This window comes from Lolium rigidum, chromosome 2 (assembly GCF_022539505.1).
Source record: "Lolium rigidum isolate FL_2022 chromosome 2, APGP_CSIRO_Lrig_0.1, whole genome shotgun sequence".
Taxonomy (NCBI): domain Eukaryota; kingdom Viridiplantae; phylum Streptophyta; class Magnoliopsida; order Poales; family Poaceae; genus Lolium; species Lolium rigidum.
In genome coordinates, this window is record NC_061509.1 from 28,731,024 (window position 1) to 28,803,112 (window position 72,089).

Below are 72,089 nucleotides of genomic sequence, written 5' to 3' on the forward strand. Positions count from 1 at the left end.
GATCTCATATTGATCCTAATAATGTTCCTTTAGCTTCATTGGTTGCTCAAGAAGAAAATGTTGATGTGAATTTCATTAAGAACAATAATTTCAACAACAATGCTTATAGGAATAATTATGGTAACAACAACTTTAGGCCATATCCTTCTAATAATGGTAATGGTTATGGTAATTCTTATGGTAATTCTTACAATAATAATAAGAGTGTACCCTCTAGTCTTGAAGTGATGCTTAAAGAATTTATTAATACACAAACTGCTTTCAATAAAACCGTTGAGGAAAAGCTTGGTAAAATTGATATTCTTGCTTCTAAGGTTGATAGTCTTGCTCTTGATGTTGATCTTTTAAAATTGAAAGTTATGCCTGAGAAAGTTGAAGACGCTAGGTTTGCTAAAACAAATGCCATCCAAGTTAGAATTAATGATAATATTAGATTGTTGGCTGAATTGCATGCTAGGTGGGATAGAGAAGAAAAAGAAAAACTTGCTAAAGAAAATAATGTAGCTAAAGTATGGACTATTACCACCACTAGTAATGTTGATTCTTCACATGTTTCTGCACCTCCTACTATCAATGGTAAAATAATTGGTGTTGGCAATGTTTCTACTCCTAGTGCAAAGCGCACAAAATTGCTCGAAATCACTTGAACCGCCGTTTGTGATAAAACTGCTGAAATTTTTCAAAATATTGGTGACAATGATTCCATTGCTGTAGAACATAATGGTTTAGATTTTGATGATTTTCATATTACTGAAGTTATAAAGTTCTTACAAAAACTTGCTAGAAGTCCCAATGCTAGTGCTATAAATTTAGCCTTTACGAAACACATTACAAATGCTCTCATTAAAGCTAGGGAAGAGAAATTAAAACTTGAAGCTTCTATTCCTAGGAAGTTAGAAGATGGTTGGGAGCCCATCATTAAAATGAAATTCAATGACTTTGAGTGTAATGCTTTATATGATCTTGGTGCAAGTATTTCTGTTATGCCTAAAAAGATTTATGATATGATTGACTTGCCACCATTAAAGAATTGTTATTTGGATGTTAATCTTGCCGATAATGTTAAAAAGAAACCTTTGGGGAGGATTGATAATGTGCGCATTACGGTTAACAATAACCTTGTCCCCGTTGACTTTGTTGTCTTGGATATCGAATGCAATGCATCTTGTCCTATTGTGTTGGGAAGACCTTTTCTTCGAACCGTTGGTGCTGTTATTGATATGAAGGAAGGTAATATTAAATATCAATTTCCTCTCAAGAAAGGTATGGAACACTTCCCTAGAAAGAGAATGAAGTTGCCTTTTGATTCTATTATTAGAACAAGCTATGATGTTGATGCTTCTTCTCTTGATGTTACTTGATTTGCACTTTTCGCGCCTAGTCGAAAGGCGTTAAGAAAAGCACTTCTTGGGAGATAACCCATGTTTCATTTTATTTACTGTATTGTTGAGTCTTGGAAGTTGTTTACTACTGTAGCAACCTCTCCTTATCATGTTTTTGTGCCAAGTAAAGATTTTATGTTAAAGTAGATGCTATATTTGGGATCGCTGCGCAGAAACAACATTGCTGTCTGTCACGAATTCTGGCATAAGTCTCTGTAAAAAATTCGAAAAAATCTGCAAATTTACGAGCGTGATCCTCAGGTATGTACGCAACTTTCATTAGTTTTGAGTTTTTCCATTTGAGCAAGTTAAGTGCCCTTCCAGATGCATCTTTACGGACTGTTCTGTTTTTGACAGATTCTGTCTTTTATTTCGCATTGCCGCTTTTGCTATGTTGAATGAGTTTCTTTGTTCCATTAACTTTCAGAAGCTTTGTGCAATGTCCAGAAGTGTTAACAATGATTGTGTCACCTCTGAATATGTGAATTTGTGGTTATGCACTAACCCTCTAATGAGTTTGCTTGAAGTTTGTGTGAAGGAAGTTTTCAAGGGTCAAGAGAAGAGTATGATATACTATGATCAAGAAGAGTGAAAGGTCTAAGCTTGGGGATGCCCCGGTGGTTCATCCCTGCATATTTTAAGAAGACTCAAGCATCTAAGCTTGGGGATGCCCAAGGCATCCCCTTCTTCATCGACAACATTATCGAGGTCACTTCTAGTGAAACTATATTTTTATTCCGTCACATTCTTATGTTCTTTACTTGGAGCGTCGGTTTGTTTTTATTTTTGTTTTGTTTTGAATAAAGTTGGATCCCGCCATTCTTATATTGGAGATATTACGCTCCGCTTTTTCATATGGAACACTTGTGTTCTTAATTGTGCTTTAATGTTCATGGCGAAAGCTAATTGCTTCGTTAGATTGCTATTTGGTTGGAATTGGAAAGTGCTGCATATGGTTTGGCAATTTGGAAATTGTTTGAGCTCTCATAGATCATGTTTAAGCTCTTGCATCATGTAGTTTAATCTATTAATGAAGAACTACTGTAGAGCTTGTTTAATTTGGTTTGCATGATTGTTCTCTCTAAGTCTAGATATTTTCGGGTAAAGTGTTTGAACAACAAGGAAGACAGTGTAGAGCCTTATAATGCTTGCAATATGTTCTTGTGTGAGTTTTGTCTGTACTGTTCATACTTGTGTTTGCTTCAAACAACCTTGCTAGCCCAAACCTTGTACTGAGAGGAAATGCTTCTCGTGCATCCAAACACCTTGAGCCAAACTCCATGCCATTTGTGTCCACCATATCTACCTACTATGTGGTATTTTTCTGCCATTCCAAAGTAAATTACTTGAGTGCTACCTTTAAAATTTCATTCCTCTACCTTTACAATATATAGCTCATGGGACAAATAGCTTAAAAACTAGGGATTTCTATTTTCGTGCCCTCAGGTCCTTAGTTGTACTCAGTTTTTCCCAGCTCCTTAGTTTTTCCTCAGTTTTCCCCAAGCCCTTGTTTGAAACCCGCAGAAGCAGCTCAGACGGCAGGATTCCCGTTTAGTTGACCGTTACGTCACGTGTGGGGCCGCGTCTTGTGGGGCCGCGTCGTGTGGGCCCGCGTCGCGTGGGGCTGGTAGAAAGGGACCGCGTGGGACAGGACGAGAAGCGTTTGGTTGCACGTGAGCAGGAGCTGGGTTATGTCTCTCTCGGCCCCAAATTGGCATTATTAAGTGCACCTTTTTCCCCTCTTTCTCTCTGTCCTTTTCACCAAATTAGTATAAAATCTAGAGAAGCTTGCATTTCGACTTTCTTCAATTATTTGTGCCTTTTGGCCCTCGTTGTTTGCCCAATATGGCAGCAAATCTAGTACTCCTCCGGTCCATATGTATGTAGTTAAATCTAGAAGCAAATCTCCGGGATAATTTACGATAAATTCACGGTCATAGTAAATCAAGAAAACTAAGTACGGCCAACAAAATATAGTAGACTAGGGATAGATAATCCCTAGATAATATGGATAGATAATAGGCTGCATACACGGCAGCCAACATAGTAACGAGGTTCTTCACGAGCACCATCATACTAACATAACAACAAGGGATCCCTAGCTAACAACAAAGGGATCCCAACAACAAACTAGGAGGCAGCGGCAGCAGCAGCACACATCCAGGACTCCGCCTACCCCATCTGGCTCTGCCTCCACTTGTTGCTCTTGCTCCCCTTGGGAGCCTTGGGCTTGAGCGGAGGCATGCGCCCGGCGGAGATCTCCACCCGCTGCAAGCTGCGGAGGTGCATGCTGAGCGCCCTGTGCTTGGCGCGGAAGGAGTGGACGTTCACCGTCGTGCTGACTTTGGGGAAGGTGTTGCTGATGTTCTCAGCATGCGTGACGAGGCAGTTGAAGTCCGTGGCGCCGAGTCTCCTGGTGCGGAAGGGGCACCCGTACACCTCCTTGGCGAAGTAGGAGATGTATCGGCCGACCTGCAGCCTCCGCAGGACCTGGCGAGTCTTGACGTCCTCCTCCTCTTCGTCGCTGCCGACGTCGCTGCCAGACATCTGATCCATATCAAACCGAAACTAGTGAATGAGTTGCAACGATGACTAACGTACATGATAACAAAGTTAAGAAAAACGAGTCAGCCTCGGTTAGAGTGGACATGATTATATATCTACAGGGAAGGTGTTAGCGAACTAAAGCTCATGCACAACAGATTTGTACACAGCAATGGTTCGCTGAACCCTCCCTGTAAAAATTTGTGCCCAACCATTCATCATAGGCAAAGAAACAGATTCTAGATCTGAACTAGATCTAAACTTGAACACATTCGAGATTATTTGCAAAATTAAACGGTTGATATCTTTTGATTAGTGCATAAAATAACTGATTGAGATCCCATGATTACTTGCATAAATTAACTGATTGAGATCCAATATTACTTGCATAAATTAACCGAACAGCCGAACCCCAAATCTTAAACGAAATCAAGAAGTGATCAAAACAAAATGGAATAAAATCGGCGCAAATATTAGCCCAATACTCATCCATCTACACCAGCAAAAATAGGGTTCAAAAAGGAATGGGGAACAAAAAAGGAAGCAAACCGTAGTTACCTCGTTCCATGGGTCCTCCAGGGAGGTGTCGTAGGGGTTCGGGGGCGGGACGTACGGCGCGGGGTCGTAGGGGTCCCATCCCGCCGGGATCTGACTACCACCGGCGGCAGCAGCCTCCGATGCACCGGCGACGGCGGTGGCGGCGGCGTCGTCGTCCGTAGAGGGGACGGCGCCGAAGATGGAGGCGTCGCGCTTTGAGCCAACCTCGACGATGGGATTGGCATTCTCCTTGTCCATCTCTCCGGCGGAGGAAGAGGAAGAGGGAGAGGGAGAGGGTTTTTTGCTTTGGAGAAGATGATGGGACGTGAGAGAGTTGGCGATGCGTGAGCGAGTGAGAGTGACAGAGAGAGTGCGAGGAGGCGTCTATAAAGGCGAGGGGTGGTTAATGCGACCCGCGTCCTACGCGTGCACAGGTGCACGTCTGCACGTCTTGGACTTCTGCAACGCGACACGCGTCCACGATTGCACGTCTCTGTTATCACCAGAATTTGACCGAGTCAAAGGTGGGCCGCGATCAAGATGGACGTGAAGATTATACATGGAAGGAAATACGTGAATCGGCCTTGTTTACCAAGTTGGGCTAAACTGCCCATGTATCTGTAACATATTAGATCGCATCTTAGTTTAGAAGTTAGAGTTTTACCCGTGCACGGTTTGGTGCACGCCCACATTAGAAAGTCCCCTGGACTATAAATATGTACCTAGGGTTTATGGAATAAACAACAACCAACGTTCAACACAAACCAATCTCGGCGCATCGCCAACCCCTTCGTCTCAAGGGTTTCTCCGGTAAGCACCATGCTGCCTAGATCGCATCTTGCGATCTAGGCAGCACGAGCCTGCCCACGTTGTTCATGCGTTGCTCGTACTGAAGCCTTTTTGATGGCGAGCAACGTAGTTATCGTAGATGTGTTAGGGTTAGCATTGTTCTTAGTATCATATGCTGTCGTAGTGCAACCCTTGCGCATCTAGCCGTCCTTGTACCTCATCATGGGTGCCGGGGCGGCACCCCGCTTGATCGTTATTTAGTAGATCTGATCCGTTACGATTGCTCCTTGATTTATCAGGGATTAGTTTAATATCTGCAATAGTTAGGCCTTACAAAGGGTTGGAGGATCCAGCGGCGTGTAGGGTGTAGTTTGCTGGCCCTAGACAGGATGTTCCGAGGATCAACCTCGTGTTGGTTTTTAGGCCTTGTCTAGGGCTGTCTTACGGTCACCGTGCGCGAGCGCGAGGCCCAATCGTGAGTAGGATGATCCGATTATGCGGTGAAAACCCTAGATCGTCGTGGATCTCATATGCTTTATCTTGATCAAGCAGGACCACCATATATTCGGCCACCTTGGACGAATCATGGGTGGATCGGCTCCATGAGCCGATTCACGAGGTAACCCGAGAGCCGATCGAGGCTCGTATTTAACGTGTACGTGTGTGCCCTGCAGAAACTAAGCGAGGCATCATCCACACCTTCCCGACCAGGTATAGGTCAGGTGGCACGCCCTTGCAGTTTGCATCGGCGCGCGACCGGGAGGCTTTGCGGGCCGTCGCTCGAGGGACTCGGGGCCAGCCGCAGCCCTAGTTGTTCCCGGCTCTACGGTGTTGGCCGATCACCGCCCGCCGGTGGGTTTCTGACGCCAACACATTCTGGCACGCCCGGTGGGACCATCTTCAACATCCACGACATCCACCACATCGCCATCTACATCCGAGATGGCGGAAGAGACTCCGGTCACTTACGAGGACCTGACTGACGAGCTCAGGAAGAAGCATAACACGGTCAAGGCGGTCCTCGGAACCGAACTCGTCGGCTCCTGTGGGAAGACCCGTTCGCACGGCATCAAGCTCAACGGAGGCACACGTCCGTTGCCTGGAGCCAACACGGTCGACCTCAGCCACTCCATAGGAGAACCAGGGTTCTCTTTCGATGCTAATATGGCGGGGTTCGTGATTCGCCATAACGCGAACCAAGCAGAGAGCAGCCACTCTCATGGCAAAGAGAAAGGGGAGGCCGCTCCACGCGACCGGCCCCAAGGCGACGATAGACGGTACCTAACCACAGAGGAGGTGAAAAAGCATATGGTACCAACACCCACGCTCCGTACATCTCCTCAACGAGTATGAGCAGCAATATGACCGACGTCGGCACTACGACGAAGACGATAGGTCCAATGCAGAGGACAGGAGATACCGTCAGCGTGACGAAGGCGACGACGGGTACGAACGTCACGCCAGAGGAGGGTCAAGGGAGCCGGACAACGTGGATGGGCACTGGGACTGCCCCTTCTTCAGACACTGCTGGGACTCAGGAATGAGCCGATTGCCAACAATCGGCAATTGCCCAGAATGCAACCAGAAGAAGAAGGAGGCGGCCAACATGTCTGTGTTCAAGCGCTTAGGGCCCCTCCCGCCTCGGAGCAAACATACTGAGTCCGAGCAGATAGCAGATCTCGAGGAACTGGAGGACGGGGATGAAGAGGATAAGTATCATCGGCCAAGATGGTGTCCTGATGGGCTCAGCCGCTCCCAAAAGCGAAGGGTTCAGCGACTACGTGCGTTAGAAGAAGCCGAAAGGGTATATCTGCACGCGTTGAGAAAGGCACGGCCTGACCTGGCCGCCAAAATCCAGCGAACCCTGGATGAAGAGGGACTGCCGCAAAGAAAAGAGTGGCGCCCCAAGCAAAGGAAAGCCGATGATGAAACATCGGCTGGCACAAACGTGGTGCTCGTTCGTCCGGCGAAGTGTAGGGCTCCACGATTACACGATGCACTCGAGGTGGACGACGGCAAACGCACCAACGTGATAAAGTCAGAGATTGGGCTGGTTTTGTCTACCGGCCTGGGCGAGTAGCAAAACTACGTCAATAAGCAACGTGGCAAGGCTGATCCTTGCGATCGGCCTTCCGAAACTGTGGAGGAATATTACAAAACCTTCACCGAGCAAGCAACGTGGAGGCCGATTCCAGCGATCGGCCAAAATTATCCTCACCATCCATTCTGCCTGGGGTCAATGTTTGACCCGACAGGGACTGCCTGACGAGCCGATACCATCAATTCTCTTGACAGAATCGGCTCGGGGGGGCACCTAGATGGATAATACTAAGTATGGGGGCCGATACACAAATCGGCCTAAAATTTTTAAACATTTTACAGCCGATGCAAGGGCATCGACTTTAGAATTGAGAAGTAGCCGATGCGCGGCCATCGACTCCGAGAGGAATAAGCCGTTACGATCAGAGGATCAATGAAGCACGAAGGGGGATTTTAATGGAAGAACTCCACAATGGAGTAATTTAAGGGCCCGGATCCTCTCTTCAAGAGCAGCCTGGACGTGCAGATCAGGTCGAGGATGGATCGCATTAGATCCGCCAAAGGAAAGGAGCCGATCTGACCAGCAGGGCGCTAGGAGCGGACTGAAGAAGCTCGGGGGGCAGCCCACCTTGAAGGCTCTCTGCAAGCCGATTTATGTGCAAATCGGCTGGCTCTGCATGATCAAGCCCAGGCACATTCAGCTAATTTGCGCATCCTCGTCTCTGTGGTTGCCTTGGCCAAGACTCGGGGGGCAACAGGCCTGGTAGATGCTCTATTGAGGGGCCGATTGGGGTACCATCGGCTAATCTTTCATCGCAACCTTCTTCGCAAAATGATGAGCGCTCGGCGAGGAGGATCGGCTGAAACCGGTGGGGGAATTTTAAGGGCTCTCTCGGAAATCCCACAGTATCTTCCGGAAAGAGAATCATCAGTTGAAGGATGGGAGGGTAAATGTCGAAGGACCGATGCGTTGCTATCGGCTCGTTACGCATTGGCAAAGGGGACGAATCGGCAAGATCAGTATGAGAGGAAATCGGCTAAGATAAGCTAAAAAGGAATCGGCAAAATCATATTGGGGAAAGTTCTTCATTGAGAGATTTCTTACATAGAAGAGCTGATTGCTCTCAAAAAGGAGTACTAGGGGGATACATTGCCCCGTCTACGCCTACTGATCCTATGCTAAATGCCCTATCTACGGGCCGTTGCTGCCCTCATCGTCGCCGTCATCGCCGCCTGTCGCGCGCTGCTCCCGGCCGGCTCGTCGTCGCTGCTCTCGGCGGCCGCCGGCAGGACCTTCGTGGTCCTCATCTTCCTCGTCGTCGTCGTCGTTGTCGCTGTCGAAGTCACTCGGATTCCCGGCCAGGGGCAATGGCGTTTGGCCGGCGGCTCGTTGAGGAGGTTGTCGTCGTCATCGTCCTCCTTTTCCTCCTCCTTCACCTCCTCGGAGTTGGTGAAGTCGTCCCAGGAGAAGCGATCGTCATCGCTCTCCTCCTCCGATTCCCCATCGGCGAGGAAGCAGAAGTCACTCTCCCCGTCCGTCGAGGATCTGTCATCCTCCGACCAGAGGGAGAAGTCATGGCTAGACTCCTCCCCGGCCTCAATGGCGCGGCGGATGTTGGCCGCGTGGACCTCTACCGGGTTCGGCTCCGGCGTTGGCTCGCGAGACGAAGAGGACTGGGGGGAAAGATCCGATGAAGCAGAGGAGGAAGAAGACATGGTGGCGCATGAGGGCTTTTGGAGTGCTAATGCGAAGGAGATGCAGAGGGGAACTGTTCATAGCGGTTAAATAAAAGGGGATATAGTGGAAATTCAATGCCACAGCAGTTTCCGAGGAAGTGATGCCTAACAGGAAAATTTGTCAGATGCGTGGAGAAGTGGAAGGGGCAAGGCGTCATGATGAAGGATTCTGCGGTGATTTCTGCCTTGCCACGACATGACCCGACGAAGGAAGAGCGTAATGATTTTGGAAATGTCATTTCCAAAACCAGGGGGGCATGTGTTATCACCAGAATTTGACCGAGTCAAAGGTGGGCCGCGATCAAGATGGACGTGAAGATTATACATGGAAGGAAATACGTGAATCGGCCTTGTTTACCAAGTTGGGCTAAACTGCCCATGTATCTGTAACATATTAGATCGCATCTTAGTTTAGAAGTTAGAGTTTTACCCGTGCACGGTTTGGTGCACGCCCACATTAGAAAGTCCCTGGACTATAAATATGTACCTAGGGTTTATGGAATAAACGACAACCAACGTTCAACACAAACCAATCTCGGCGCATCGCCAACCCCTTCGTCTCAAGGGTTTCTCCGGTAAGCACCATGCTGCCTAGATCGCATCTTGCGATCTAGGCAGCACGAGCCTGCCCACGTTGTTCATGCGTTGCTCGTATCGAAGCCTTTTTGATGGCGAGCAACGTAGTTATCGTAGATGTGTTAGGGTTAGCATTGTTCTTAGTATCATATCTTGTCGTAGTGCAACCCTTGCGCATCTAGCCGTCCTTGTACCTCATCATGGGTGCAGGGGCGGCACCCCGCTTGATCGTTATTTAGTAGATCTGATCCGTTACGATTGCTCCTTGATTTATCAGGGATTAGTTTAATATCTGCAATAGTTAGGCCTTACAAAGGGTTGGAGGATCCAGCGGCGTGTAGGGTGTAGTTTGCTGGCCCTAGACAAGATGTTCCGAGGATCAACCTCGTGTTGGTTTTTAGGCCTTGTCTAGGGCTGTCTTACGGTCACCGTGCGCGAGCGCGAGGCCCAATCGTGAGTAGGATGATCCGATTATGCGGTGAAAACCCTAGATCGTCGTGGATCTCATATGCTTTATCTTGATCAAGCAGGACCACCATATATTCGGCCACCTTGGACGAATCATGGGTGGATCGGCTCCATGAGCCGATTCACGGTGGTAACCCGAGAGCCGATCGAGGCTCGTATTTAACGTGTACGTGTGTGCCCTGCAGGAAACTAAGCGAGGCATCATCCACACCTTCCCGACCAGGTATAGGTCAGGTGGCACGCCCTGCAGTTTGCATCGGCGCGCGACCAGGAGGCTTTGCGGGCCGTCGCTCAGAGGGACTGGGGCCAGCCGCAGCCCTAGTTGTTCCCGGCTCTACGGTGTTGGCCAGTCACTGCCCGCCGGTGGGTTTCTGACGCCAACAGTCTCGACTTCTCCACCGCGACCCGCGTCTACGCGTCAATAATTGCACGTGTCCTCGAGTCTAACCCTGGAAATTTAGATATACTCAGGTATATCCTCGAGTCTTATACTAGCATTTTTTGTGTGCTCAATTTTCCCCTCGAGTGCTAATATCGACTAGTGCAATATACTCAGTTTTACCCTCAAGTGGCTGGTCAACGAGAGAGTCAACAAATGGGATTAACTAGTTAAATGAGTCATTTAATGTGCAAAAAAATCCTAAAAAGAGTGGCACTTACTCATGGAGTCTTTACCACAAATTGCCACTTCTCAAATCATAGATAAATCATAGATAAATCAAGTTTTACCACAAATTGCCACTTCTCAAATCACCTAGTAGCTATGAAGGTGCATGGTTTTCCACAATAAGCCCTTCCCAAAACAGCTTCCCCCAAATCATACTTTGTCTAAATGAGGCCACAATTCTCACACTCGATGTATATTGGTATTGCAAATAGTTTGAGGTAGGCCAAGATGGGTTTCATTGTACAAAACAAGCATTTTCCATTTTTTAAATCTCATATTTGAATCCCTTAGTCTATTTACTACTCGGGTGCCCTTGGTTTCTTGATAGTACTCAGTTTTGCCCTCTCTCTTCACAAATTCTCGCAGACGTGCATCATCGCCCTGATTGGTCTAGCCCATGTCACGCGGATCGTGCCCGCCGACCGTTGATCGTATGATATAGGGAACGGGCAGGATAACCCCTCTCTCGTCTCTCTGTTGGCGTTATTTTTCACGCAAAAAATGATAAACCATCACCGATTTGTTGTTACCATTACTTTTCACGCAAAAAAAATGATAAACCATCACCGATTTGTTGTTGCCATTACTTTTCACGCAAAAAAATGATAAACCATCAACAATTTGTTGTAGCCATTACTTTTCACGCAAAAAAATGATAAACCATCAACAATTTGTTGTAGCCATTACTTTTGACGCAAAAAAATGATACAGTAAACCATCACCGATTTGTTGTTGCCATTACTTTTCACGCAAAAAATGATAAACCATCACCGATTTGTTGTTGCCATTACTTTTCACGCAAAAAATGATAAACCATCAACAATTTGTTGTAGCCATTACTTTTCACGCAAAAAATGATAAACCATCAACAATTTGTTGTTGCCATTACTTTTCACGCAAAAAATATGATAAACCATGCATCACCGATTTGTTGTTGCCATTACTTTTCACGCAAAAAAATGATAAACCATCAACAATTTGTTGTAGCCATTACTTTTCACGCAAAAAATGATAAACCATCTATCTTTGTATAGAATGATAAACCTATCACGTATGATTTTTGAGGTCATTTAGAGAAGGCGAGAAAAAACCTAATTTGTTACAAAAGCTGGTTTCGAGTGAGACCTAACCAAGTTTGGCATACATGATGGCATACCTATAACAACAAGGAATATCTAAAAGGGAAAGTTTCAGAAAATTTGAAATTTAGGGTGAAAATGATGCCATACATGATGCTGTTTTTCGAGGTTTTGACCTGAAAATCAATTGGGTATTATAAAGGGAAATAAAATGTTCGAAAAATGTAAAAACGAAACAATCTATCTATCTATGTATAGAAGATTGGCTGTATGAAATTTGAGGTTATTTAGAGAAGGTAGAAAAAATCACCTTGTTAGAAAAGCTGGTTTCAGCGAGACGAAACGGCATGCGCTTAAGCAAAGTGATTTTTTCGAACATCTCCAAATGACCCCAAATTTTCCATACATGATGCCATACGTGTAACAACAAGGAACCCTATCTAAAAAGTGTCAAAAAGTTTGCCCAACCGTATAGCTCTATCAAAAAGAACCTCACCATGGCGCTAGTATAATTTTGGGATAGTTACAAACTTTCGTTACCTAACCTTCAACATGAAACTTGTTTCAAATTCATTTTGGCCTACAAGAAACAAATCCCAACTTGATTCGAGCACCACAGCCTCCAAACGATGCCGATGCCGATATCGGCATGGTCGAACGGCTATGCTCGCCGCCATCTGCTAGGTCAACGTCGGGATGCACCCTCAATCCCGTCCCCTCATTCGATCACTGACACACCGAGAGATACCGCCGAGGCCAATGCCGAACGTACATGCTGATGCCAATGCCGAACATGCATGCACGCCGCTGTGGGCACGGCCACGCCGACCCGCTATGCTGGACGCCACAGACCGCCGCGAGGTCTTTCCCTTCGCCACCACACTCTCCTAGCACCCACCTATACACGCCAGAAAGGAGAGACACTAGTTTTCTCTACATTGCTCGCGTTCGTGTCCGACACGGTCGGTCAAAGTTTTGAGGTGGTCGTCGATGTCGTCGACCATTTCTTCTCTTCTTTGCATGGTTAAACGCGTCTAGTTCATATCTATCTAATGCGTCCGGTCTCGCCTCATGCAGTTCTTTGTGGACGTCGATCTCATCTCGGCACCCCGCATGCCACCTCCTCCGTGCCATCGCTGTAGAGCTCCGTTTAAAAATCTAATCCTACCCGTGTATTGCCCCTTGTATCAGCGTCATGGCCCCACTTGTCATTTGATATACCGAAGCCCCACTCGTTCGCGTTTTGGTCGGGGATACAGCGATGCTTACGGTCAAACAAAGATGCATGGTCCGACGTGTCTTTGCAGGCTCTACATGGCCCCACTAGTCGGAAGATAACGGTCAACCGTCGGGCAACCGGCCGTTACATCACGTGTGATGGTTTCAGACAAACGTTTGGGTAAAACTGAGGAAAAACTAAGGAGCTGGGGAAAACTGAGCACAACTAAGGACCCGAGGGCACGAAAATAGAAATCCCTAAAAACTATTGTGGTGATGAATATGTAGTTATGTGTCTTAATTCTTATAAGTTGCTTGTTGAGCGGTAACCATGTTTTCTGGGGACGCCATCAACTTTATCTTTGTTGGATATCATGTGAGATGCTATGCATGTTTGTCTTGTCTCGAAGTAAGTGGACTTCACGATCAAATGGTTTGAGTATGCATATGTTAGAGAAGAACATTGGGCCGCTAACTAAAGCCATGTATCATGGTGGAAGTTTCAGTTTGGACATACAACCTCAATCTCTTATGAGAATATTAACTATTGTTGAATGCTTAAGCATTAAAAGAGGAGTCCATTATCTTTTGTCTATGTTGTCCCGGTATGGATGTCTAAGTTGAGAATAATCAAAAGCGAGAAAAAAAATGCGTGCTTTCTCCTTAGACACTTGTACAGGCGGCATAGAGGTACCCCTTTGTGACACTTGGTTGAAGCATATGTTATGCGATGAGAATCCGTGTTTCCGAGCTAAGTAGGACAAGGTGCGAGCACTATTAGTACTCTATGCATGAGACATGCAACTTGTAGGAAGTATTATGCATAGCACATATGAATTATTACTACCGTTGACAAAATTGTTTCTATGTTTTCAAAACAAAAGCTCTAGCACAAAAATAGTAATCCATGCTTCCCTCTGCGAAGGGCCAATCTTTTACTTTATTGTTGAGTCAGTTTACCCACTTTTTCTATCTTAGAAGCAAACACTTGTGTTAACTGTGTGCATTGATTCTTACATGTTTACTTATTGCACCTGTTATATTACTCTATGTTGACAAATATCCATGAGATATACATGTTACAAGTTGAAAGAAATTGCTGAAACTTAATCATCCTTTGTGTGGCTTCAATGCATTCTACTTAGAATTTATTGCTTATGAGTTAGCTCTTATGCAACTCTTATTGATACTTGTCTTGAAAGTACTATTCATGAAAAGTTTTGCTATATGATTCATTTGTTTAGTCATTATCTTTGTTAGCAATCTTTTGTTCAGATTACTCCATTCATCTCATATGCTTTACAATAATGTTGATCAAGATTATGTTGGTAGCATGTCACTTCAGAAATTATTTGTGTTATCGTTTACCTACTCGAGGACGAGTAGGAACTAAGCTTGGGGATGCTTGATACGTCTCAAACGTATCTATAATTTCTTATGTTCCATGCTACTTTTATTACAATACTTGAATGTTTTATACATACTTTACAACATTATTATACATTTTCCGGCACTAACCTATTAACAAGATGCCGAAGTGCCGATTCTTTGTTTTCTGCTGTTTTTGGTTTCAGAAATCCTAGTAAGGAAATATTCTCGGAATTGGACGAAATCAACGCCCAGGGGCCTATTTTTACACGAAGCTTCGAGAAGACCGAAAGGGAGACGAAGTGGGGCCACGAGGGGGCCACACACCAGGGCGGCGTGGCCCAAGCCCTGGCCGCGCCGGCCTGTTGTGTGGGGCCCTCACGTCGCCCCCTGACCTACCCTTACGCCTACTTAAAGCCTCCGTCGCGAAACCCCCTGTACCGAGAGCCACGATACGGAAAACCTTCCAGAGACGCCGCCGTCGCGAATCCCATCTCGGGGGATTCAGGAGATCGCCTCCGGCACCCTGCCGGAGAGGGGAATCATCACCGGAGGGGCTCTACATCATCATGCCCGCCTCCGGATTGATGAGTGAGTAGTTCATCCTTGGACTATGGGTCCATAGCAGTAGCTAGATGGTTGTCTTCTCCGCTTGTGCTTTCATTGTATTAGATCTTGTGAGCTGCCTAACATGATCAAGATCATCTATTTGTATTGCTACATGTTGTGTTTGGCGAGATCCGATGAATAGAGAATACTATGTTAAGTTGATTATCAATCTATCATATATGTGTTGTTTATGTTCTTGCATGCTCTCCGTTGCTAGTAGAGGCTCTGGCCAAGTTGATACTTGTAACTCCAAGAGGAGGGGGTATATTTATGCTCGATAGTGGGTTCATGCCTCCATTTAATCTGGGACAGTGACAGAAAGTTCTAAGGTTGTTGATGTGCTGTTGCTACTAGGGATAAAACATTGATGCTTTGTCTAAGGATATTTGTGTTGATTACATTACGCACCATACTTAATGAAATTATCTGTTGTTTACAACTTAATACCGGAAGGGGTCGGATGATAACCTGAAGGTGGATTATTTAGGCATAGATGCATGCTGGATAGCGGTCTATGTACTTTGTCGTAATGCCCTGATTAAATCACATAGTAATCATCGTTGATATGTATTGAATCTTTATTTGTCAATTGCTCGCCTGTAATTTGTTCACCCAGCATGTTAGTTATCTTATTGGAGAGACACCTCTAGTAAACTGTGGACCTCGGTCCATTCTTTTACATCTGAATACATTCTACTGCTTTACTGTTCTTTGCAAACAAACACCATCTTCCACTCGATACGCTTAATCCTTTATTTTCAGCAAGCCGGTGAGATTGACAACCTCACTGTTACGTTCGGGCAAAGTACTTTGATTGTGTTGTGCAGGTTCCACGTTGGCGCTGGTTTCACTGGTGTTGCGCCGCACTATATTCCTCCACCAACAACCTTCACGTGCTTCTTGGCTCCTACTGGTTCGATAACCTTGGTTTCTTTCTGAGGGAAAACTTGTCACTGTGCGCATCATACCTTTCTCTTGGGGTTCCCAACGGACGTGTACATCTACGCGCATCACGACCCGCGACTAATGTTCCATCCGAGACGAAAGGGTACCCCTTTAGTCGCGGTTGGTAACACCAACTGGGACAAAAGGGCTATGGAGGGATGCGGCCGGCGGAAAAACCTTTAGTCGCGGTTGGGGACACCAACCGCGACTAAAGGGGTACCCCTTTAGTCGCGGTTGGGGACGGTACCCCTTTAGTCGCGGTTGGTGTCCCCTTTAGTCGCGGTTGGGGACACCAACCGCGACTAAAGGTTTTTCCGAGTTTTTTTACTCCCATGCGCCCTGCACCCCGTGGATCGCCTTTTTTTGGTTTGTAAAATACAAAATAAAATGATAGAAAATTCAAAAAAAAAATTGTTTTCAGATTCTTGTATGTTATGCAACCTACTATTCGGAGAAATTAAGAAATTCGAATTTTCACTTTTTTTGCAAAAAAACTTTAGAAAATGGTAAAACCGCAATAACTTTTACATACGACGTCGGAAAAAAACGTATAATATATCAAAAAATTCCTGGGAAAAATTTACATCCGAATTCACCTAGGTTTACCCGGTTAGCCAATTTTTAGATTCTCAAAATTTCAAATGAAAATATGAAAGCAGGAAGATTTAGTTTTTGCCAGAAATTCCGTATTTTATATTTTTTTTTAAATTTTAAATTAATAATTGCATCTTGCATAAAGATTACTATTACTTAACCATAAAGTTAGCCAATTTTTAGATTTTCAAATTTTCAGGTTTTAGGTTTGGCAAAAAAATAATTAAAAAAAATAAAAAATTAATTATAATATAAATTTAAAAAGTTAATATTTATTTGTTTATTCAAGATTATTATTACTTTATTACTTTTGTTTATTAAAATAATTATTTGGCATTCAAACAATAAAGAAGTGTGATATCGACCAACATGTTAATAGGATTGATATGATACTAGTATCAATAACATGCGCGCGAAGCACTTGGAAGGAGGATGGGAAAGGAACTTGGAAGTTAAGCGTGCTAGTACTGGAGTAGTGGGAGGATGGGTGATCGAGCGGGAAGTTTGACCACATGTAAGAAATTTGACTAGAGATTAAGTGTAGTTAGTGACTAAACTTGGCCAATAACTGAAATACTAGAAATTCTGAAAAAAAAGAAAAAAAAGGGAATGAAAAATAATTAGAAAACCAAATGGATTAATTTTTTTTAACGAAATAGCCTTTAGTCGCGGTTCGTGTTACAAACCGGGACTAAAGGTCCTTCACCCTGGCGCACGCCAGCCGCCCACGTGGACGGGCCTTTAGTCGCGGTTCGTAAGCAACCGCGACTAAAGGGGGGGCTTTAGTCGCGCTTCGTTAGTCGCGGTTGCGCAACCGCGACTAATGGCAGTTGCGGGCCGCGACTGAAGCCCTTTTTTCTACCAGTGTTTTACATGCTTATGGATGCACTATTTCTGATTTCTCTCTAGAAGAAACACTAAATAGACTATCACCGAGCTTCACTAATTGTGACAACTAAACGAATGAAATAACAATTTTCCTAAACACTTTCTCCCTTGAATTACATTACCTTACTTTACTTTTTTACTTTACTTGCACTTGTTTTACTTTCTGCATTTATTTTTAGCACTTTACAGTTTTCTAGTTAATAGTAAAAAGTTCCTTCCATATATACTCTAGTCCATTGCTTTGCACGAAGGGCTGATGTGTAACTCTGGTGGGGTTTACAACCGCACCTCTTGTAGGCCACCCTGTTCCACCAATATTTAACCACCTCGTGTGTGACATCCTGGCCGAGGGCTGTATAGGTTTGATAGGATACTCACATTGACAAGTTGCAACTTATTTTCTGAAAGGCTCATCTTCAAAGAACTCCGAGATGTGGCAGTAAGCTTGTGAAACAGCGCCTCTCCTGGTCTTGTACAAGTAAGGGCCGATCATATTTTTGGGGAGCGCTCTTAGGAGGAAATGAGCAACAGTTCTACACGAACAGAGGACTCCTTCCCCAACGGTGAATACTTCCCTGCCGTCAACAGCATATACGACGACATGGCCACCGACAACGACACCGCAACCCCGAAAGCTTATTCTTCCGATGTACCTACGTGTTATGTTTCACATGTTTGATGTTATGCTAGAATTTCTACTTGTACTGTTAGTATTCGACCATGACTTTCACTGAGGACGCCTTAGTGCCCATCGGTTGAAGTTATTACAGCACATGCCTGATGGACTTCCACTAATGTACACCAGTGTGCAACCCATGCCATCATTCAAGGTTGATGAGGAGATGGATTTTTGGGTAGTGATAACTATTAAAACATATGCAACTTGTATTCCCTACGGGGCAAAGGCCAACATATGTACAAATACGAAAGTGGTAATATGCAAGAAACTCCTCATACAACTACGAAAACATGCATGCTTACTTGGAATGAAATATAATTCCAACAATAACAACAATGTATAAATTGTTTTATTTATCTCTGCCCTTTCTCCTTCTGCGACATTATCCATGTTCTGAACCATTCAAAATTTTGCAACACTACCACCAAGAATCTGAAAGTAATCATGTGTGCAAAAAATACTATAAATATGAAACTTGATTTTTGTGTTCCAAAAGAAACATGAAAAGGATAAATAAATATCATATACTAATACACTACTAGAAAAACAGGCTTCCGGTGAGCCCCATAAGTCGCGAAGGTAAACGAACCGCGACTAATGGTACCTTTAGTCGCGGTTCGGGAGGCGAACCGCGACCAAAGGCCTGGGCCCCGGGCGCTCGGTGGCCAGCCGTTGCACGTGGGGGGCTTTAGCCGCGGTTGGCCAGGCCAACCGCGACTAAAGGTGCCCGAAGGCCTTTAGTCGCGGTTGGCTCAGCCAACTGCGGCTAAAGCCGCCCCCTATATATACCCACCCAGACAGCCAACACTTAGCCATTTGGTGCCATTTTCTTCACAAGCTTCACAAGTGGGTGTTAGGTTTGCTTTTGGTTCCTCTTATGCACATAAGGTGTTTGATGAAATGCCCCAAGAGCATGAAACAAACATGATATGAAGTGTTGGAGCCACACTTGAACTTTCTCATTTATTTTTCCTCCTCGATCGCGGTTAGCAACTTGAACCTTTGATGTGTCGTTGATAAAATGTGCATGTGTGTGTAGTTCATTGTTTAATTTATATTGTTTGTAGCTAGTTAGTTTAACAAATGCATGATGGTTAATTATATATTTTATATTATAATAATGCAGATGAATCGACAATGGATGTACGGTAACCGACTCTCCGGCGAGTTCAGTACGGGTTTGAATGATTTCCTCGTAGTGGCTAATGCGAACAAGCGGGGGGGTTTTGTTATCTGTCCATGTGTTAAATGTAAGAATCAGAAGGGTTACTCTTCCTCAAGAGATGTTCAGCTGCACCTGCTTCGGCACGGTTTCATGCCAAGCTATAATTGTTGGACCAAGCATGGAGAAAGAGGGGTTATAATGGAAGAAGATGAAGAAGGGGATGATTTCATCGATGAAAGCTATCTTGCTCATTTCGGTGATACTTTCATGGAGGATGCTGAAGGTGAAGGGGAAGGTGAAGGGGAAGGTGAAGAAGAGGCACGTGATGATCCCGTTGATGATCTTGGTCGGACCATTGCTGATGCACGTAGTCGTTGCGAAACTGAAAAAGAGAGGGAGAATTTGGATCGCATGTTAGAGGATCACGAGGAAGGCGCTGTACCCCGGATGCGATGATGGTCTGAAAAAGCTGGGCTGCACACTGGATTTGCTGAAATGGAAGGCACGAGGCAGGTGTAGCTGACTCGGCATTTGAAGACTTGCTGAAAATGTTGAAGAATATGTTTCCAAAGAATAACGAGTTGCCCGCCGATGCGTACGAAGCAAAGAAGGTTGTCTCGCCCTCTAGGTTTAGAGGTTACGAAGATACATGCATGCATCAACGACTGCATCCTCTACCGCGGTGAATACGAGAATTTGAATGAATGCCCGGTATGCACTCGCATTGCGTTATAAGATCAGAGGCGATGACCCCGGTGACGATGTTGAGGGCCGGAAACCCAGGAAGAAGGTTCCCGCCAAGGTGATGTGGTATGCTCCTATAATACCACGGTTGAAACGTCCGTTCGGGAACAAAGAGCATGCCAAGTTGTTGCGATGGCACAAAGAGGACCGTAAGTCGGACGGGGAGTTGAGACACCCCGCAGATGGAACGCAATGGAGAAAGATCGACAGAGAGTTCAAAGATTTTGCAGGCGACGCAAGGAACATAAGATTTGGTCTAAGTACGGATGGCATGAATCCTTTTGGCGAGCAGAGCTCCGGCCATAGCACCCGGCCCGTGACTCTATGCATCTACAACCTTCCTCCTTGGTTGTGCATGAAGCGGAAGTTCATTATGATGCCGGTGCTCATCCAAGGTCCGAAGCAACCCGGCAACGACATCGATGTGTACCTAAGGCCATTAGTTGATGAGCTTTTACAGCTGTGGGGCAGACACTGGTGTCCGTGTGTGGGATGAGCACAAAGAAGAGGAATTTGACCTACGAGCGTTGCTTTTCGTAACCATCAACGACTGGCCTGCTCTTAGTAACCTTTCGGGACTGTCAAATAAGGGATACAATGCATGCACGCACTGCTTACATGAGACTCAAAGTGTACATTTGCCAAATTGTAAGAAGAACGTGTACCTTGGGCATCGTCGATTTCTTCCGAAAGGTCATCCGAGTAAGAAAGAAAGGCAAGCATTACAACGGCAAGGCTGATCACCGGCCGAAGCTCGCGGAACACACTCGGTGCTGAGGTATTTGATATGGTCAAGGATTTGAAAGTCATCTTTGGAAAGGGTCCTGGCGGACAATCGGTTCCGAAGGGAGCCGACGGGCACGTAGCCATGTGGAAGAAGAAATCTATATTCCGGGAGCTAGAATATTGGAAAGTCCTAGAAGTCCGCTCTGCAATCGACGTGATGCACGTTACGAAGAATATTTGCGTGAACATCCTAAGCTTCTTGGGCGTGTATGGGAAGTCAAATGATACAAAGGAAGCACGACAGGACCAGCAAAGTTTGAAAGACCCTGATGACCTGTATCCGGAACGGTTTCAAGGTCGTGCCAGCCTACGCTCCGACCAAAGAAGAGAAGGTCATCTTTTTTGAATGCCTGAGCAGTATGAAGGTCCCGTCGAGATTCTCGTCCAATATAAAGGGAATAATAAACATGGCGGAGAAAAAGTTCCAAAACCTGAAGTCTCACGATCGCCACGTGATTATGACGCAATTGCTTCCGATTGCTTTGAGGGGCTCCTGCCGGAAAAATGTTCGAGTAGCCATTGTGAAGCTATGTGCATTCCTCAATGCAATCTCTCGGAAGGTAATCAATCCAGAAGTTCTACCACGGTTACGAACGATGTGGTCCAATGTCTTGTCGGTTTCGAGTTGGTGTTCCCGCCATCCTTCTTCAATATTATGACGCACCTCCTGGTTCACCTAGTCGATGAGATTTCCATTCTCGGTCCTGTATTTCTACACAATATGTTCCCCTTCGAGAGGTTCATGGGAGTATTAAAGAAATATGTTCGTAACCGTGCTAGGCCGGAAGGAAGCATCGCCAAGGGCTATGGAAATGAGGAGGTAATTGAGTTTTGTGTTGACTTTGTTCCCGACCTTAAGCCGATTGGTCTTCCTCAATCGCGGCACGAGGGAGACTAAGTGGAAAAGGCACGATCGGAAGGAAATCAACGATATGTATGGACGGCCATTCTCTCGACTGAAGCACACCACACGGTTCCGACCAATTCCAGCTTGGTGGCTCCGTACTTTGAGAAACACAAGAATATTTTACGCTCGGACAACCCTGGGAAGCCTGAATCCTGGATTAGGAAGGCCCACATGGAGACTTTCGGCAGTTGGTTGAGAAAACATTTAATGAGTGACAATAAGGTTGTAGATCAGCTGTACATGTTGGCCAAGACACCATCTTCGACTATAACGACTTTCCAAGGGTACGAGATAAATGGGAATACATTTTACACGATCGCCCAAGATAAAAAGAGCACCAACCAAAACAGTGGTGTCCGCTTTGATGCAGCAACCGAGAATGGGCAAAAGGTCACATATTATGGTTACATAGAGGAGATATGGGAACTTGACTATGGACCCTCCTTTAGGGTCCCTTTGTTCCGGTGCAAATGGTTCAAGCTAACAGGAGGTGGGGTAACGGTGGACCAGCAATACGGAATGACAATGGTGGATTTCAACAATCTTGGTTACCTTGACGAACCATTCGTCCTAGCGAAAGATGTCGCTCAGGTTTTCTATGTGAAGGACATGAGTAGCAAACCGAGGAAACGGAAAGATAAGAAAACGATCAGTACATCATGCGATGATCCAAAGCGCCACATTGTTCTTTCGGGGAAAAGAAACATCGTGGGAGTGGAGGACAAGACGAGACATGTCGGAAGATTATAATATGTTTGCTGAAATTCCGCCCTTCAAAGTGAACACCGACCCAAGCATTAAGTTAAATGATGAGGATGCTCCATGGATACGGCACAATCGTAAGCAAGCGGGGACACAAGGGAAGAAATGATGTGTAATAATTTATTATTGTACCAAACTTTGTTGAATGAATCATGTGAATTATATTACCCGTGATGTGTTTGGTGTCCATTTTCGAATGATTCAATTGACTCGAGATAGCACTGATGATACATGAAATTTGGAGTGACTAAGTCATACTCCTGCATACATGAAAATTGGAGTGACTAAGTCATACTACTGCATACAGGAAATTTGGAGTGACTAAGTCATACTCCTGCATACATGAAATTTGGAGTGATTTAGTCATACTCCTGCCTAGGCGTATAATATGCATACTCGTAGTCTTCATAGCCGCCGCCGTTGTACTGGTAGTCGTCGCCTTCTAAGTTGCCGGCGTCGTCGTCGGCTGCTGCTTGTCGTCGCTGTCGTCGGGCGGCGCTCGTGGCTCGAGCGAGGGTAGCGCGGGCGGGGGATATCGCCGGCCATGATGTAGTCCATGACGCTCTGCGGAGTCCGGCCGTACCACCATAGCCGACGGCCGGCCTCGTGGAAGTTTCCGGGAGGCGGACCGTCCTCCTCATACCCGGCGAGCGCCCTCTCACGCCGATTGATGAAGAAGGCGTTCCAAGTATGCTGGTTATCGGGATGCCGGCGGGGATTCATCCGCTGCTCCGGCGTGAGGTCGAGGTAGTAGTGGTTCGTGATGGCCGCCCGGCGCGCAGTACCCTGAGGGACGGGAGGGACCGGCACGCCGCCGGCGCTTAGGCTCCAGCCGGCAGGGACGCGGTAGCCCGGTGGGCAAGGGTAGTTCGAGGCGCAAAGCTGGTGGGAAGAGGGAAGATTTTTAAATGAATTAGTTTTATTTTTCTGAATTTTTTGATATATTATTTGAATTTTTAAAATTTTTAAATGAATTAGTTTTATTTTACTGAATTTTTTGATATATTACTTGTATTTTTAAGATTTTTAAATGAATTAGTTTTATTTTTCTGAATTTTTTGATATATTAGTTGTATTTTTAAGATTTTTAAATGAATTAGTTTTATTTTTCTGAATTTTTTGATATATTATTTGTATTTTTAGCATTTAGAAATGAATTAGTTTTATTTTCTTGAATTGTTTGATATATTATTTGTATTTTTAACATTTATAAATAAATTAGTTTTATTTTTCTGAATTTTTTGATATATTATTTGTATTATTAATATTTTGGAATAAATTAGTTTTATTTTCCTGAATTTTTTGTATTTTTAAGAATTTTGAAAATGATAAGTATTATGAAAAAGACCTTTAGTCGCGGTTGGGCTCGCCAACCGCGACTAAAGGGTATTTCCGCGGGAAATCTCGAAACCGCCGAAAAATGAGCTTTAGTCGCGGTTGGGCTCACCAACCGCGACTAAAGGCTACCCTTTAGTCGCGGTTGGTGAGCCCAACCGCGACTAAAGCTCAATGCCTATAAAACGAGCGCGCCCGCGCGCCGGTTCACTTCATCTTCTTCCTCTCGAACGCCGACAGGCTGCGCCGATCGACCTCCGCGCCGCCGCGCGCCGTCGACTCCACGCGCCGCCGAACGTCTGCGCCCTTCCTCCTCTCGCCGACCGCCGCCGCCCTCGATCGTCGACGCCGTCGCCGCGGAAGTACGTACCTGTGTGCCGCCCGGCCCCCGCCCCCATGCATGCTCCTCGCCGCGCCGCCCCCTGCTCCTCGCCGCGCCGCCGCCGCCGGAGGGAAGAGAGAGGGAGAGGAAGGCGCGCGGCCGGCAGATCGATACCGGCCGGCGGCCGCGCCGCGCGTGGGAGAGAGAGGCAGGGGTCGCGCCAGTACACGGCGCCCCTGCCTCGATCTCTCTTTTTTTTGTTTTTTTTTAACTTAGCAAAAAAAAACTTAGCAAAAAAAAATAACAGCATATTAATGTATATAATATTTAACGGGGCAAAAAAACTTAACATGCATGAAAAACGGCATATTAATGTATATAATATTTAACAGCAAAAAAAACTTAGCAAAAAAAACGGCAAAATAACTTAACATGCATGAAAGGGGCGCCGGCCGCCGGATTTTTTCTGTTTTTACTTTTTTTTGTTCTTTTTAATTTTAACTAGTATATTAATGTATATAATATTGTATACTTAACAATAATTTTACTTAACAAAATTTTGACTTAAGAAAATTTAACAAATATGTAATATATATAGTATATTAATGTATATAATATTGTATACTTAACAATAATTTTACTTAACAAAATTTTGACTTAAGAAAATTTAACAAATATGTAATATATATAGTATATTAATGTATATAATATTGTATACTTAACAATAATTTTACTTAACAAAATTTTGACTTAAGAAAATTTAACAAATATGTAATATATATAGTATATTAATGTATATAATATTGTATACTTAACAATAATTTTACTTAACAAAATTTTGACTTAAGAAAATTTAACAAATATGTAATATATATAGTATATTAATGTATATAATATTGTATACTTAACAATAATTTTACTTAACAAAATTTAGACTCTCCGTCACCGCCACCGCTCTCTCGGCACCGCCACCGCTCTCTCGGTCACCGCCACACCGGTCTCTCGGTCACGCGGTCACTGCGCGTCCCCGCTTTCAATTCGCCACCGCCACCGGTCTCTCGGTCACGCGGTCACTGCGTCCCCCCTTTCACCACCGCCACCGGTCTCTCGGTCACGCGGTCACTGCGTCCCCCCTCTCGCCTCCCTCGTCGCCCTCTCTCTTTATATGTAGAAGAGATGTGATAATAATGCTGGCATATACACGATTAATTTGTTTTGACTACATGTTTTCAGGAGTCGACATATGGCGGACGATAGAGCTGACCCGATTCTGGACAACTATGATCTGGACGTTGAAGATCATATATTCGGCATCATAAAAGGCGATATTCCATATGTGCCGACCGGACAAGAAGAAGATGATATCTCTTCTTATCTGAACCTTGACGGTGAAGATGAAGGGCGCCGTCAGCAAGATGATGCCGAAGAAACGTCGGTAAACGACGATCTTCAATTGGAAGTAGCAACAACCACCTCCGGCGCCGAGGTATATATATACATTGAGCCTCTGGTGATATACAAACTAACTGATTTGAATAAATATGTGTGTACTAACACGCGCGACTCTCTTTCTTATTTTAGCCCTCGGCCGGATCGTCGAAAAATCGAGTACGTCGTCGTCAAAGCGTGGCGCAACCAAGACGATGAAACCAAACGAAACATGCACCATCGAGGTTGTCGACGAAGCAACCGGCAGGCCGCTGGAGCCCAGCAAGAACGCCACCAAGTTTATCGGCCAATGCGGAGCCGTTGTTAGAGAGAACGTCTCGATCACCGTCCGGGAGTGGAATGAGCCAAAGAAGGCACGTCTTGGTTTCACTTTCGTCGATAAGAGAACAAAAAGATTGCTTCAAGAAGCTTATAGAACATTTCGTTCTACCTCCGGAATACCGCAGATACGATGAGGCGGGTAACAAGATTGAGGAAAACAAGGAGAGGTGCAAGCTAGTCAAACAGTTCGCTCTTTCTAAGATGGCCGACGCATTCGGAAATACAAGCAAAATCTAGCCCATGACTTTGTCAAGGAGGGCAAGACTCCGGATTTCAAAGGACAATATGAGAAACTGCAACATGATTGGCCAGAATTTGTGAAGCAAAAGAAATCGGAGCAGTTCCTTGAATTGTCGAAAAAAATAAGAAGAATGCGGCCAAGAAGGAGTACAATCATATTATGGGGCCAGGAGGGTATCGCTTTGGCAGCCTAGGTGGGAGAAGATGGAGAACGAGCTGAGGGCGCGAGGAATCCGTCCAGTACGGAGGGATGGGACCCAAGGGCCAAAAGCTGGTGGTACGGGCATGGGGGATCGTCGAACCCGGAGACAGGGGAGTGTGTTTATCGGGGCAAAATAATTAAACCCACCAAAAAGCTTATTGAGGCAATGAGGGATGCTCAAGAGGGGAGGATCAAGTTCAACGGAGAGAACGACGCCCGACAAAAGCCCTCGGGAATCCCGAACACGGAGGACGTGTACGAGGCATGCCCGGGGACATTCCGTGGAAAGTAGGGTTCCCCGAACGATGACCCGTACGGTTACTGAAGCCGTAAGAGAAAGATGGATCGGGATGCGGATGTTGTGGCGAAGCTGGTAACGGAAATGGATGTGATGAAGAAAACCGTGAGTGTACTAGTAGCCGAAAGAGATGCAGCTCGGGCGCAGCATGAAGATCATCCAATGGATCTCGGAAGCCAGCGAGAGAAGAAGCAGCGTGGCTTCCACGGAGGCCTCACCGGCTGGTGCACCGACGATCGAAATTATCGCACCGGAGCATCCGGTGGTCGAGTTACTTGCACCGGAGCCTCCTCGCTACCCCGTGGACGATATAAAGGAGATGAAAGCATGTCATCCGTATTATCCTATCGGGAACATGTCCATGAAGGTAGCCACCGGCGGTGCTTTACCACCTGGAGCACTCCACCACAACAACCCCATTCCGGATGGCTATGCTCGTGTCACGGTGGAGGAGATAGTCCAAGGGTTTGAGGACCTGGACATTGACATTGCTACACCCGAAGGGGCGACAAGACTTGGAGATGTCAAGCGCCAGTTCATTCCGTGGCGGAAGAAGTTTATCAAGTTTCCGGGCGAGGCGCCAAGGCAAACAAGTCCACCCCCTCCCGGTGGTGGTGGTGGTGGTGGCTCACCTACACCTCCGGCGGGTAAGCCGACGCCGCCCCCAATTCACCTCCGGCGGGTAGCGGACGCCGCCCCCGGTCCTCGTCCGGCGGGTGATCGGACGCCGCCCCCAATCCACCTCCGGCGAAGAAGCGTAGCAGTCCCGGGTTATTAACCCGGACCCTTACGTACCTGCAACCACAAAGATACCGGAGCCATCACTTAAGCCTCTCCCCAAGAGGTCTTGGGAATGTAGTGCCGAGGAAGTCGAGGCGGGCGCGGCTGCTGATTTAGAGAAATGGAAGGCGAGCTGCAAGAAGAAAATAGAGGGCGAGCCCAAGCCGGTATATTCGATGAGCAAAAGAAGTGGGCTAAGACATTTTTGAACACACCGTCCCAAGCCGCGAAGAATCTCCCTGACGACTATGAACGTGAACTTCGTGTGCAAGCACTCACGTTACAGAGGAAGCAGGAGGCGGAGAAGCAGGAGAAGAAAGCCTTGGAGGAGGCCCAGAAAAAATTAGAAAGGGGGAAACAACAAGTTGCCCAGCTCGGGGAACAAAGTAAACGATCGATCCCCCGCTCATAGTGAAAGCCGCAGGTCCGGAGGACGAAGCCCCCGATGTCATAGCAGCTGCGGCAGCAGACAGGGATTGACCGTAGCGAAAGCCAAAGAACAAGCGGCAGCCTTAGGTATGACTCTTCGTGTAGCATTAGGCCTTGATGACGTGGCAATGAAGGACGTAGTATTTGGATATGTGAAGGATGGTCCTCTCGTCGAGCCTCGCGCAGAAGAGGATCTACCTCGACAAATGAAAGGTCTGCTAAATTGGTACAAGGCTTACATAAAACTTAAAAACGCCGAGAGAATATATTTATGCGGAAGTTAGACATGAGCATCACTTCAAACATTACTATATAACAATTCATCGGAGTGAATTGTTCCAGCTGTTCAATCTGCGCGAGCTCGACAAATCTATCATCGACTGCTATGTTCCGTAAGTGATTTATTAATTTCTACCCCATCTCGTTCATTGCCTGCACTATAAATATATATATTGTCCTAACTATCTTGTTGTGTACGCTATTATGCAGATTGAAGAAGCGGGAAATGCGAATAAGGCACACCCATGATGTTGGGTTCATTGACCCACAAATCGTTAATTCATATGTGTTACAACACCACCCCAGAGACGTGGAGGATGACCTGTGGATGTTTTTTACAAATCAGGAACTCAAAAGTGATATTCTATTTCCTTACCATTTTGGGTGAGTGTTTCTGTCTTGAGCACATTCTCTTTTGTTTACTCCATGCATGGTATGTGGCTAATCGATGAGTTATGCATGACTGTGCATGTATCGTGTCCGCGGGTTCCATCTGGATTCTGCTAGTAATTCAAATTCAGAACTCCACAGTTATCGTCCACGACTCTCTGAATATGGATACGAAGCTTTGGGCCAACATGAGAAAAATGATGCAAAAGTAACTACTTTCATTCGTTTGCGCTCTATATCGATCGGCCTATTACATTCATCATTTCCTAATATCAAGTAACTAATTAATAACTCTCTTGTTCATTTAATTTTCCTTGCCTCGTAGGGTTTGGAGACGGTTCGTAGATCAAAAGGTCGGTGAATTCAAAAAAGAGCTACATTTTAAAATGGCAAAGGCTGCGACCGGGGACATTCAGCCACCGGGGACCAATCTATGTGGATACTATGTTTGTGAGAGGATCCGGAGATACACCACCGAGCGGCAGCCGTCCGAGAACAACACCGGGAGGAATAACCTCCGGGCGACGCTTACTCCGAAGCTCGCTTCCGACCACTTCAAGAGGAACTAGCTGGATGGTTGGCGAACCAAGTCATCGATCCTAGAGGAGAACACTATGTAGAGGACGTAGAACTTTATATGCACTAAATATATGTATGGAAACTTGTTCAAAATTGTATATGGTCATCCGATATTGAATATATATTGTATATTCCTCTTGAATTCTTTTTGATTCTAATTTCAAATTTGTTTGAAATTGTACATTCACATGCATGTATACCGTAGAATATAATATGTGAAACTCCTTCAAAATTAAAATAAAACACAAAAGAAATAAAACAATACAACTTAAAAAGTAACCAGGGGTTAGGGGAACCAGGTTAGGGGGGGGGGCTAAAACCCTAAACCTGCGGCGGCCTTTAGTCGCGGTTGGCGAGCAGAACCGCGACTAAAGGTCCTCCGCCCTGGCGCTCGCCTGCCGCCCACGTGGACGGGCCTTTAGTCGCGGTTCGTAAGGAACCGCGACTAAAGGGGGGGACCTTTAGTCGCGAATAATAGGTCGCGGTTGCGCAACCGCGACTAATGGCAGTTGCGCACCGCGACCGAAGGCCATTTTTCCACCAGTGATAGTCATGTTTTCAGATTGTCTTTATAAATTATTTTTTACATTCATACCATTTTCCATGTTTTTAAGTATGGTTTTAAAAGTTTCACTGTTGAATATAAACGACTTTCACATTTTTATAGTTCAAACCGAACAAAGCACACTAGTACTCCCAGGTTTAAAATGGATTTTTCTCTTCTGCAAATACACGGCCCTCCCACTATGTAATTTAGTAGTACCTCTTTTGCTTTGGATCAACCAAATCAATAGTTCATATAATTCTTAACAGTTTACTTTGATGCACACTCCTGATTAAGTACGTTCGATGATAGCTTTGTCCAAAGCATCTAGCCTTAGTCGCCTTATCTTTCTTGCTTTCTCTCATAAAGTTAGCCAGATGCACAGATTCTTCTATTTATTTTGGAAGATTATAATCAAGTTCTTCCATTACCTTTTGAATGGCTGGTCTAGAGAACAAGTTCCACTCATGCATGACCCAACATTGGCATCATTCTTCAGCGCACACAACTTAAAGCAAATAGTAGTTTTGCACTGACAAATTAGGGTGAAGAATATTTTACATCTCCCCACAATGTTGCAGGGCGTTCATTGAGAGTCCATAAATAGCCTTGCCACAAGCTTGTCTGATCCTATCAATTATTAAGGACCTAAATTAGCTAGTTAGCACCACAATCATCATCTAGCTAGTTGACTTGACATTCTGCTGAGTCATCTTGATTACTTATTGGTCAAGAGAGGAAGATGGATTTCAAGCCTACGGTGACCATGCTGGCGGTTGTTGTCGTGTTCGCGGTTATGAACACGCTGACAAAGATGGCCTTCAACGAAGGGATGCACACCACCGTCCTCATCGTCCTTCGCCAGCTCACCGCCACACTCTTCCTCGCCCCGATCGCCTACTTCAGAGAAAGGTTTGTGTCAACAAGAATTAATTACCTTTTAATAAAGTGAATTACTATGATCACTAATTCGTTTTGTTCATATTAAGAGATTAAAGTCCTTACCAGCTAGCTAATTAGTTTGTATGGTGTTTGTACATGTACATGGATATATATGTAGGAAGACAAGACCAAAGCTGACGACCAAAATCTTCGTTTACCTCTTCTTCAGTGCCTTGCTCGGGTAACCTAAATAATCACTCCCATTTTATTTCCAGAACTAGTTGGGTTGTTCGATTGGTCTTGATTTGGTTTTCTGAAGAAATGTTCATGAAGAAACTCTGATTTGATTGTACACAAATATGCTTGCATGAATGCAGTGCTTCACTGACGCAGTGGCTCTTCTTCCTGGGCCTCCGGTACACCACGGCTACCTTCGCCTGCGCCTTCATCAACATGACCCCCATGTTCACCTTCCTCCTCGCGCTGCCCTTCAAGGTCGAGAGGCTCGACGTCTCCACTGGCTCCGGCGCCGCCAAGCTCACCGGCACTGCCGTGGGCCTCGCCGGAGCACTCGTGCTCGCGCTCTACCAGGGCCCCTCCCTGACTTCATATCATTCCTCGGCAGCAGCATCAGCAGGAGGCGGCGAGCGGAAGTGGGCGGTGGGGTCGGCGGCGCTGCTGGGCGGGTCGGCGAGCTGGTCTCTGTGGTTCATCCTGCAGTCCAAGATCGGCACGAAGTACCCTGCTCTTTACTCGGGCACGGCGTGGATGTCCTTCCTGAGCTTCCTCCAGATGGCGGCGATCGGGATCGCCACGGAGAAGATGACGTTCCACGTGTGGGTCGTGGCCACCAGGCTCCAGGTCGTCACCGTGCTCTTCGTGGGGATCGCGGGGTCCGGGCTCGGGTTCCTGGCCATGTCCTGGTGCGTGGAGCGGCGAGGGCCCGTGTTCACCACGGCGTTCATGCCGCTGGTCCAGATCGTCGCCGCCGGGATCAACGTCATCGCGCTCCACGAGCAGCTCCACCTCGGCAGCGTGGTGGGGGCTGCGCTGGTGGTCGTGGGGCTCTACTTCGTGCTCTGGGGAAAGAGCAACGAGGCGAGGACCAAGGAGCTTTCTCCACCGTCGGATTCCAAGATCGTGGTACAAGAGCATGCATCAGGTACCGGCACGGTGTGAGGAGCAGCATCAGCAAGAAGAAACAAGAGCAAGTTCACGAAGATGAAGAAATCTAGTTCACCATTTTCTCCCTTTTGTCTTTCACGAGAACCAAGTAGACTTCAGGGTTTTATTTTGTAAAGGAGAAGTGGACTTTAAATCAGTCAAAAAGTGGACTATTTATTGTTTCAGATCAGTCACTTTGAGCAATCCGGCTTCATAGCCTTAGGCTGGTGCCAACGCGGGCGGAAGCGCGGGCGGTACCGCCCGCCGCCGGGCGAGAGAGGGGCGGGACGGGAGCGCGGGGCGCTGCGGCTGGCGCCGGGCGGTACCGCCCGCTGCCGCCCGGCTACCGCCCGCGTCGGGGGCGACAGCGGGGCGAGAGCGGGGCGGCGCGGTGGCGGGGCGAGAGAGGGGCGGGCGAGAGGGCGGGCGATAGCGGGCGTTAGGCGGGCGATAGGCGGGCGACAGCGGGGCGATAGGCGGGCGATAGCGGGCGAGAGAGGGGCAAGAGTGGGTAACGGCTAGCTGAGGTGGCGCGATCTGATTCGTCCACCTCAGCTAGCCGTTGGGGTAGCCGTTGGTACTTCAAAAAATCCGAAAAAAATGCCAAAAAACCCTAAAATTTCAGACCCACCCCCTATAAATACCCCCATATGGTTTCACTCACTCCACACCCATTTCATCTCCTTCACTCTCTCAAACCTTCTCCACCATGGCCGGTTGGACTCCACCAGATTTCACCACGTTCACGGATCTGATAGGGTCCGACGGGTCACCAATAGTCCTAGATGATCTCTCTCCGACACATCGTCGCACCAATGTCGGTTCTTCGCCGCATCCCCGAGTTTTATACCCCTCCAGCACACCACCTCCGGGGCCATATGGGCCATACGCTCCACCTCCGGCGCCATATGGTTCATACCCTCCGCCTCCATTTCCATACCCCCAACCACCTCCACATGCTCCACCTACAGGTAGCGGGAGTGGCACTGTACCTCCCTACCCGTCATATGGTTCATACCCTCCACCACCTCATTCGTATCCATACGCGCCATATGGTCCGTACCCCCCACCACCTCCTGAAGCTAGTGCTCCAAGCTTGGAGTCCGATGCCGCGGAAACATTCGTAGCACCGCGTCAACCGCGTCCAAAGAGGCTTGACTGGACAAAAGAGGAAGAGGAAAAACTGGTACTTTACTTACCCATCACATATTTATTTCGGGGTTGGTTCTTGATTGGATTTTTCACTAACAATATCTATTTCGGGTAGGTTAATGCTTGGCTTTTTAACTCTAAAGACTCAGTTGCCGGTAATTGCAAGTCCGGCACTATTTTTTGGGGTTCTATAGCTGCAACCTTCAACTCTACCGCGGATCCTGCCCGTCATCGGACCTCGAAGCAGCTGAAGGATCATTGGAACTCCTACAACAAGGAGGTGTCCCTGTTCAATGCATTTTACATCCAAGAATCAGCGGTACGTCAGAGTGGAGCAGACGATGAGATGGTCATGAAGGCGGCAATGGAGAGGTACGCCAATGACAAAAGAGTGACTCAGCCATTCAGACGGCACCACTGGTGGGATGCTGTAAAAAATGAAGCGAAGTGGAAAGGACAACATGGTCCTGGTAGTGGAACCGACTCCACTTCCAAGAGAAGCCGTCTAGGAACTTCTGGTGAGTACAGCTCTAGCGAGGCGACAGGCGACACTGAGGAAGAGCGTCCAACGGGCCGCGATAGGACCAAGGCCGCGGCACGGAAGGGTAGGAGGAAGGGGAAGGAAACCTCATCAAGCAGTGAGGTAGGAAGTAAATCCTTCGCGATGAGGAACATGATGAAGGGTTTAGTGAAGGCCAAGCTATTCAAGCAATGGAACAAAATGAAAGACCGATCAACCGTCGACATGGACGAAGCAGAAAAGCGGAAACATGCGAAGGCCATCAAGATGGTGGAACAAGAGCTTGGTCTGGAAGAAGATGATGACGAGGAGGAGGAGCAGGAAGAAGAGGAAGAGGAGTAGAATTTTTATTTTTTATGTAATTTTTAATTTTTATTATGCAATTTTATTAATTATTATGTAATCGGTAACATTTTAAGTTGAATAAAATAATTTTCTTGCATTATTTTGAATGTCTAAAATAAATCGAGTGAAATAACTTAATATGAAAAGGAAATGGTGATGTGGAGGAGAGAGAAGTGAGAGATGGCACTATAGCCCATGCATTGGCAAGGTGGGGTGAGAGTGGGGTGAGAGTGAGGAAAAAGCTGACGTGGCGGGGCTATAGTGAGGTGATGCATTGGCACCAGCCTTACAAAACTTTCCCCAGTTCTAGCACTGTATATTTTTTACTTGAATTCTAGCACTGTATATTTTTTACTTGAATTCTAGCACTGTACTTGAGAGTCGTGGCATATGACCCCTCCATCCAAAAACTACCCTCCTTAGTTCCCCCTTCCTACCACCGTCATCGGCACGGTGGTGGCAGGCCTTGCTTACAATAGGGAAGGAGGTTTTTCTTGGCGTAACAACAACGGACGACGGTATTGCTTCAAGTCCTTCAGCAACAAAAATATTTTTTGGAGGGAGAATAAAAGGCTCTATTACTATTATGTTTCCTTGTATTTTTTCAAAGGTAACTTTTCTTTCCCCGAATTCTGCCCTAGAGTGTTTTCCCTGCTATTATTCCACCTCATTATCGATAGCCTGAATCACTGCTAGACAGGGCGGAACCAGGGAAGCAGGGAGATACGTACTAGACCAGCCTATCACCTAGCTTCCGAATTCCTGAAGATTCATTTCGAGCACAATTTTTTTTTCGCAAAACGCAAAAGATTTGGAGCACAATCAGGGATGGAGCTAGGGCCATCGCCTCCCCCCCCATGCTGGACTTTTTTCTGAATGACCCCCTCTTTTGAATGCTGATTGATCCCAAAATTTGGCAGAACTCTAATATTAATTTGGCCCCCTCCAAGTTAATTTTCTGGCTCCGTCCCTGAGCACAATTGTGCGAAGCAGATATAGTTGCTCATGGATTAGCTAGGCAAGCCCGGGGCCAGACCAATAAGTCTGGTTAGAGGAATCCCCTAATTCTATTGACGTTGTGATAAATGAAAAGAGATACGTACAATTCAATCAAAAAATATGAACCATTTTGGATAGCGAATGTGTGTGCTACAAAAGGCTACACCGAATTGTGAACTTGTTAATGCAGGCCAGATACGATGGGCTTTCTAGGCCTCATTAAACCACGGGAGGAGATTAGATGATGGATGCTACTGTGGAGATTCCCCAACTGTAAGATCGAATCTCTCTGTCTCTTTTGATTCTCCTCGCTTTTCATTTCGTCCGGTCTGCTCAAAGGTGATCAATGCATTAAGGGCACCTGGATGAGCTCTTTTTTTAATCTTCAAGATTAAAGGGTGTGTTGATAGCTGCATAACAAATGTTCAGTATTCAGACCTATGAGGTTATGAACCACATCCATGTTAATATATTATCCAGATAAAAAGCTCTTGAAAAACAACAGATGCAAAGCTATGTGCTAAATTAGTAATCGATTGCAAACCACTAAAACATTGATTGGTAATTGTGAAATCTGAACACTAGTTTGAAATCTTCGTGTATCAGCACTCTGTCCGTATCGTTCCTTGCACGGTAAAAAAGGAATGAAATGGTGGATCTGTCAATTATTCTGTCCAGTTTTCAAACAGCCCCGCTGCTGCATAGCGCTGCTTGTTAATTTAATCCTTTATCATACCCAGGAATACTGAGCACAAGTGCACAACTGGAGAAAACTTTCAGAAACACAAATAATGATCGTCCAGCAGGCTAATCCATTGGCCATGGAGCCAGATAAGATAACATGTTAATGACAAGGTCTGACAAGCAGATCCTAAGACTGGGGCGAGTCATCATGCTCCCGTCAGGCAATTTTTCCGATGGCAAATGGCAATAACCGTCTGAAAAATGATGGAAACAAGTCTTTTGTTGGATGCAGATCAAGTTAGCATATGTTTTTTACAGTCTGTGAGACAGCCACATTATCCTCGTTGTGACACACCCTAGCTCAGCTTTTACATATTAGCCATATTATTTAGATGCAAAGTTCTTGACATTGGCTATGACCAAGGAAAAAAAGAGTAACAAATGTACATACAACAACACAACAGTTCTCTTTTGACCTCATCAACTAGTTGCTATCCAAGTAGAAAATTTCAGAATTATCACTAAGCAAGTAGAGCATCAACACACTAGGTTAGTTCAGTGTCTCGTTTTCTTGCGAAACACCAATACACCCACACTAGCACAGGGAAGGATCATTAGCACAGATACTATGTACACAATCAGTTACCATCAAACAATTTTCAATTTCCTTCGCCGTAGAGAGAGAGGAACAAGATTCTATACCTTCTTCAGGCTCTTTGGCAGTGGCCTGAGAACCTGGCTGCCGCTGATTCTCCCCACGGACATCAACGGAATTCTGCAGATCCCCACAGACCTTGCCGGACGCAGGCAGCTTCCCATGGACATCGGCCGAAGCGGGCGGCTCTCCGTGGACCTTGCCGAATGGGATGAAGGCAGATGGATAAGGGAAACGGAGGGCGGGAGTGGAGGGATAGAGCGGCGATGGCATGAGAGTTCTTCCGGCCATGGTGTCCGCTGCCATCGCCGTGGAATGGAGGCTGGTCTAGATGCGGGGCCACAGCGTTAGCGGACGTGCTGTGACCATCCGCGAAGCATTTAATGTTGCTCGTGGTGTCCACTTACCAAATTAAGTGGGTTTGGGCTAGCGGGGGCGTGGGCAGCCCGTGCCCACTTACATGCCTAGCTGGGTGGGTGGATGGATGTTGTGTGTATTGGAGCGACATTGGTTGAACAAATTAGTCCGTTGAATCGACGCTGCTTTGCGTTTTTTTCCAGGTTGGTCGCTACCAACAAGACATTATGTGCCGATGGCAGGACACGGGAGCAGCGTTCCCCATTGTCGATGGTGGCTGCTGTTACAAGGTGCTTGATGATGATGACCTCCTCATCGAGATCCTCCTCCGCGTCGGTTTCCCCACAACCCTCATCCGCGCTGCCCTCGTATGCAAGCATTGGTACCACCATGCCTCTGACCGCTCGTTCCTCAACCTGTTCCGCAAGCGCCACCCGCCCCGCCTCCTCGGCTTCTACTTCCAGGACAAGGAGGTTCCTGGTATGCCTGCACATTTCTTACCGGTGCTGCCTCAGCCCCCGGAGCTTGCCACCATCATCTGCCACGCGAGGTTCAACTTGGAATCCTATGGTAGCCCACTGACCGAGGTGTTGGGCTGCCGGAACGGCAGCGTTCTCCTCTGCTTTCCAAATGACAGTGAGTTTGCATTTGGAATGCACTTCCCGTTACGCCCTGAGAGAGGCCTGAACATTGGCCCTCTATTCCCACGCGTCCAAGACCTGGAAGGCTATTTGTACAGTTTGAATGATTTCCTCTCGGTACAGGAAGCTGACAGCATGTCCTGCTTGGAATTGTTCTTGCGGTATAACAAGGAGAGGACCATACTTAGGTTGCACGCATACATGATGCGACATTGTGATGGTGTCTGGCGCACAGATCATACCATGGCCGCATACAAGCACCAGCTCCCTGGTATTCAATGGTCACCATATGGCGTGCTTGTTAACAATAAAATCTATATGTCAACCGACTCGAGTGCCATTGCTGTCTTGGATTTCATGGCCTCAAGGTTCTGTACGATTCAGCTCCCACACGGGGTGGAGAAAGGTGATAGAGACACCATGTTTGCACGGCCCGATGATGCTTCTGGTGTTTATCTCATCCATGCCAAGAAGCTTCAACTTCACATCTGGCAACTCAAAGGGGATACCTGGTCGCTAGACCGTTTATTTGCGTCAGATGTTCGCTAATCTGATGATTTTCAGATTGTACGGTTAAGGATGAGCATGTTTCTCCTGTTCCTATAAACCATGTGGGGGACAATGCTGAGTTTGTGGTCTTGCAGAGGGGTCGATGTGTATTCTATCTGGATATTAAGTGCAGAGTAAAGTGCATGAGATGACAGAGAAAGATCCAACTTTGGGTGATATCCATCCTTTTATGATGATCTGGCCTCCCACATTTCCTGCACTCAAGGATCCCACTGCAAGGTTTGTCTTGTCACCTTTGATGATGTTAATTAGTTTCACAATATGCATTATCCACCACACTTCCGGCCATCATGCTTTATAAGCTTGTTCTTCCGGCCCTTGTAAACTTATAGCCGCAGTTTGTAGTGGTACTGAATAATATTGATTGCGTTTTTAGCATAGACATCTTGTCTGTTGTGTCATTGTTTTCTAAGCTATCAGTGCAAAACTACAAATTGCACCTAAAAAAGTATGAAAAATCATGTGTCAGAGGTAATAATTGAAAGTTCGTAGCTTTTGGCCACTTTATTTTCTTGTCCTGAAATATTATCACAAACCTATCTAGCAGGGAATTTTAGCATCCTGTTCTTAAACATAATCATGGTACTATTGTCTACTGCCTACCGTTTGAACTTTGAACCTTGAGCTATGTATGAGTTTGTTTCATTTAAACTTATGTATGAGCTTATACTTAATTTTTATTCAGATATGGAAATTTTCCTTATGCGTGACAAGTGGCTAGTCCATGCTAACAGTCGGTGATTTGTGTTTCTGTTGCATTTCTCCTTTTATGTTACACTTTTTGTATATTGAAATGCAAACTAGAAAATGGATGGAAATATGTCCGTTTGCGATATGAAGGGATTTAGCTGCCCTGATGTGACTTTTGGGCATTATCGAAAAATGCGACTTTTGGGAAAGAAAATATATTGCTGGATGAAATTCAATACTTTGATTTCTAAACACATATAACAATTTACTACCGTTATACTGGACTTTTATCTTGTTAATTCATTTGATATTTGGATGCTTAAAGTGGTTAATAAATATTGTGATGCTTTTTTTCTTATTCTGGTCCATCCTCTTTTTTTTTCCTGAACTAGAAATGCCATGTGAAGAAAAATTGAGGAGGCTTTTGAGTGAAAAGGCGCCGTCAAGGTAGAAGATAGAGCTGCGTTAGCAGTTCAGCTTCCAAATGTAATCTTGATTGTACTGCATTAATTATGATGCTATGTAACCAGAGCAAGTACTCTTATGATAGATAAGAGTCTTATCCTATGGTAAATGGACTGTTTGCGGCCGATGTTCATTTTGTGGTCCAGGCATCATATCCCATGCTATCATTAAAATGAATCAGACGTTCTCCAGTTGAAAGACGACTGTTCTGCTTGTTACTTGTGGTATTTGCTGAATCATCTTCGCTAATGTGAAATCGGTTTCAGTTGGCAATGTGTAGCTCTAATTAGCATTGATGGCTTTGGCAGATAATATAATAGGTGCTTGTGCTTTTTCAGAAGAATCAAGTTGATACCAGCGCCCTTGTAGTGTATTCTTGCTGTAAGACAATGAACTGCTAGTGAGCTCTGTAGTAAATAAATCCAGTAATAGCAAACGTATATGCATGGATGGAAGTAAACTTGAAGTGGGATTCACAGACTCTTGATGTTTCTGTTTCAAGCATCAAGATAAAAACATTACTTTTTCAACGCATAAGGAGGGTTTGTTTAAGATGGAGTGTTTGTAGCATATAGCTAGTTAGGCATGGTAAAAGGACTGCAGGATTCAATCTATTCTCTGAGGTACACATGGAATGGAGACTTTGGACAAATGCAGAAAATCTCTCTTGTGCGTTTGTCTGTAAGCCTTTCACCTGTTGTGGCAGTCCTGTATTTTTTATGTTTTGCTTGACTAGTAATGAATAAAATGTACTGAAATTCTTGCTTTTCTTGAATATGTGAGGAAAGTTGACATGCTTGGCAGTGTGGCGATCTTGTGCTCTGGGATGGTCAATGAAGATTTAGTCCTTGATGCCAGTGGCAATTAGTTGCTCTCTCGCTACACTCCTCTGATTAACCAGGTTAGAGTCCTTGAATACTTAAAACTCGCATGATAAGTTAGGTTCTTCCTCACATAAACTTCAGTAGCGGATTATATATTGGCAAGCAAGACGGGGTTTTTCCTCTTGCGGTGAGTTTATGAAGCTCCTCGCATGAGCTTCAGTAGCGGATTATATACTTCACACTCACATGCTCTGAGTTTATCTATCTTATCTAATTTAGAAAGAAAAAATGATATTGGTTTTTGAGTGCAAGTTTTTGTTTATCATAAGTTGAGATTCCCTTAAACTCTTGCTTGTCAATGCAAAACCAGATTGTGGGGTAACCAAGAAGAATTAAGTATAGTTTTTACGAGTTTAAACCTGTGTAGTATTTTTTTTAAACGGAGGCAAAAGATTTGCCTCATTCCATTAAATAAGGAGAGTCATGACATGACAAGGTGCGGTATTTAAGTTACAAAAAAAAGGATTACTCTCCCGGCATTACAAATCTCAAATGCTTAGCACCCGTGGCAACCCAAAGTTTGGCTTCGCTCTTGATTATCTCAAGAAGAATGGGAGGAGGAGCGTATTTGGTTTGGAACACCCTTGCATTTCTTTCCTTCCAAATCGTCCAACTAACAAGCATGGTTAGCGAAGTCATCGCCTTCCGATTTGATAAGGCCTTGTAGGACATGGAGGACCACCGAAAGTTCATCGGACCATTCATGAACCCGGATAGAGGGGAGGCCGAGCCATTCCTTTACCATGCCCCAAAGACGTTTTGTGAAGCGACAATGAGCGAAGAGATGTGTCACTGACTCTTGAGTTTGCTTGTAAAGTTGGCAAAGGCCACAATTTATTGCACCCTCTCTTCTCAAGGCGGTCCGCCGTCCAAATCCTATTTTGAGTAGTTAGCCGAGCAAAGAATTGTAACTTCGGAGGTGCCCAAGCTTTCCATACCATCTTGTTCATGCAAGCGTTTGTTGTCCCAAAGAATTGTGCGTTGTAGGCCGAGGACATCGAGTATTGTGGGTTGTCACATTTACATTGGAAGTAATGCATGCCAAACAGGTTTGGTAGAAGTGACATGCAACAATAATTGTTTTTTGTTGGGTAATTTCAAAGGAATATTGACAAAATTGAATAGGATACCAACAAATTCCAAAGCATATAATGCAACAAAAAATGAGGAAGAACAATTGTGGTCACAGATTGCCACCCAGTTGTTAGCACGTCACCATCTTCCTACTTGTGGCTCATTGGAACTCGCGGGGATCGTGTTGTTAGGGGCACACGAGACACAAAATTGGCTCAAGGTTGCTTGCATTGACTGGTGATGAAGCCCGTGGAGGGCCACGACATCTTCCGAGTTGTGGTCCGCATCTGCTACGGCTGTGGGAGCGTCAGGGATAGTACAAGTAGGAGCTCAATCATGCAACCAATGTGGACATGGAGGAAATAGAAACAGGAAGACAAAGTTGCAAAAATAACCTTGCCTGACATGATAACACTATGAGTTCAGAGGTCATATCAGAATGGACTCTTCTTACAAGGGTTTCGGATAACCTAGTATAATTTTATTTTTGTTGGAGCATAGACGAGTTGAAGTAACGAAATGTGAAGCAATTGTTTGTATAGGTTTTTTTTCAAGACATTGATGGATATGCCCCTGTGAGATTAGGTGTTTAGAGCAAGGTAGCACGGGATAATGTATTAGCATGAAGGATAGGCATCTCGGGTGAATAAACATACAAATACAACTTAGCATATACCAAAAAAAAATTACATAAATAATTCATCTTGACGTGTCAAATGTTCATCAATTCTCTCATACGGTTTTTCCAAGTACTTGCCCGATTGTTCACACACTATTGCAAATTTATTGCCCTCAAGCATTTTGTAAGGAAATGTATCCATTGTTGATCATCCACTGCATACTCCAGTGGTTGTTAACATTCTTGTAGGTCCAATAAGCCCATCCAAATGTGGCTTGCCGATACACAGCCATCTGTGCATTTGCAAATCTCTGGTAGTCAGCTTGCGTTGCACCGTTTACCTGCCACTCGGCCACCCATTCACCTGTACAAAACATGGCATGCATGAGATACCTAATTTTCACTGAAAAACGAAGTTCTTGGTTGTGCAAAGTTCTTGTTCCGAACAGCACTTACCAACAAAGGTGAGAGGGCCATCCCGCCTGGTCATAGCACTGAGATCATTGGCGACGTTGTTGTTGACGTAGTCAATGTTCTGCTGCACTGTGAAAGAATCAAACTTGCTATCGAACAACGTGTAGTAATGCACGTCAAGGACCGCCCTGCCGAACTGTGAGGCAAAGTTGACGAGCTCGGTCGAGTCCGCTGCAAGGCGGTTGGACATGATCACATACGCCGTAGTCGTGTGCTTCCTGACGGTGTCGTAACCCTGCTGGTAGTATCTTCTTAGGCTATCCAGTGACACACCGGGAGCTAGCGGCTCATTCATCAACTCCACCGCCAGGAGGCTTGATCTCCTAGCATACCTGTATGTACATCAAATACAAAGAAGGTTATAGCAAGGAGATCGAATTGTTACCCGGCTGCTTTCCTGGATGCTTCAACTGACCCATGTATTGGAGCAGCTACATTTATTTTATCTTGTTCACATATGTGGCATTGACATTTTTTCATATATTTCCACTCTTTGAATGATGTTGTTTTGGTTGCTGTTTAAACTTAAATGTCTCTGTATTTTATTTATTTTTTCCTACTGGGCACAAGGTTTAAATCTGAACTGCGTCTCAGTCCTTAACTTCGCATAATCTCACATAAAAACCATATTTTCTTGAGTAAAATAATAATAATAAATTGTTAGATTAATACCTAGTTGCGAGGAAATCAATGACTTGCACGGTTTGGGCGATGTTGGAGTCGCCCCAGGTCTGCGAGCCGTCTCTTGTACCGCTGTGCTCATTGGGGTTCTGTGACCCAGGAGCTGCATGCAAGTCCACAATCACGCGAATATTGTGCCTCCTGCACATATATTCCCACAAAAACTATATCATTTCAAAACAATGTTTGGAAGAACACTCTAGTTTGTCAAGAACACACGTGTATGTACGTACTCTGCCCATGTGAAGGCGTTGTCCAGGGCTTGTAGAGAGCCTCCAACGAATGGAGCTGGAGGGTTGGGGTCGCTGGCAATCCACCATCCTACTGGGATCCTTACTGCATTCAGCCCGTTTGCTGCCATGAAGGCGAAGTCGTCTTCCACGATGTATGTGCTCCAGTGGTCCTGCCAAAAACCCATGGAATCAACAAAATTTAACTGCATGCCAAGAACGATAATTAATAATATACCGAGTCTAAGAAAATGATACCACTGGTTAATTTTAATAGCTTCATGTCACATAGGCAAAATCTAAAAGAGGCCTTTCAGCTTACGTACATTCATGACCTGGGTAGCCTTCTCTTTGCCGTAGCCATTGCAGATCTGGTACTCCCCTTGCAGCCCCTTGACAATGGTCACTGCAAACACCGACGGGTCGTCGTTGCCCCAGGTTGTGCTCTCACCGAAGTTTGCCGTCACCGAACCATCAGTGTTTGCCTGCCGTGCCAGCAATGGAACACATAGATGATTAGCTTGTACTTGTTTAATCATGAATGGTAAATGCCCCTGCATGCAGCTTGGGGTTGCAGTAGTCATAGTCAATGGATTTCTTTTACAAATAAGTACTAACTTTACCTGCCGGCTATGCCATTGATCCATCGTGCAATTAATAATCTAACATCTGAAATGAGGTCAACGACTAGTACTGAGTGACTTAGTATTATACCTGCAAAAAGGACCCATTTGGTGCTTTGATCCTCATCCTATTCTTGTCAGCGTCGTTGCGCACTAACTGGAACCTCTCCGACTGCCCCGGCATGGCGGCTGTCGCTGCCACATTGCTCCCAGGGGCACTGACGAACTTGCCGTTGAATACCTTGAGGTTGAAGGTGTTCTGGTCGATCCGCCAGAGATTGAAGGTTTCCCAGCCGGAGGCTGAAGTGCGGTTTGCTCTCAGCACCCCACCGCCACCATTCTCTGCAGCCACGTAGGCGTTCTGGGTAACGGACTTGAACTGTAGTTGCGTGCCATCCTGTTCAATCGATACGTGGCAGAAATTAAGCAACTTACAAGTTGTGGGGAACATCGACATGCAGACAAACCAAACAAATGTAATAAGTGGTGGCTATGCGCATCAATCCATGCAGATCCTGGAGTTGTCATCTTATTTGAAGGGGGGAAAATATATATATGGAGGAGATATATAAAGGATAGCTATAGTGAATATTTTACCAAGAGATCTTTATTGGGGATGCCATCGAAGAGGGAGGGCAGGATCCAGCCCTCCGTGACGAGCCAGCCGCCGAGGTTCGCTGCTCGGACGAGGGGACGAGGAGAAGCCGGGTTCGGGGGTGGGACAAGAGTTTGGCCGAGGGAGGACGGCCATGAACAGTATAGGAGGACTAGGAGGCACACGCAAGAGCTCTTCATCATTTGGTTACTACAGTGGTAGCTCTTTGTAGGTCTGTGTTGTGACTCGTGATCCTCTGGCTAGCTATTCAGGTCTCGCTTAAATAGGAGATAGTCATGTGGGTCAGCGAGGAGAATATAAGAAGCTCGTTTGAGTTCCACCGGGCGGCCGCGTTCAGAAGAAATCCATGTGGGAGCACGTTAGGGCTGCTAATCTTGCGCCATGGACGTTAGGGGAGTCAACTCCATTTGATATAAGTGGAACTCTGAATGCATGTCGCCAGTTAAGCTCCGCCCCAGGTGTAAGCTCTGCCAATAGCGTATGAGGGAGCTTCGTGGGAAATTACTAGTGGGTGCAACATACTTTAGATCTGTCAATATATGCCTTCTCCAGCTCCAGTCTCCTGGCTCAGTGGCAAGTTAAGTGGCAGCCATGTTAGATAGCAAAATTTCCGACGGAGTTGACTTCGCTAGTTATAGTTCAATGATAAGATGCTATAGCTAGGCATACAAATATTCAGAACACTCAGTTTTTTTTTGTGGGGCAGAACACTCGGTTGTCACATGCATAGATGTTGATGCAGTGGCCAGCTAGCTTGTTAATTTCTCAATGACCAGATGCACCGCAGGACACCAAATATGTAACGCCATCTCCAATGGCGGCCCCCAAACAATCAGCGGGGCTAAAATGCAAGACCCAACAGCAACACGCAAACAGCGTCCCACAGACACATCCATCTCGGCACATTCTCCCCTCATTTTTGGGCCAGTTTTCCGGTCAAGCGGCCAGCTCGCGCATCCATGTCACAGGAGTATATGTTCGTCCTGGGCCCTCCAGCCAGCCACACATCCCCCTCCCCACTCTCTTTCAGTAGCCACCGGTGCCCTAGTTCGATCCATGGAGCCCGAGACCATACCAGACACCACTCCTGTCGCCGAGGCCACAACTCCCGCCGTCGTGGACACAGATCCCACCATCATGGCCACATTTATTGCTGCCAGTTTTGCAGTGTATAGTTCAATCTTAATGCAGTGCTATAAATGACAGGGAGTAACAGAATGTGTAGTGTACGTGATATAGTGGCAAGATTTGGGTCCCCAAGGAATATAACATCCTAATCTAGGACACAATGAACTTGTGATTGGCTACAAACAAGATGCTAGGAAAGAAATCCAAGGCGTTTCTGACACCCTTGGTTCTTCACATGTAGTCTCTGTTGCACCCAGAACAGAACAAGAGTCGGGATGGAGATATTTAGCAATGATAAAATGTACACCAGGATGTCACCAAGTAGCACGCTCTCATGAACAATGAGGCAAAGATCAACTGACCGTATGTGTCAAGTGCCAATGCCTGTAACATTATCCATTTGCCCAAGTCATCTTTGATTTCCTTCGCATCTCATGCACTTATGAGAGGCTGCCTGTGTTAAATAATCTTTGCCAATGAAAGGTGCATGTGTATCATTTGCCTATGTATACACACATTCAGACCAAAACACGAGCCATAATATAAGTGTAGGAGCACTATTTTTAAAAGCATATACTGTTTTGCACTTAGGAAGGACCACTTTCTTTCCCTGCATGAGAAGATACTGTTCTCAAGAGTCTCTTGTTTTCCCTGAAAATGAACTTGTTGCAGCAACTTAAAGGACAAGTGTCGAAGATGGTACATACGAAACAATTTGTAGGATATATTCATTTCAGAACGGCTAAATTTTTGACAGCAGATCCAGAGTTGGATACCACTCGAGAATAAATAAGGTGTAAGGTGGGATCTCACTTTTAGTGTAATTTTGTCTTTTCTAGTTCAAATTTTTGTGTCAAAATTTACACTAGGAAATGCAAAATGCACTACAAATGGGATTTAGGTGGGATCCCACTTGACACCCTAGAATAAATCATGAAATTTCTCAAACTAAAGCACTCTTTTCAATTGAAGGAATATACATGTTCAGGGTAAAACAAAAGCATCAGAGCGGTCTAATTTTTTTTTAGCAGAGCACTCTCTTGGCTTGCTTCTCCCATTGCACTTCAGAAAAACCTTAACCAAGTAGATACTGCATGCTCAACAAGAAGTAGGCAAACATCACAAAGACCATCTACCAGAGGCATGCATTACCAATACAACTAATGTCTATAGATGCCAGGTAACCAACAGATTACATACTTGGTGCATATAGTGAAAGTTCACAGGCAACGGCAATATGGCACATATAAGTAGAAGAACCTACATACTTGGTACATATAGTGAAAGTTCCACTGTCGATAACATAGTGCCACAGCATACAAAATGGAAGAAACTACAGTAAGTAGCCATTTCTGCACGTCAGCAGCCCACGTTTTAGCTCTAGATACCTGCAGAACGATCAGTGTCATCTCGGTGAAAACAATTTGTGCCTATTTTTCAGAGAAAATAGAATTTTTGATGGTTACACAATAACCTCAAGAAAATCCAAAGAAGAATAGATGAGCGACTAGATTTTGGATGTCTCCATCAGAAGCAAAAAAAAAAAAAATCCCTAGATTTTGATTCATTTCAGATTTACCTTGTCTATCATATGCATATGAGAGGCTTATAGAGTATAAAGCCAAACCATCTGATATCTTAACTCAAAGGCATGCTTTTTAGAAATGAATAACTAGACAGTTTTGGAATTAACAAAATTGAAGCACACTAAGTAAAAAATGCATGATCATATAAAAAGTGTAAAAAGCAAAACAGATACACACATAGCAAAAAGATAAATTTACCTCACTTGTTCAAGTAGCATCCACATTAGCAGATTTCATGTGTTCACAGTTTCAGATCCAACCACTTCCAGCCAACTCCTCTCCCTACAAGAAAAAGAAGCACAATAAACCAATGCAAATTGAAAGAGATGTTGAATGAACGAAAAGGCGTATGACCAAACCATTATATATTCATGTAACTTGATAAGGAGAAAGTAGACTCTCTGACAAGGATTGTAAACGAGGACCCACCGATTACCAGGCCTCCGCACTCATAGCCTTTACCAATAAATTGTCCAAACTTGGAAACAACTACTTTATTCGACTCTAAGACAACCTTAAACCCATCTCTACATAGAAGGGAGCTGCTAACTAGATTCTTGTTCATAGTAGGGACATGCTGCACGTTCCTCAGCTGCACGATCTTCCCCAAAGTGAACTTTAGATCTACCGTGCCAACACCATGAACAGAAGCATGTGACCCATTCCCCATCAAGACGGGAGAATTCTGGGCGACCTGGTAAGAAGTGAACATGGGTATGTCAGCACACACATGAACATTAGCACCCGTATCAATCCACCAACATGGAGATTGAAATACCGAAAGAACAGTAAAGAAATTACCGTACCCATCAGCATTGCTAGCGGTCACCGTGTTGACTTGCTTCGCCTTTTTCTTGCGGTCTGCCCTCTCTGGACAGTCCTTAGAAAAGTGGCCAGCCTCTCCACAGGTAAAGTAGCTTAGATCTTCTTTGTTTATCATCTTCTTCTTCTTGAAGGTTGTAGTCTTAATAGACTTATTGAAGGAGGGTTTGTTATTCCCTTTGTTCTTGCTGTAGGGTTTCTTCTACACCATGTTGACGCTAGACTGACCCTCTCCTTTCTCAGTAGTATCCTTAGCCCGAGTTTTCTCCTCAACATTAAGAGACGCTATCATATTTTCAACTGATATCTCCTGTCTCTTGTGTTTGAGAGTTGTGGCAAAGTTTCTCCATGAAGAGGGAAACTTAGCGATGATGCATCCAACCACAAACTTATTAGGTAAGGCACACTTAAGGAGTTCAAACTCTTTCGCAATGCACTATATCTCATGAGCTTGTTCGACTACAGAACGGTTGTTCACCATCCTGATGTCATGTAAGCTCTCCATGATGTACAGTCCACTGCCTGCATCGGTTGCACCGAATTTAGCATTCAGTGCATCCCAAAGCTCTTTACCGTCTTTTATGTGCATATACACATCACACAGACGGTGAACAAGAATACTTAGAACGCATCCGACGAAGAGAGTATTGTCTTCCTTGAATTTGTTCTGATCTTGGTCAGGTATAGTTCCTTCAGGTAAGCCATTACTAACTTGGAATTCTTTCAGATGAGTAAGCCAGAGCGTGGCCTTAATCTACCACCTCTTAAAGTGCACACCGGTAAACTTATCTGGCCTCAGTGCATCAGCAAAACCAGCCATAGTTAACTCAACAAATTAATTGCCTACAATTAGGTTTTTGGATTGTTGGATAATTAGGGATAATTTTCATGATTAATTCCAGAATATTAAACATGACGAGAGCAACTACCAACATGTGAAACTCAAACATACTAGATGCATTAATCAACATGAATAGTAGCAGGGCAAACAACACAACATCCATCGCTAAACAGATCGAGATATGTCGCACATACCCAGATGATGTCGCAACAGGAACGTTGTTGATGACAACGTTGTTGACGACGGGAACGACGGGTCGAAGCAGACAGAGTTGAAGATGATGGTAGGCGCACCGCCCGACTTGGACGGAAGGCGACCCGTGATGAAGAACTTGAGCAGTCGCGTAGAGCGCTTCCCAAAAACCTAATTCGCCCTCTCCCGTACAGGATCGCAAAAGCGACCGGTTTCGGAGACCCGGTCTCCTGTTCGCCGGTGCATGCCGGCGGGCGGGATGGATTAGGCTATGATGGCGGCGCAAGCAGAGAGAGGTGGAAACCCTAACTCGTGTATTAGATATGTTTCTACGGTAGCCGAGGAAGAGATTATATAGGCTCCGGAAACCCTAGTCATCGGTTACAGATAGCCCACGGTCCGGGAGCGACCCGAACCAACTAAGTGTGACGCGTCCGTCTAGGACTCTATTCATTTTACGGAACTGCAAAAAGAAAAAGAAAAAAGTCTCGGCTCGAGGCTCAATCCACTCACCACGATCGCGCCGCGCGTCGTGACGCGTCGAGTCGAGACAAGGAGGAGGAGGAGGAGGAGCGCGCATGTACCACTCCTCTTCTCACTCACTTACTAGTGGTGGAACAACCTACCTTATAAGAGCATGTCTAGCAGGCCCCTTACTTTTCTGCCCCGTATTTCGCGAGTATTTCGCCCCGTATAAAAAAGTGCTCGTAGATACACCGTTCCGTCTAGCAGACCCCGTATTTCACCCCGTAAATTCGTAAATTTAAAACCCCGGGAAACTTGTTCATTGTAACATTCCAAAAATTTCAAATCAATAAAGAGACATTTCCCATTATTCAAAAATTGGAACTAACAAAAACTTTAATTGAGTGTTATGGTGTGCATAAGTATTAATGCATATATGTTGCGATCTTGCCATGATGGTTGCTTGAATGTTTATCAATGTTGCTAAAACCCTAAACCATGATCATTGGATCAAAGAGAGAGAAAGAAAAAAGAAAAGAAAAATCAAAATAACCCCACATATGAGCCTATGGCTATTTTTGCAAATCTTTAACCAAGGCCATATTGACTTGTGCAAATGGTTTGGAAACATAACTAAATTCATAATAATCACTTTGGAATCAAAGAAACCCAAATCAAATCAAAGGAAAAGTCAAAACCATGCAACATGTGATAATGGTCAAATCTGGTTTTTATATCAGGGTACCCACTTTGAGCCCCTGTATTAAGAGATTTCTAAACCAAACCCTCCCAACTCTTTGCACCTCATCCAAGACCTCATCAAGGTGAACACTTTTGGTAAAGACCACCTTTGCAAATTCATTCTCAATTGCTTAATATAATCAAGCAAAGTGGCAACACCAAATCATATTTAAGATCATACACATTTTGGATTTTCTCAAACCACCACCATTTTGCAAACCCACACCACCATTGGAAGCAAACATTATTTGAATCACATCCTTGCAAAAGTTTGGCAAAATTCAAATGTTTTGTTCATGCGGCCATTTTATCGAACACTTGGCAGGCAGGAATCTTGTTTGCACACACATGCTAATATCCACTGGATTTTGGCCTAAACCAGAGATCATCTGTGATGATTATTGTACTTCTACACCTCCTGGACCAAACCATGCCCTTGCCTTTGATGATTAGAGCAAAGAGAGGACCAGACCTGGCCATGCCATTGAACCATGCCACCCTCCATGCCATTCATCCTCTCTGCCCTCTCTTTTCACATTAAGCATGTCCAACAGCCTCCCCTCTCTTCACTGGTTAGGACCACGCCAGCCGTTGGCAAAGGAGAGGATCACATTGGCCAGCCCCGTATGCACCCAGAACGCCCAGGCATGCCAGCGTGTGCACGCGCGCGATGCCTGGACGCGCCAGTCCTCCCCTCCACCTATGCCTCTGCACAAAACAACACCACGCCACCGGCTAGCTCCTAGACGTGCTAAATCGCCCGCGCGTGCCCTGTCGCCGCCGGCCGCGTCGAAAGTTTCCGCCGGACCCGTGGCAGACGCTGCAGCATCCTGAGCCATCCCATCTCCTGTTCTCTGCGCCAGCACGCCCTCGAGCATCGCCATGATGCCTGCAAGCTCACGCCGTCCTCGCCTTGCCCCTTCGCGGCCCAGAGAGACATCGCCATGGACGCCCCCCGCAACACCCCCTCGCCGCTATAAATAGAGGCCTTCCCCTCTCAAATTCCTCACACCATTCGCTTCTCCTTTCATCTCTGATCCTCCTCGATCACAACCACCATTCAATTTGCACCGTAGCTCCCCAATCGTTCGCCGGAGTGTCGTGGAGCCGCCTGATACGTCTCCAACCTATCTATAATTTCTTATGTTCCATGCTAGTTTTATGACAATACGTACATGTTTTGTTCACACTTTATGATGTTTTGATGCATTTTCTGGCACTAACCTATTAACAAGATGCCGAAGCGCCAGTTCCTATTTTCTGCTATTTTTGGTTTTAGAAATCCTACACAGGAAATATTCTCGGAATTGGACGAAACAAAAGCCCACGGTCTTATTTTCCACGGAAGGTTCCAGAGCACCGAAGAGGAGACAGAGAAGGGCCACGAGGCGGCCACACCATAGGGGGGCGCGGCCCCACCCCTGGCCGCGCCGCCTTATGGGGTGGGCCCCTCGGGCACCCCCTGCGCTACCCCTTCGCCTACTTAATCCCTCCGTCGCGAAAACCCTAGTACCGAGAGCCACGATACGGAAAAAGTTCCAGAGACGACGCCGCCGCCAATCCCATCTCGGGGGATTCAGGAGATCGCCTCCGGCACCCTGCCGGAGAGGGGAATCATCACCGGAGGGCTCTACATCACCATGCCCGCCTCGGACTGATGCGTGAGTAGTTCATCCTTGGACTATGGGTCCATAGCAGTAGCTAGATGGTTGTCTTCTCCTCTTGTGCTATCATGTTTAGATCTTGTGAGCTGCCTATCATGATCAGGATCATCTATTTGTAATGCTACATGTTGTGTTTGGTGGGATCCGATGAATATTGAATACTATGTCAAGTTGATTATTGATCTATCATATATGTGTTGTTTATGTTCTTGCATGCTCTCCGTTGCTAGTAGAGGCTCTGGCCAAGTTGATACTTGTAACTCCAAGAGGGAGTATTTATGCTCGATAGTGGGTTCATGCCTCCAATTAATCTGGGACAGTGACAGGTTGTGGATGTGCTGTTGCCACTAGGGATAAAACATCGATGCTTTGTCTAAGGATATTTGTGTTGATTACATTGCGCACCATACTTAATGCAATTGTCTGTTGTTTGCAACTTAATACTGGAGGGGGTGCGGATGCTAACCTAAAGGTGGACTTTTTAGTCATAGATGCATGCTGGATGGCGGTCTATGTTCTTTGTCGTAATGCCCTGATTAAATCTCATAGTAGTCATCATGATATGTGTATGAATCTCTATTTGTCAATTTCCCACCTGTAATTTGTTCATCCAACATGCTATTTATCTTATTGGAGAGACACCACTAGTGAACTGTGGACCCCGGTCCTTTCTTTTACATCTGAAATACAATCTACCGCAATCTATGTTCTCTCGTTGTTCTTCGCAAACAAACATCATTCTCCACACCATACGTTTAATCCTTTGTTTTCAGCAAGCCGGTGAGATTGACAACCTCACTGTTAAGTTGGGGCAAAGTATTTTGATTGTGTTGTGCAGGTTCCACGTTGGCGCCGGAATCCCTGGTGTTGCGCCGCACTACACTCCTTCACCAACAACCTTCACGTGGCCTTCATCTCCTACTGGTTCGATAAACCTTGGTTTCTTACAGGTGGGCAATTGACAAATAGAGATTCATACACATATCATGATGACTACTATGAGATTTAATCAGGGCATTACGACAAAGAACATAGACCGCCATCCAGCATGCATCTATGCCTAAAAAGTCCACCTTCAGGTTAGCATCCGCACCCCCTCCAGTATTAAGTTGCAAACAACAGACAATTGCATTAAGTATGGTGCGTAATGTAATCAACACAAATATCCTTAGACAAAGCATTGATGTTTTATCCCTAGTGGCAACAACACATCCACAACCTTAGAACTTTCTGTCACCGTCCCGCATTCAATGGAGGCATGAACCCACTATCGAGCATAAATACTCCCTCTTGGAGTCACAAGTATCAACTTGGCCAGAGCCTCTACTAGCAACGGAGAGCATGCAAGAACATAAACAACACATATATGATAGATCAATTAATCAACTTGACATAGTATTCCATATTCATCGGATCCCACCAAACACAACATGTAGTATTACAAATAGATGATCTTGATCATGATAGGCAGCTCACAAGATCTAAACATGATAGCACAAGAGGAGAAGACAACCATCTAGCTACTGCTATGGACCCATAGTCCAAGGATGAACTACTCACGCATCAGTCCGGAGGCGGGCATGGTGTTGTAGAGCCCTCTGGTGATGATTCCCCTCTCCGGCAGGGTGCCGAAGGCGATCTCCTGAATCCCCCGAGATGGGATTGACGGCGGCGGCGTCTCTGGAACTTTTTCCATATCGTGGCTCTCGGTACTAGGGTTTTCGCAACGGAGAGAATATATAGGCGAAGGGGCAGCGCAGGGGGGTGCCCGAGGGGCCCACACCATATGGCGGCGCGGCCAGAGGTAGGGCCGCGCCGCCCTATGGGGTGGCCGCCTCGTCGCCCCTCTTCGTCTCCTCTTCGGACTTCTGGAAGGCTCCGTGCAAAATAAGACCGTGGGCTTTTGTTTCGTCCAATTCCGAGAATATTTCCCGTGTAGGATTTCTGAAACCAAAAACAGCAGAAAACAGGAACTGGCGCTTCGGCATCTTGTTAATAGGTTAGTGCCGGAAAATGCATAAAAACATTATAAATTATGACTAAAACATGTTGGTATATATTGTCATAAAACTAGCATGGAACATAAGAAATTATAGATACGTTGGAGACGTATCACTGAAATTCTTTAGTGATGCCGTATTCAAAATGTAATAGAATCAAATCTACTAAGCCAAATTTCATGAAATTAATATTGTTGGAAAGCTTATGAAATTATCTAACCAACTACACTAGGTCTCAACCCTAGATTGTGTGAACCATTTTTGTGTTTGGTCTAGTACTTAAGATTTGTGTGGTGATTGTATACCTCGTATCCGTTTATAGACGCTAGTACCGAGGACTACCAGGAGGAGGAGGTCTTCTACGAGGAAGTAGAAGAAAACTTTGATCACTGTACCACTCAAGGCAAGCTATACTCTGCAAGCTACCCTAATGCAAAGATCTACTAGAGCAAGGCACCATTACATATTACTTTGTGTTTAATGATCCCAACCCAAGTTTTTACCTTAAAAGTTTGTGACTTTGGTTTATCAAAGTTTATTTTGATTCATGATTCACCTTGGGTCTAGATATGGAGTAGTACAAGAGCATCAAATTTAGCCTAGAGAAATACAAGCTAGTTAGCACCCCTCATGACTAGTTGCTAGTGCTAAACTAAAATGGACTACTCTAGATGGGAACATGTGAAACCAATGACTTTGAAAACCTTGGAATAATGAGTCATTCCATTGAAAGATTTTGAAGGTGAATATGACATGAATGACAAGGTGAATTTGACAAAAACTGATGATTGGGTTCGGATACGATACCATTTTAATTTTACAAAGTACCTCCACAATACCTGATTATGGGTAGGGCTTAACTGGAAGCTTATGTGCTTTAGTATGGGTTCCCTCTAAACAAGCGTCATAGGGGTTATACCGAGGCTGCCTCCGTGAAATGTGAAATGACGTGAACATGAGGAGAATATCCTACCCAAGCCCTGTGCAGTTCCCAGGTTAGCAGATTGCTATCACTGGGAGGCCAAGCTCATGGGGAGAGGTGCCTATACTAGGGTAGGTAAGTGAAAGGTTATGGTTGATAATCCGCATACTGAGTATGATTGTTCAGGGCTATCCCTGACGGATGAAATCAAAAGTTGTGGCACAAGAGTACAACCTCTGCAGAGTGTAAACCTATTCGAATAGCCGTGTCCGCAGTTATGGACTGTTGGATGGCCATACTGTTCCATTGTCAGATGTTTTCTAAAAAATGAAAGGTGATTGGAAAGGTGAAAATTTGAATGGATCACAACAGAGTTGTGGGAATGACACTAATGTTCCCACTTGAGTTAGTTAGGCAAATAAAGAATCTTTATTACTAAGTGCTTATGGAATAAAACTTGCATTATGCAAATAAACCTAGAGCTTAGAACCCCTTTACAATAATAGATAGAGTTTACACTAGTATTAATTTGCGAGTACTTTAAAGTACTCATGGTTGTGTCCCTGGCTATTCAAATGGTCAGACTATGAAGAGAAGCAACAATATCAGGATGATGGACAGCAAGACGTCTACGATAACTAGGATCGTCTTCTAAAGTCAAGCGTTGGCTGTGGACTAGATGGACTACTACTACTTCGCTTCCGCTATGTGTTGTGTTTGTTGATCATTAGATCAACTATTATTGTAAGATTGGATCATGTGATCTATTGTTGTAAGACGACTATGGATTGTAATGAAAGATGACTCTATGATATCACTGTTATGTCTCGCAAAAACAATCTTCCTGGGATTGCGATGTATGGCATAATAGGCATCTGGACTTAAAATTCCGGGTGTTGACATTCATATTCATAGTTCGTCGATCATACATACGGATCAACGTATATACTTACAAAATGCGCGATCCTAAATGGATCGCGACTTCTAGTCGGAGAGGTCGACGATGTACGCGTCCGCCTCCCGCAACTGCGCCTCCTCCACGGTGGCGATGGCCGCCGCCAAATCTTCCTCCTCCGCCCTCTTCTTCTCGGCGTCGTCCTTGAGGGACTCTTCTATCGCCTTCAAGAAGAGGGGGTCCTCCTCCTCGCCGGCGAGCGGAGCTCCTCCGCCGCTGGTGCTCCCGATGCCCGCGTCCCATGCCGCCTTCGCCCGGTGGTGGCGCTCCCACTCGGCGCGCCACTTGTCGAAGTTGGGCCGCTCATCGGCTTAAGCGGCTCCTCCTTGTACCAGCGCCCGCCCGGCGCGAACTCACGGAGCTTCGGCGGGACGTGCGCGGCGCCGGCGTACCTGCAGGAAGCACGGCGGCTCCCAGCGGCGGTCGCTTGCATTGGAGACGCCACGCATCCTCGACGGTGTCTGGCGAGCGGGATCGCTTCGATCCGCTCGCCGGCGAGGTGGTACTGCGGCGGCGTGCGTCCATGCCGGAGCTGGGGTGAAATGCGAAGCTAGGGAGTGAGGGATTTCTCGCCGGAGCTAACTGGGGAGGCGGCGGCGCACGGCGGAGCTAGGGTTGCGAGTGAGGGGTTAACCCCTCACTCGCACCTTCGCCCGGTATAAGTAGGGGGCGGCGGGGCAGATTTCCTGGGCCCCGTATTCCGCCAAAACGGGCCGGCCCGAATACGGGGCCTGCTAGACGGCCCAAACCGCACCTGCCCCGTATCCCGCCGGAATTTTACGGGGTGGGCGGGTTATAAGGGGCCTGTTAGACATGCTCTAAGGTGGTCGAACTTCCTCACAACTTTCCTTGTGAAACTGAACTTTCCACATCTTGCCACTCCCTAATGAGCTTCAAACTCACATGGACTGCCACTATGTGGGCTTTAAGATTTATGGCAAAACTAAATACTACATGGACCAAATGATTTAGCCCATTTATTTCAACAAGTACTCTACGTACATACAAGGATTTGCTGGATTTTCTTTGCCGTGGAGGAGTAGGATTCGGTGCATAGTTTGTTTCGCTAGCCTCCTGGCCTTTTGGAGCCGAGTTGTATATGGCTTTAGCTTTTAGATTTGACTGGGCTCATATAAGCACAACGAGTCAACAACATATGGAGCCGAGCTACAGGCAGGAACTGCGGCGCAACGATTCGACCCGAATCCATCGTCTGCGCAACTCAGCTAGGCAACGGCGGCCAGAATCGAACAGCGGCGACCTGTCGACCCACTCCTTCCCTGACTCCACGGCAGCAGTTTTTTTAAATAGAAGGCCCTCCGGCCCAGCTTTATATATAAAGCCATACACATGATAAGGTTCGATACAACACCACACCGCACACATAACAGATAACCAATGTTCTTAGACAAGCCCACACATACAGCTCCCTGCAGTACATAACATGACACAGAACACACATCCCGGATCCCTCGCAAGCCCCAAGGTCGTCGTAGATGATCAGGGTTGGGATGTCGTCCTCATGTCGACTCAGACCGCGTCCGAGCGTAGAGCCTCCTGACGCCGCCCACCGCCAAGTCCAGCAAGTCCCTGTCCCTCGGTCTGACCAGAACCCTCCAACACTGCATATGTAAAGATAATTGGTAGAAGATGTCAGCCGGGTTGCCGATGAGCTTTCCCTCAATGGCTAGCTTATTACGTATGTTCCAAAGCGTCCAGCATTGAGCCGCAAACGTGAACCAAGCTAGCCTACGGAGGGGGTTAGACAAGCCCTGAGAGAGTGCGATGAAGTCCCCGGCCCCTGCCGGGTTCCAATCACACGAAAGAAGCTCCCTCACCCCAGCCCACATAAGTCTTGCTGATGGGCAGGTGAAGAAGATGTGGTTGCAGTCCTCCCAGGCCCCGCAAAGCGCACACATCCCATTGGAAGGACCATGCCGCTTAAGCAGCTGCTCCTCCGAGGGCAGCCGCCCCCGGATCAATTGCCAGAGGAACACCTTAATCTTCGGTGGTACTCTGGTTCTCCACACATCTTTAAACGATGCGGTCGCCGCCCCTTGCGCCAGCCTAGCATAAACAGAGCTAGTGGAGTAGATTCCGGAAGGCTCCAAGGCCCATGAGACCTCGTCATCATCCGTGCTTAAAGGAAGTCCCTGTACCTCCCTGCACAAGTTGTCCCATTCCACGGTTTCGGCGAGACCAAATTGTCGCCTGAAGCGGAGGCGCCATTCCCCTGGCACCCCATCGAGCACCCTTGCTCCATGGACGGTGATGAAAGGCGACTCACAGCAGCTGAAGAGTCTAGGGAATCTCGCCCTAAGTGGTCCGTTGCCCGTCCACCAGTCAGTCCAGAAATAGGTTCTTCTCCCGTTTCGAACCCGATGTTTTGCCCCCAGCTTGAAGTGCCATTTGACCTTTTGTATCGCATTCCAGAACTGTGAGCCATGGGTTGGGACCTCTCCCGCATAGAGATCCCTGCCCCGCAGGTACTTCGCCCTGATCAGGTCTGCCCAAAGACCTTCCGCTCCTTGGTAGAGTTTCCAAATCCATTTCACCATTAGGGCGATATTCATGGATTTGGTGTTCATCACCCCTAGGCCCCCCAGCACCTTGGGTTTACACACCGTGGCCCAGTCCACCATGTGGTACTTGCGTTTGTCCCCCACGCCCTCCCAAAAGAAGCGTGAGCGCGGTCTATCCATAGCCTTGTGCGTGCCGTCATGGAGCAGGTACATGCTCAGAGCGAACAAAGGCAGGCTAGACAAGCAGGAGTTGGTAAGCTCCAGGCGCCCCGCCGCCCCAAGGTACACCCCCTGCCATGGTTCAACCCTACGAGCCTCAATCTCCGGGAGGAATCCCCAATCCGCTACCCTAAGCGGTTTGTCACTAATAGGTAATCCCAGATATTTAATCGGGAACTTGCCCAGGCGACAGTTGAGGAGGTTGGCCACCCTTTGTTGGGCAGTCCTGGAGACCCCCATGACCACAACCTCGCTCTTGTCGAAATTGATCTTCAGACCCGACATGTTCTCAAAACATAGGAGCAAGGTCTTCAGATTCGCAATACCCACCCCTGTGGGTTCCACCAAGATCATGGTGTCGTCCGCGTACTGCAGTTGGGTCACCCCCCCTGGGATGAGGTGTGGTACCAGTCCCTGACATGGCCAGCGGAATTAGCCTTGGCAATGATCACCGCCAGGCCATCCACCAGGAAATCAAAGAGAATCGGCGAGAGTGGGTCTCCCTGTCTCACTCCGCGCTTGTTCCGAAAGAAATGCCCTATTTCCCCGTTGACATTAATCGCAGTCTGGCCACCCCTGACCAGCTGCATCAAACGGTGGACCATCATCGCGGAGAACCCCTTTCTCAGGAGAATCTCCTGCAGAAAGTCCCAATTGACCCTGTCGTAAGCCTTCTCAAAGTCAAGCTTCAGGAGCAAACCCTTTTGCTTCCTGACGTGTAGCTCGTGCACAATCTCATGTAAGGCAAGAGACCCCTCATGCAGGCAGCGCCCTCTAATGAAAGCGGATTGACAACGATCTATAACTCTATGCGCCACCGGAGCTAATCTAGTAGCGTACGCCTTAGCCACAAACTTAAAGATAACATTGATGAGCGTAATAGGTCTAAACTGTCTGATGTTCTCATCCCCTTTAACTTTGGGAATCAGGGTGATAATTCCGTAGTTAAGGCGCGCCACGTCAACCCTCCCTAGGGCGAAGTCGTTGAGGATCTGCAGGATCGGTCCTCGAAGTGTTCCCCAGAACTTTTTGAAGAAAAGCACCGGGAGACCGTCTGGGCCCGGCGCCGAGTCCTGCTTCATGCCCGCTAGCACCTCGTCCAGCTCCTCTCCACGGCAGCAGTCAAGCCGATTCACCTTCTTCTCCTTCTTTCCAGGTGTTTCTTTCTCTTTATCTTATTCCGAATACCCTAGATACATATTGAGACGGTGGTGCGATCGATGATGATGGACGCATGCAGGGTATTGTAGTTTGTTGGATGCTTTGCAGAACACATTGGTTCAAGTGTAACGTCTCTGTCTGTTTACTGCAATTGGTGTGTTTGCAATATTACAATTGTTTGTGGCTGCTTCAGGAGTGTGGGGAAATATTAGCTCAACGCCGACTACCGACAACGTTACTTTGTTGAGGTCTAGCATCCTCATTGAGAACACAGTTTGCTGGCTATTGTATGGAGGTGATATCCTTGCATTTGATGTTGAAAGGCAGACCCTTGGTGTCATTGAGAAGACAGCGGACGCCCATCGTACCGATTGTTATTCTTTTCAGCTTTGGCGGACATGTGATGATAGTTTCCTTGGCCTCGCAGTTATGTGATGATAGTTGCCTTGGCCTCGCAGTTATGTCCGGACATATTCATACTACACCCGGGTGTAGTTACACCCACGTGTGTTTCTCATAATCTAGAGAGTATCTATCATACCGGGTAGTATGTACATGTAGTATGAAGTATATAAGAATATTTTGGTAGTATATATAATACTTTGTAGGTAGTATGTATATTTTTTTACGTAGACTCATTTTTTACGTATACATATGCATGTATTTTGGCTATATGGTGCAAATTACATGCTCGCTTGCATTTTTTTCATCAAACTTGGTTTAGAATATCTTGGATATAGTGTAAGAACATACTCAAACCGATAAAGCAACCGGTGCTTATTTTGAGCACCACCTGCCTCTATATAGGACGGATCCGATGGACGAAAAAAAAAATACCCGCACCGAACCCACCTGCCACTAGTGGAGAAGAGGCCTAATGTCGCGGGTGGTAAGCCCCTTTTGTCGCGGGCGGCCAGCCGCGACAACGGAGGCGCGATAAAAGGTCTACCTTTTGTCGCGGATCTCTTACCACCCGCGACATATGGTCGACCACGTGGCAGACGCGGGGCGCGCAGGGGACAGACCCTTTTGTCGCGGGCGGTATTACCACCCGCGGCAAAAGGTCCTCTACGTGGCGCTCGCAGAAACCTGCTGCTTTAGGGTTTGAGGGATGCAGCCCCCCACCCCGCCCCCCCCCCCCGCCACCGCCCTTTTTATTCGAAATAAAAGTTGCATATATTTATACGCTACTAGAAGTTGTACACACCTTCATTTATATATAGATTGATCAACCAAATATTGGAAACAAAAGTGGATTCCCCTTACATATATATATACATGAGCTCACGACTACCGGGACTAATTAAACTTCGGGAGAGGGAGAGCGCCTATTTGGACTAAACAAGCCGTTGTTGTCTATTACTTCTCTAAGCAAAACTCCCGCCACTTCCTCCGCAATTCCTAGTAGGTGTTCCTTTGGTTCGAGTGTGTCCCGCATGTAGTCGACCTATATAGGAAAATGAGATGATGAGTATGACTATATCAATGTTGATAACGAAATATTGACGAAAATAAATAAAGTTGTGAATGTTATTGCTTACGTCGAATTTATTATTGTTCTGCTTCTCAGTGGTTAACATGCGAATGAACTCGCAAACGTAGTATCCACATAGATTCGTCCCTTGTGGCTGCTGGGCGCACGGTACAGTAGTAAATGTTAGCTTCTCTGCCCAGGTACCCTTAATGTTTTTCTTGAAAGCTTTCCAAGTCCTTCCAGGCAAAAGAATGATTGAATGAGTGGATAATTAATTGATATCTCACGAAAGATATAGCGCGGCGATGAACATATCTTCACAATGGCTAGTCGAACATTTTCTGGTAGAAGTCCCCTCAATGCAACCGGAAGCAATTGTGTCATAAGCACGTGATAGTCATGGGACTTCAGGTTCTGGAATTTTTTCTCCTTCATATTTACTATCCCCTTTATATTCGACGAGAAACCAGACGGAACCTTGATACTGAATAGGGCTTCAAAAAAGATCTCCTTCTCATGTTTGGTAAGAGCGTAGCCGGCAGGCCCTTCAAACTTCCCCGGATGCTTGCCGTCTCGTCCTTTATGATGTTTCGGTCCTCACGTGCTTCTGTTGTATCTTTTGACTTCCCATACACGCCCAGAAAACCTAGAATATTCACACAAAGATTCTTGGTCAGGTGCATCACGTCGATTGCAGAGCTGACTTCCAGGGCTTTCCAATATTCTAGCTTCCAAAATATAGATTTCTTCTTCCACATGGGCGCGTGTCCGTCGGCGTCTTTCGGAACAGGTTGACTGCTTGGACCCTTTCCAAAGATAACATTTAAATCCTTGACCATGTCAAATATATCAGCACCACTACGGGGGAAAGGCTTCGGACGGCGGTCTGCCTCGCCATCGAAATGCTTGCCTTTTTTCCTTAAGGGATGCTTGCGCGGAAGGAAACGACGATTGAACGGGTACACAACTTTTCTGCTTTTTTCCAAATATTTACTTTCAGTCTCATCTAAACAAGTGTGTGCATGCATTGTATCCTTTGTTCGTCTGTCCCGAAATGTTACCGAGAGCAGGCCAATCATTGATGGTTACGAATAGCAACGCTCGTAGGTCAAATTCTTGCTCGGTGTGCTCATCCCACACACGTACACCTGGTTTGGCCCACAACTCCAAAAGTTCATCTACTAATGGCCTTAGGTACACGTCAATGTCGTTGCCCGGTTGCTTTGGGCCTTGGATAAGCACTGGCATCATAATGAACTTCCGCTTCATGCACAACCAAGGAGGAAGGTTGTAGATACATAGAGTCACGGGCCGGGTGCTGTGACTGCAGCTCTGCTCCCCAAAAGGATTCATGCCATCTGTACTTAGACCAAAGTATAAGTTCCTTGCCTCACCTGCAAAATCCGGGAACTCTCTCCCGATGTTTCTCCACTGCTGACCATCAGCGGGGTGCCTCAACATCGCATCTTTCTTACGTTCTTCCATGTGCCATCGCAACAACTGGGCATGCTCTTTGTTTCTCAACAAACGTTTCAACCGTGGTATTATTGGAGCATACCACATCACCTTCGCAGGAACCCTCTTCCTGGGTGGCTCGCCCTCAACATCACCAGGGTCATCTTTTCTCGATCTTATACCGCAATGCACCACATATCGGACATTTATTCAAATTCTCGTACTTCTCACCGCGGTAGAGGATACGATCATTAATGCATGCATGTATCTTCCGCACATCTAATCCTAGAGGGCAGACAAGCTTCTTTGCTTCATATGTACTGACGGGCAATTCATTATTTCTTGGAAACAGCTTCTTTAATATTATCATCAATTTCTCAAATCCCGAGTCAGCCACACCGACCTCTGACTTCCATTTCAGCAATTCCAATATGCTACCCAGCTTTCTATGCCCATCTTCACAACCTGGGTACAACAATTTGTGGTGGTCCTCTAACATCTTGTCGAACTGCAACCTCTCCTTATCCATGCCACAGTCTCTTCTTGCATCGAAATGGCCCGACGAAGATCATCATCAACAGGATCATCTGATGCCTGTTCTTCACCTCCTTCTTCTTCATTGTCGTCCATTGCGGTATCATCGCATTCAGAGAACATAGATCGGTACTGGTCATCATTATCTTCTTCTTCTTCATCGCCGTCTTCCATCATAATCCCTTCTTCTCCGTGCTTGGTCCAAACATTATAGCTGGACATGAATCCAAACCGAAGCAGGTGGCTCTTAATGTCTCTTGAGCAAGAGTAATCCTTCTCGTTCTTACATTTTAGACATGGACATCACATAAAACCTTGCTTCGACTTGTTGGCCTCGGCCACAAGCAGGAAAGAATTCACGCCCTCTCTGAAAGCGGGGGCACATCGGTTACCGTACATCCATGGATGACTCATCTGCATCATAAGTACAATTATATATGTATCAGATGCAATCGCCTTTCTAAAATTAGTATTGTACGGACTATGTATATATATATATATACGAGAAAATAGTGGCTAACCTTTTAGGATCAAAAAGAGGAGAAATCTTATGAAATAAAATCAAGTGGCATCCCTCTTACAAGCATTCCATCAAACACCTCTTGTGCACATGTAGAAAAAATGAGCTAGCATACACCTCCACCTTCACCACCAAGGAAAAAATAAGGTGGGAGGGGGCTGGCTGCGTGTCTACATATAGCCATGGCCCTTTGGTCGCGGGCCGTATTACGACCCGCGACAAAACGGGTGCCGACAGGAAGCCCCAACACTCAGACACCTTTTGTCGCGGGTCGAGATACGGCCCGCGACCAAAGGGCGCGACAAAAGGCCCTGCCCGCTCCACATGGTTTCTGGGCGACGTGGCCAGGCCATTTGTCGCGGGTGCAGGCGCGCCCGCGACAAAAGGCTCCCACGAAAGCCCTGTTTTCCACTAGTGTGCCCACGAACGATTCCCACCCCACCTCGTTGGACCTCAAATCCCCCGTACCCCCACCGACGCCGCCTCCACCACTGCCCTGGACGGCACATGCGGCGATGCCGGCCATCCCCACCCCCACCGCCTCCGGCCAGCCCCACCGCCGCCTGGAAGGCCCCCGCGCCGCCGCTACGAGCGCATCGTCGGGGAGGTCGGCCTCGATGCGAGCCGTGCGCCGCCACCCCAGGCTCATGCGCCGCCGCTGCCTTCCCTGATGCTGCAAGGCCGCCGCCCCTTGTGGCCCTGGTTCGTCCCGACGGCCGGCAGACCCCTCCGAGTACCTGCCTTTCCTATCGCCGGCAGGCCCCCGCTCCCCCAAGTCTTGCCGCCCCCTCATACCCTTCCTTCCTCAGCCATTGGTGGTCCTCGCCGCCGGCCCACCCCGCTGCCGCTAGCCAGCCCCATCGCCGCCAACCAGCCTCCCCTGCCCGCCCCGGTCCCGTCGCCGCCACGGACCCCTGGCTACCCCTGCGCTGGCGACCCCTACCAGCACAGCCGCGCTTCATCTTCCCCTCCGGCATGTCGCGCTCACTCCTCGTCCGAGCGGACGCCGATTCGCTCCAACGTTGTTGGCCATCTCCAGCACCGCCGCCCGGCCGTACTCCCTCGTCCCCCACCTCTGGCTTCTCTGCTGCACCCCGCCACGGCTACTGGATCGTGCTGGAGCAGCGTCCCCCGAGCTGCTCGGGAGTGCCCACTGCTAGACTGCAACGGCCAGGGCGTGATCTCTCTGTAATTCCTGTAAGCAGTACAAGTAGAACGAGGAACAAGTGCAAAAGCATTGTGACGGACGGTGCGTGTATGACTGAAGCTAAAAGTAATTTTAGAGATGTACCTACAAAAAGTGCGGACAAAATCGCAAAAGTTAAAGGATCTGGCAGTGCTAATATTTTTTATACAGGCTATATGCAGTACAGTTAACTTACAAAACGCATGAAAATTTACTCGCAGACGTGCGGAAAGATAAGTAAAAGAAATTTGGACAGTCCAAGTTTCATACGCTGGCAGTACATTCACAGGTCATGGGCAGCGCATAAGCTTGGATTAAAAAGACACTTCATAGCAGCAAGTAATCAGCTACGTATGCAAGTCCAAGACGCAGAGATGTGCGAAGCAATGTCAATATGTCATTACTCCACGGTCTACGCCTAGCGAATCGAATCGGATGCAGTCGTATCGTCTTCTCACTTCCTATCAAATGGGATTACAATGCAAATAAGTGCAGTATTGGAATTTAAGAATTATCGAGAAGCACGGCCGGTTAGTGCACAAAAAGATAAAAAGAATTGTCGAGAAGCACAGCCGGCAACACTTGGAAGTACAAGCATAGGTTTCTTGGATGTGCTACCCGTGATAATTGGAAGTACAAGTTGTGACCACGGGAAGTACAAATATGCGAGTACATGTGTAACAAACAAAAAAAATCCTTCATCCACGAGGAAGTTCATATACTTGACAATGAGAAGTACAATCGTTCGACACAAGCAGTACAACCGTTCGACACGAGCAATACACCCACTTAATATAGGAAGTACAAGAAACCCAACAAAGTCCAAATGTAGAAAAAACAAAATGATACCGTCATCTGCGAGGAAGTACGAGCAGTGATTCCGAGAAGTACAGGCAGAGACAACATGAAGTACAAGCGGTAATTACATGAATTAAAAGTGTTCAAAGAAAATACTCCCACATAAGTTCACATAGCAAAAAATAATAATAATCCCATCACCCGTAAAGAAGTTCATATACTTGACAATGAGAAGTACAACCATTCGACACGAGCAATACACCTACTTAATATAAGAAGTACAAGATACCCGACAAAGTCCAAATGTAGAAAAAACAAAATAATCCCGTGATCTGCAAGGAAGTACGAGCAGTGATTCCGAGAAGTACAGGCAGAGACAACATGAAGTACAAGCGGTAATTACATGAATTAAAAGTGTTCAAAGAAAATACTCCCACATAAGTTCACATAGCAAAAAATAATAATAATCCCATCACCCGTAAAGAAGTTCATATACTTGACAATGAGAAGTACAACCATTCGACACGAGCAATACACCTATTTAATATAGGAAGTACAAGATACCCGACAAAGTCCAAATGTAGAAAAAACAAAATAATCCCATGATCTGCAAGGAAGTACGAGCAGTGCTTCCGAGAAGTACAGGCGGAGACAACATGAAGTACAAGCGGTAAATACATGAAGAAAATACCCCCACATAAGTTCACATAGCAACGTTGTGAAGTTCGAATATTAAGATCCAGGAAGTGTAGAATCTCTTAAATAGAATATAGGAACAATCTAAAATTATCATTTTGATGCACACATGCTAGTTTTTGTAAAACACACTAGTATCAAAATATTTCCAGGAAGTACAATCATGAAGGCCAAGTAGTACAAGGACATGTCACGGGAAGTTCAGATATGCGTTGTTGTGCTGAGCATTTTGTTTGGTCGTGGACCTCAAACGGACACCGTATGAGAAACTTATAGTCATTTTACTGAACACTTCAGTGAAACAGCGCCGAGAGTACAACTGCTTTTCCCTAGAAGTGCAAGTTCGTGTTGAGAGAAGTTCAATGCTTTGTTTTTACGGGGTAGAAATCTATTGTTCAAAACTCATCGATTTGATCTCCAACCACTTCAATCATTGTCACCAAAAGCTTTATATGGTAGAGTATATGTCCAATTTCATTACCTACAACATTTCACAACAAATAAATTGATCTAATCCATCAAATACAAATCGTTATCCCACAAAATATACCGGAAACATGATTTCAAAATTTCTAAAATTAGTTTTCAAACCGTTCGGATTTGGCTGAAATGGTAGATACGAAAAATATGCGCCATTTTGAGACCTTTCCAACCGTATATCACCTCCATTGTTTAAACATACCGCATGGAAATCGCGGGATAATCATTCGGTGCTCGTCACATAAAACGAGCGGACAGTAATTCGATTTATTCTCTTAAACTGTAAGGAATTAAAGAAAACAATGTGAATGAGAAAGTTGCGCCTACTCCATAGCTTTCCAACGCCATATCATTTGCATCATTCCGATAAGCGGTTAAAAAAATTCGTCCAACTTACTGTCCGCCCGTTTTTGAATACGTCCGAATTTATGTATTTTCAAAATTATTCAAAAACCATGCAGAATTTGGAAAAACGTAAAACATGAAATAGTTGCGAAATTTCATTATCTATCCAACGGTATACTATTTGCGTCATTTGGATAAGCGATTTGAAAATCGAACTAAAAGTTCGTTTTATGGCCATATATAAACGTTTTCGTATTTTCAAAATTAAATTTAAACCGTACATAATCTGGGGAAAGTGTGAACATGAAAAAGTTGCGGTTTTTCATTATCTATCCAACGGGATATCATTTGCCCAATTCCATCAAGTGGTGGAGAAATTTGAAGTATAATCTCTGAAAAAACGGGAAGTTCAGGTCAGTTCCGACAGAAAGGTCGACCCTTGTTATCCGGAAGTTCAACCTCGTGTCCAAGGAAGTTCAAGTCGGTGCTCAGAATAGCTCAGATGGGGCACCTAGGAGCATGGGCACCCAACGTGTATTTCGTACATACCTGGAGTGTACGTGTCTAAATTACACATACCTAAGGTTTACATACCTAACATATACACATACAAGTTACACATACCTAACATTTACATACTTAACATACACACATGCAAATTACACATACCTAACATGTATATACACGTATCAGTGTACGTACACCTTAGGTATGCAATATCTTAGGTATGTATCACTTGAGTATGCATATCTTAGGTATGTATACCTTAGGTATGTGTAACTTAGGTATGTATACCCTCGGGTATGTGTACTACAAAGAAAAAATACGCGTATCTACGTATGGTGCCCGGGCACCTAGGAGCACCAAGCTAATTTACCTATATATATATATATATATATATATATATATATATATATATATATATATATATATATATATATATAGGAAGCACATATGGGGCACCTAGGAGCCGAGGCACCCAACGTGTATTTCGTACATACCTGGAGAATTTTATCGCCGTGGCTGAGGCAAACAAACATGGTGGCTTTATGTATTGTCCATGTGTTAACTGTAAGAATATCGTAAATTATGCTCACTCGAGTACCATTCACGTCCACCTGCTGCGATCCGGTTTCATGTCCAGTTACTATTGTTGGACCAAGCACGGAGAAAGAGGGGTTATGATGGAAGGCAATGAAGAAGAGGAAGAGGATGATGATAGCTATCCCATGTTCCCTGAATACGGTGATACTGCAGACAATGAAGACAATGAAGCAGAAGATCAAGAGGCACCAGATGAGCCTGTTGATGATGATCTTGGTCGGGCCATTGCTGATGCAAGGATAGCATGTGAAACTGAAAAGGAAAGGTTGGCCTTCGACCAGATGATAGAGGATCACAACAAATTGTTATACCCAACTTGCGAAGATGGCCATAAAAAGTTAAGTACCACACTGGAGTTGTTGCAATGGAAGGCGGAGAACGGTGTCACTGACTCAGGATTTGGAAAGTTGTCGGCAATATCGAAGAGGAAGCTTCCAAGGGGTAACGAATTGCCCGCCAGTACGTACGAAGCGAAGAAGGTTGTCTGCCCTCTAGGATTAGATGTGCAAAACATACATGCATGCATTAATGGCTGCATCCTCTACCGCGGTGAGTACGAGAACTTGGATGCATGCCCGGTGTGCACTGCATTGCGGTATAAGATCAGACAAGATGACCCGGGTGATGTTGAGGGCGAGCGTCCCAGGAAGAGGGTTCCTGCCAAGGTTATGTGTTATGCTCCAATAATACCACGGCTAAAACGCTTGTTCAGAAATAAAGAGCACGCTAGGTTGTTGCGATGGCACAAAGAAGACCGTAAGAAAGACGAGATGTTGTGACACCCTACTGATGGGTCTCAGTGGATAAAAATCGATAGACATTTCCCGTACTTCGCAGAGGATGCAAGGAACTTAAGGTTTGGTCTAAGTACAGATGGCATGAATCCTTTTGGAGAGCAGAGCTGCAGCCATAGCACCTGGCCTGTGACTCTTTGTATATATAACCTTCCTCCTTGGTTGTGCATGAAGCGCAAGTTCATTATGATGCCAGTGCTCATACAAGGCCCGAAGCAACCCGGCAACGACATTGATGTGTACCTGAAGCCATTAGTCGAAGAACTTCTACAGCTGTGGTCCATAGCAGGTGTACCTGTGTGGGACGAGCACAAGCAGGAGAATTTTGACCTACGAGCGCTGCTTTTCGTAACCATCAATGATTGGCCTGCTCTTGGTAACATTTCAGGACAGTCAAACAAGGGATACAATGCATGCACGCGCTGTTTAGATGAGCTCGAAGGTGATTATTTGGATAAATGTAAGAAGGTTGTGTACCTGGGGCATCGTCGATTTCTTAGGCATACCCATCCCGTAAGAAAGAAAGGCAAGCATTACAAGGGTGAGGCAGATCACCGGAAGAAGCCTACCGACCGTAATGGTGCTGATATATTTGGTATGGTCAAGGATGTAGATGTAATATTTGGAAAGGGTCCTGGCGGACGGTATGTTCCGAAGGAGTCCGCCGGACACGCGGCCATGTGGAAGAAGAAATCTATATTTTGGGATCTACCCTATTGGAAAGTCTTAGAGGTCCGCTCTTCAATCGATGTGATGCACGTGACGAAGAATCTTTGCGTGAACCTGCTAGGCTTCCTAGGCGTGTACGGGAAGTCAAAAGATAAACCAGAAGCACGGGAGGACCAACAACGTATGAAACACCCCAAAAAACTACATGAGAAAGATAGAGGACTTTATTACTCCAGCTATGCTCTTACAAAAGCAGAGAAGGAAATCTTTTTTGATTGTATGAGAAGCATCAAGGTCCCGTCTGGCATCTCCTCCAATATAAAGGGAATAATAAATATGGCTGAGAAAAAATTCCAGAACCTGAAGTCTCATGACTGCCACGTGATAATGACGCAGTTGCTTCCGATTGCATTGAGGGGGCTTCTACCGGAAAATGTTCGACTGCCCATTGTGAAGCTATGTGCATTCCTCAATGCAATTTCTTAGAAGGTGATAAATCCAAAAATTCTACCGAGGTTGCAGAATGATGTGATCCAATGTCTTGTTAGTTTTGAGCTGGTGTTCCCACCATCCTTCTTCAATATTATGACGCATCTCCTCGTTCACCTGCTCGATGAGATTTCCATTCTCGGTCCTGTGTTTCTACACAATATGTTCCCCTTCAAGAGGTTCATGGGAGTCTTAAAGAAATATGTTCATAACCGTGCTAGGCCAGAAGGAAGCATCTCCAAGGGCTATGGAACAGAGGAGGTCATTGAGTTCTGTGTTGACTTTATTCCTGACCTTAAGCCGATTGGTGTTCCTGAATCGCGTCATGAGGGGAGACTAAGTGGAAAAGGCACGCTAGGAAGGAAATCAATGATATGTAGGGACATGATTTCTTTCACTCAAGCACACTACACAGTTCTACAAAGTTCCACCTTGGTAGCTCCGTATATCAATGACCACAATAATTTTGTACGCTCCCAGAACCCGAGGAAGTCGGAGGATTGGATTAGACGTGAACACATGTCGACATTCGGCGGTTGGTTGCAAAAACATCTCATGAATAACAAAAGTATTGTAGATCAGCTGTACTTGTTGGCCCAGACACCATCTTTGACTGTATTGACTTTCCAAGGTTACGAGATAAATGGGAATACATTTTACACGATCGCCCAAGATAAAAATAGCACCAACCAAAACAGTGGTGTCCGCTTTGATGCAATAAACAACAATGGCCCAAATGACACATATTATGGTTACATAGAGGATATATGGGAACTTGACTATGGACCTTCTTTTAAGGTCCCTTTGTTTAGGTGCAAATGGGTCAAGAAACAGGAGGCGGGTGCTGCAGCGTGGAGGCAGCTCCTTGTGACGGTAAAGCACACCTCCGTTGGGAACCCCAAGAGCAAGGTATGATGAGTACAGCAGCGAGTTTTCCCTCAGTAAGAAACAAAGGTTTATCGAACCAGTAGGAGATGAAGGCCACGTGAAGGTTGTTGGTGGAGTAGTGTAGTGCGGTGGAACACCGGTGATTCCGACGCCAACGTGGAACCTGCACAATAGAATCAAACTACTTCGCCCCAACTTAACAGTGAGGTTGTCAATCTCACCGGCTTGCTGAAAAGAAAGGATTAAACGTATGGTGTGGAGAATTATGTTTGCTTGCAGAAAACAACAGGGAACAATGATTGCAGTAGATTGTATTTCAGATGTAAAAGAATGGACCGGGGTCCACAGTTCACTAGTGGTGTCTCTCCAATAAGATAAATAGCATGTTGGGTGAACAAATTACAGCTTGGGCAATTGACGTAATAGAGATTCATATACATATCATGATGACTACTATGAGATTTACTTAGGGCATTACGACAAAGAACATAGACCGCCATCCAAAGCATGCATCTATGCCTAAAAAGTCCACCTTCAGAGTTAGCATCCGCACCCCTCCAAGTATTAAGTTGCAAACAACGGACAATTGCATTAAGTATGGTGCGTAATGTAATCAACACAAATATCCTTAGACAAAGAATCGATGTTTTATCCCTAGTGGCAACAGCACATCCACAACCTTAGGGGTTGCTGTCACTCCCCCAGATTCAATGGAGACATACCCACTATCTAGCATAAATACTCCCTCTTGGAGTCACAAGTATCAACTTGACCAGAGCCTCTACTAGCAACGGAGAGCATGCAAGAACATAAATAGCACATATATGATAGATCAATAATCAACTTGACATAGTATTCAATATTCATCGGATCCCAACAAACACAACATGTAGCATTACAAATAGATGATCCTGATCATGATAGGCAGCTCACAAGATCTAAACATGATAGCACAAGAGGAGAAGACAACCATCTAGCTACTGCTATGGACCCGTAGTCCAAGGATGAACTAGTCACGTATCAGTCTGGAGGCGGGCATGGTGATGTAGAGCCCTCCGGTGATGATTCCCCTCTCCGGCAGGGTGCCGGAGGCGATCTTCTAAACCCCGTGAGATGGGGTTGACGGCGGCGGCGTCTCTGGAACTTTTTCCGTATCGTGGCTCTCGGTACTAGGGTTTTCGCGACGGAGGGATTAAGTAGGCAAAGGGGCAGCGCAGGGGGGCACCCAAGGGGCCCACACCATATGGCGGCGCAGCCAGGGTTGGGGTCGCGCCGCCCTATGGGATGGCCGCCTCGTGGCCCTTCTCCGTCTCCTCTTCGGTGTTCTGGAACCCTCCGTGGAAAATAAGACCGTGGGCTTTTGTTTCGTCCAATTCCGAGAATATTCGTAAACTAACTTTTCTGAAACCAAAAACAGCAGAAAACAGGAACTGGCACTGCGGCATCTTGTTAATAGGTTAGT

General features: G+C 45.9%; 2 protein-coding genes across 2 annotated transcripts; one reads left to right on the plus strand and one right to left on the minus strand.

Annotated features, from left to right (window-relative positions):
• The first annotated feature begins 30,314 nt into the window (after positions 1-30,314).
• LOC124689422 (WAT1-related protein At3g30340-like) lies at positions 30,315-31,713 on the plus strand. Its single transcript, XM_047222957.1, has 3 exons — positions 30,315-30,564; positions 30,713-30,775; positions 30,912-31,713. The coding sequence occupies exons 1-3, from the start codon at positions 30,395-30,397 to the stop codon at positions 31,711-31,713; spliced, it is 1,035 nt and encodes a 344-aa protein (XP_047078913.1). The 5' UTR covers positions 30,315-30,394.
• Positions 31,714-41,446: 9,733 nt separating this feature from the next.
• Positions 41,447-44,156, minus strand: LOC124686164 (probable glucan 1,3-beta-glucosidase A). The gene is made up of 7 exons (XM_047220149.1): positions 43,959-44,156; positions 43,453-43,758; positions 43,065-43,223; positions 42,742-42,911; positions 42,500-42,649; positions 41,810-42,159; positions 41,447-41,717 (listed from the first exon to the last, which is right to left on the minus strand). The coding sequence occupies exons 1-7, from the start codon at positions 44,154-44,156 to the stop codon at positions 41,527-41,529; spliced, it is 1,524 nt and encodes a 507-aa protein (XP_047076105.1). The 3' UTR covers positions 41,447-41,526.
• Positions 44,157-72,089: the final 27,933 nt, after the last annotated feature.

Excerpts from the sequence above, each read along its gene's own strand:
- LOC124689422 (XM_047222957.1), top strand. The coding sequence starts at position 30,395 with ATGGATTTCAAGCCTACGGTGACCATGCTGGCGGTTGTTGTCGTGTTC. Across the intron at positions 30,565-30,712 it reads ATCGCCTACTTCAGAGAAAG|GAAGACAAGACCAAAGCTGA; the intron begins GTTTGTGTCAAC and ends ATATATATGTAG. Across the intron at positions 30,776-30,911 it reads TTCTTCAGTGCCTTGCTCGG|TGCTTCACTGACGCAGTGGC; the intron begins GTAACCTAAATA and ends GCATGAATGCAG.
- LOC124686164 (XM_047220149.1), bottom strand. The coding sequence starts at position 44,156 with ATGAAGAGCTCTTGCGTGTGCCTCCTAGTCCTCCTATACTGTTCATGG. Across the intron at positions 42,912-43,064 it reads AGGCTACCCAGGTCATGAAT|GACCACTGGAGCACATACAT; the intron begins GTACGTAAGCTG and ends GGTTTTTGGCAG. Across the intron at positions 42,160-42,499 it reads ATTGATTTCCTCGCAACTAG|GTATGCTAGGAGATCAAGCC; the intron begins GTATTAATCTAA and ends ATGTACATACAG.